The 62,396-nt window shown below is 47.0% G+C and overlaps 3 protein-coding genes and 1 pseudogene across 11 annotated transcripts; 3 read left to right on the plus strand and 1 right to left on the minus strand.

Annotated features, from left to right (window-relative positions):
* Positions 1 to 7,390: 7,390 nt before the first annotated feature.
* Positions 7,391 to 8,715, minus strand: LOC139357053 (small ribosomal subunit protein uS14-like). Its single transcript, XM_071072512.1, has one exon. The coding sequence runs from the start codon at positions 7,678 to 7,680 to the stop codon at positions 7,510 to 7,512; it is 171 nt and encodes a 56-aa protein (XP_070928613.1). The 5' UTR covers positions 7,681 to 8,715; the 3' UTR covers positions 7,391 to 7,509.
* Positions 8,716 to 10,601: 1,886 nt separating this feature from the next.
* LOC105492415 (AMMECR1 like) lies at positions 10,602 to 37,275 on the plus strand. 8 transcript variants are annotated; one of them, XM_071072509.1, is made up of 10 exons: positions 10,602 to 10,992; positions 12,479 to 12,588; positions 13,878 to 14,190; positions 22,386 to 22,830; positions 27,534 to 27,644; positions 27,965 to 28,079; positions 29,386 to 29,476; positions 31,651 to 31,785; positions 31,934 to 32,030; positions 33,715 to 37,275. In XM_071072509.1, exons 4-10 carry the CDS (start codon positions 22,424 to 22,426, stop codon positions 33,824 to 33,826), a joined length of 1,068 nt encoding a protein of 355 aa, XP_070928610.1. In that variant the 5' UTR covers positions 10,602 to 10,992; positions 12,479 to 12,588; positions 13,878 to 14,190; positions 22,386 to 22,423; the 3' UTR covers positions 33,827 to 37,275. The 8 variants fall into 8 exon arrangements, with proteins under 8 accessions (XP_070928610.1, XP_070928612.1, XP_011757776.1 ...); XM_071072510.1 differs by lacking the exon at positions 10,602 to 10,992 and adding an exon at positions 11,404 to 11,978; XM_071072511.1 differs by lacking the exon at positions 31,651 to 31,785.
* Positions 37,276 to 41,039: 3,764 nt separating this feature from the next.
* On the plus strand, positions 41,040 to 51,933 carry LOC105492416 (RNA polymerase II subunit D). Of its 2 annotated transcripts, XR_011609650.1 has the most exons (5): positions 41,040 to 41,152; positions 45,021 to 45,201; positions 47,450 to 47,545; positions 48,528 to 48,679; positions 50,039 to 51,933. XR_011609650.1 is itself a non-coding variant. In XM_011759481.3 (4 exons), the coding sequence occupies exons 1-4, from the start codon at positions 41,080 to 41,082 to the stop codon at positions 50,115 to 50,117; spliced, it is 429 nt and encodes a 142-aa protein (XP_011757783.1). In that variant the 5' UTR covers positions 41,040 to 41,079; the 3' UTR covers positions 50,118 to 51,933. The 2 variants fall into 2 exon arrangements, 1 of the variants encoding a protein (XP_011757783.1); XM_011759481.3 differs by lacking the exon at positions 48,528 to 48,679.
* Positions 51,385 to 57,686, plus strand: LOC105492417 (E3 ubiquitin-protein ligase ZFP91 pseudogene; annotated as a pseudogene).
* The last annotated feature ends 4,710 nt before the right edge of the window (positions 57,687 to 62,396 follow it).

Below are 62,396 nucleotides of genomic sequence, written 5' to 3' on the forward strand. Positions count from 1 at the left end.
GATCTTTTTTTCAGTTCTTTCATCAGCATTTCATAGTGTTCATTATATAAATTTACATATTTTGTTAGAGTTATACCTGAACAATTTTTGAGCAATTGTAAGTGATATACATTTTAATTTCAGCCTCCACATGTTCATAGCTAGTACAGTTAGCCATCTATATCCATGGTTTCCACATCCACGGATTTAACCAGCCTTGGATTGAAGATATTCAGAAAATAAAATTGCATCTATACTGAACATGTACAGACTTATCTTGTCATTATTCCCTAAACAATACGGTATAATAACTATTTATAAGGCACTTACATTGTATTAGATATCCTAAGTAATCTAGAGGCCCCTTAAAGTATACAGGAAGATATGTGTAGGTTATATACAAATACTATGCCACTTTACGTCAAGGATGTGAGCATTCGCAGATTTTGGCGTCACATCCTGGAACCAATCCTCCCATGGATACTGAAGGACTACCGCATACAGTTGATTTTCATGTCTTGTGGCCTTTTCTTTTTTTTTTGAGATGGAGTCTCGCTCTGTTGCCCAGGCTGGAGTGCAACGGCGCCATCTTAGCTCACTGCAACCTCCACCTTGCGGGTTCAAGCGATTCTCATATCTCATTCTCCCGAGTAGCTGGGATTATAGGCACTCACCACCATTTTTTGTAGAGACGGGGTATTTTTTTTTTTTTTTTTTTTTTTTTTTTTTGAGACGGAGTCTCGCTCTGTCGCCCAGGCTGGAGTGCAGTGGCCGGATCTCAGCTCACTGCAAGCTCCGCCTCCCGGGTTCACGCCATTCTCCTGCCTCAGCCTCCCGAGTAGCTGGGACTACAGGCGCCCGCCACCTCGCCCGGCTAGTTTTTTGTATTTTTTTAGTAGAGACGGGGTTTCACCGTGTTAGCCAGGATGGTCTCGATCTCCCGACCTCGTGATCCGCCCGTCTCGGCCTCCCAAAGTGCTGGGATTACAGGCTTGAGCCACCGCGCCCGGCCTGAGACGGGGTATTTTTTGTAGAGACGAGGTTTCACCATGTTGGCCAGGCTGGTCTCAAACTCCTGACCTCAGGTGATCTGCCTGCCTTGGCTTCCCAAAGTGCTGGGATTACAGGCATGAGCCACCATCCCCAGCCTAACAGATGCATTTTTTAAATGCTGAAGATGGTTTAGGAGAAAAAGCGTTTTGCAACTTGTAAAAGAAAGAAAAGATTTTTAAAATTCTATTTTTAAAGTAAAGTATGTATTCAACATGGAGCTGGAAATAGCCAGTGCAATATGACACAAAAAGAAAAAGAAAAAGAAAGAAAAGAAAAGGAATACAGATTGGAAAGCAATAAATAAAACTGTCCCTGTTTGCAGATGATATGACTGTTCCCATGAATATCCCAAGGAGTCTACAAAAAAAACCCTCTAGAACTAATAAGTGTGTTCAGCAAGACTACAAGATAAAGGCCGGGTGTGGTGGCTCACGCCTGTAATCCCAGCATTTTGGGAGGCCAAGGCGGGCAGATCACCTGGGCAGTACTCCAGCCTGGGCAACGAGAGCCAAACTCCATCTCAAAAATAAATAAATAAATAGACCAGGTGCAGTGGCTCATGCCTGTAATCCCAGCACTGTGGGATGCCGAGGTGGGAAGATTACTTGACGTCTGGAGTTTGAGGCCAGCCTGGCCAACGTGGTGAAACCCCATCTCTACTGAAAATACAAAAATTAGCCGAGCGTGGTGGCGCATGCCTGTAATCTCAGCTGCTCGGGAGACTGAGGCAGGAGAATCACTTGAACCTGGGAGGTGGAGGTTGCAGTGAGCCAAGATCAGGCCACTGCACTCCAGCCTGGGTGATGGAGCGAGACTCTGTCTCAAAAAAAAAAAAAAAAAAGTAAAATAAAATAATTAAAAATACATCTGTTAAACATTTACTGAGCATGTACTCTGTGTACACCTCTATGCTGAGAGCTGAGGGGTGGCAGTGAATGATCCTCAGTTCATTTTGAAACAGCTCCTACTCCAGAAAGAGAAACAGACAGGGAAACACACGATAGCCCTCCCAGGAAATACCGACCCCCAAGACAGTGCATATAGGCTCCAGGTAGAGGCACCATGACTGCTCAAAGCAGCCTGTGCTCCCTCCTCTTTCCCGGTGGGTGGGGCAAGGGGTGGTGGGAAGATGGGCAGGGGACCTGCTGAGTGACCCGGCCATTTCTGCCACCTCTACCGGCGGCAGCTCTTGCACACAAGCAAATGGATTACATGGTCTTGGAGGCCCAAAGCCTTATTTGTTTGGGGTTCTTCAAATAGTGTAATTTAAAAAAATGAAGAGAGGAAAACTCAGTTCCGTCTTGGGGGATTTTTAAGTCCTTCTTCTGAGTAGGGCAAGAGACAGAAATATGTAGTGAAGGTCTCGTGTCTAAATCAGGCAGCTGGCAGAAGCTGAGCTATTGTCGTCTCTTCACGGTGCTGAGTCAAAAATACCTCTGTGCTTAGAGGCTAGAAAAACCCGGTTCATTCCCACGCAGACGTGCCTGTGCTTTCCCACCCTGCTCCGGGCAGACACGCCATGGCCCCGGGGTCCTCCCGGCCTTGCTTCCTATGGCTGGTGTCAGTCAGAAGAAAGACGAGTGCGGACTGGGATGTCCGGGCTCTCTGTTTCTCCACAGAAATGTGTACCAGGGTTCTAAGGCTCTATGGCTTAGGAACTCAATTTCTCCAGAAGTTAAGATCGCTGCCCTAAGAAGAAAATATTCCTGACATGTTCAGCCCATGGAATGCACCCATTTATTCACTCTTAGTCGAACAGCCTTGCTGTAGATCCATGGAGCGTCCCACTCTGACGTGTCCCACATGCATGGTGTGGTAGGAAAGCCTTCATATATTCTTTTTTTTTTTTTTTTTTTTTGGAGACAGAGTCTCACTCTGTCACCCAGGCTGGAGTGCAATGGCGTGATCCCCACTCACTGCACCTCAGCCTCCCAGGTTCAAATGATTCTCCTGCCTCAGCCTCCCGAGTAGCTGGGAGATTACAGGCATGTGCCACCACACTCAGCTAATTTTGTATTTTTAGTAGAGCCGGGGTTTCACCATGTTGGCCAGGCTGGTCTCGAAGTCAGATGATCCGCCCGCCTCGGCCTCCCAAAGTGCTGGGATTACAGACGTGGGCCACTGTGCCTGGCCAGCCTTCATGAATTCTGATAGGCTGGGGGAGACATGGGACCAGTGAGCCAGGAGTCCCCAGGCCACCAGGCAAACCTGGTGTCACCCCCAGTCATTGGATGGTTTCTCTTTCTCTGTGTCTGTTCAGTGATTTCCATTCCAATGGTTACTCTGTGTTGCCCCCAGAAGCCTCAAAGCTTAGTGTGGCTGTCCTCTATACACATGGCTGTCCTCTACGCGCATGGCTGACCTCTACGTGCATGGCTGTCCTCTACGCGCATGGCTGTCCTCTGTGTGCATGACCGTCCTGTCCTCTGTACACATCATGTCCATGCCTGCACTTTGTGCTTCTCACAGCCTCTTCCTTCTGGGTCCCAGGTCCTTGCTCTCCTTCTGGGGTTAGATGTCAATTGTTTATTTGGTCTTATCGTTGCCCCATCAACGTCTGCACATCAAGGCCTCCTACCAAAAAAGTGAGGGAGAATAAAATAGTCTTTTGTTCTCATTTGTTTCCTTCTCTGAACGTAAACTCACTATATTAAGAGAGTCCTTGCAATATGTGTAAGGCATTAATTCTTGGAGTGTATCTCACTGACCTCAGAGAGGGCTCGGAAGGGAAAGCATGGCCGAGATGGGCTCTTTCCTCCCCCTGTTGTACGCTAGGAACCAGGAGGCCAGGAGCACAGCAGGTCCTAAGCTGCCAGATAGTCCAGGGATGGTGAGTTTTCAGCATCATTGGGAGTAGGCCCAGAACTTCTAAGGTTTCAACCAAGCCAGAAGAAGCTGCTCCTGGCACATTCCCAGGAGAAGAGCCAGATGCAATCTTCTCACTTCGGTCACACTTTGGGGTGATGGCTGTGCCCTTATTTACCTATTCTTGCTTAGGCCAAGCCCACTCTTCTCAACGCTGGGCCCAGACGTCTGCAACTGCATTTCCCAGACACTCTCGCCACCTGAGTTCCTTTTAGATTCCGCCAGTGGGAGGTGCTGGGGAAAGACCAGACGGTGGAAGGAGAAAAAAAAGGACATCTCTTCCTGATTTCAGCAATGATGGCACCCCTCCAACAAGTGCAGGAGGTTCCAGCTCCCCACTTCTCAGGCTCTTCAACACTGGCCCAAGGGCGCCTCTTAGAGTCCTCAGCACCAGCCCCATGGTGACCCATCTGCCCAAGTTCCCAGGCGCTAGTAATGCTAATTCTTCCTTTTTGTTCTCCCAGCCCTAGGGGGGCTAGCTCCTTCCTGCAGTTGCTCATTTTTGGGTTACCTCAACATCTGCTTCATTCTTTCAGCCTTCTAGCCACGGGACCAAAAATCTCCTTTTGTTTGAAATGCCTGGTGTGGTTTTTCCTTCCTGGACCCTAACTGATACAGTCCTTGGAATTAGAACTAGAGTTTATGTACCACCTTCTGGAACACATGTGGTTTTCCAGTGAATCCAAAGTACTTACCACTTCCTGCTCATTGGGAATCAATGTGATTGGGAATCAATGCGATGTTCTGTGGGATGTCAGAAGGCTTAAAGTTTCCGCAGGTAAGATTACGGCAGAAAGAAGGGTATGCAGCATAGCCCTGAGGCTAGACAAACAAAGGGGCATTGCTATCTCTGAAATAACTCCTTCTAGACTGGACCCTGGTGGATACAAGTATCTTTATTTATTGACTTATTTTTATAGAGACAGTGTTTCACTATGTTGTCCAGGCTAGTCTCAAGCTCCTGACCTCAAGCAATCCTCCTGCCTCAACCTCCCAAAGTGCTGGGATTACAGGTGTGAGCCACCATGCTAGGCCCAACATCTTTTGGGTTTTTTTGTTTTGTTTTGTTTTTGTTTTTTTAGATGGAATTTCACTCTTTCGCCCAGGCTGCAGTACAGTGGCACAATCTTGGCTCACTGCAACCTCGGCCTCCTGGGTTCAAGCGATTCTCTTGCCTCAGCCTCCCAAGTTGCTGGGATTACAGGCATGGGCCACCATGCCTGGCTAATTTTTGTATTTTTAGTACAGATGGCGTTTTGCCATGTTGGCCAGGCTGGTCTCGAATTCCCGACCTCAGGTGATACACCCGCCTCAGCCTCCCAAAGTGCTGAGATTACAGGCATGAGCCACTGCACCCGGCCTCGGCCCAACATCTTTAATCACGAAAATCTGAGAGTGAGCTACATTTAGTGTGCATGAAGGAACCATATTTTTCCTACCTTCCATCTCAAGTCCCTCACTGAGGCTGTAAAACAACAGGAGATCTTGTAAAAAGCTTAAATCTCTAGATTCAGGGAAGAGAACAAGATTGCTTTAAAAATAATGCTGGACAAACAAACTGTGGCATATTGTTCAATGTGTATTGAATGGCATAGTATTCTGTGCATCAGAGAAAAAGAATGAACTATAGTTGCACGTAAGCAAAGGGATGAATTTCCTGGACATAATGTCAAACAAAAGAGACCAGACCCAAAGGAGTATACACTGTAGGAGTTCGATTTGAACGTCCATGAATTCAACTGCAGGCAAAATTATACCACAGTGATAGAAGTCAAAATAATGGGTATCTTTTGAGGGGGGATTAGGAACTGGGAGAAAGCACAAGAGAACCTTCTGAGCTGCTAGAAATATTCCACATTTTAAATTGGATGATGGTTACATGGATGCATACTAATGTAAGAACTGGTCAAGCTGTACACTTGAGATGTGTGAATCCTAAATGTGTATGTCCTCTCTCAATAAAAAAGCAATATAAAATGTTTGGTTACAGAGTAGCCATTTAGAGAGTATTTGCAGAATAAATATGTGACTTGAGCTCTCAAACTCTGTTGCATTTATTTCATTGGTAGTACTAGTTTGTTTGTTTGTTTGTTTTTTGAGACGGAGTCTGGCTCTGTCGCCCAGGCTGGAGTGCAGTGGCGCGATCTCGGCTCACTGCAAGCTCCGCCTCCCAGGTTCACGCCATTCTCCTGCCTCAGCCTCCTGAGTAGCTGGGACTGCAGGCGCCCGCCACCTCGCCCGGCTAGTTTTTTGTATTTTTTAGTAGAGACGGGGTTTCACCGTGTTAGCCAGCATGGTCTCGATCTCCTGACCTTGTGATCCGCCCGCGTCGGCCTCCCAAAGTGCTGGGATTACAGGTGTGAGCCACCACGCCCAGCTGCTAGTAAAGTTTAGAACTTTTTAAATGTTAAATTCTATACCCAAGTGACATACAAAGTTTAAAACACATCTTCTCAGGCTGGGCGCAGTGGCTAATGCCTGCAATCCCAACACTTTGGGAGGCCAAGGTGGGAGGACTGCTTGAGCCTAGGAGTTTGGAGACCAGTCTGGACAACATAAGGAGACCCCATTTTCTACAAAAAATACAAAAAGTAGCTGGGTGTGGTCATGTGTACCTGTGATCTCAGCTATTTGGGAGGCTGAGACAGGAGGATTGCTTGAGCCAAGGAGGTCAAGGGGGGTGCAGTGAGCCATGATCGTGCTGCCACGGCACTCCAGCCACATTCCAGCCTGGGCAACAAAGCAAAGCCCTGTCTCAAAAAAAAAAAAAAAAGAAAAGAAACAGAAAACCTCCTCAGAGTAATATGGCTTAACAAACAAAACAGTGGAGGGCTTATCTGTTTATTTAAACTACTTTACACCTCTGAAATATTCAACCCATGTAGGCATCTGTATATACAAAGATTTCTTTTAATCAGATCAGTGCTGATCATACCTTTGAAGTGCCCAAGTGGACACAGTGATGGAGGACACACAGGAGACACGGGCCATCTCCAGAGTCTCTCTGGGCCTGCCTTTTGTGGAGGGGAGAGCAGAGATGCAGACCAAGGCCAGACTCACTTCAAGTTGAGAAATGGGACAAATGAGACACATAAAATCGACATCACCCACCAAGATCCTGTCTGAAACCTTACTTCATTCCTACTGGTTAGCAAATGCCTTTAGCTCATTGACTGCTCACAAAAGGAGCAAATCCAGAAGAATGTGTATGCCCAGTATACAGGCTAACTTCATGCTGATCTCAACATTCGAATGCCCACGAGGCTGTTACTGAGCATTTTCACCACGCCAATCTGATAAGGTTTATAATGTATAGATTTACTGGTATTTAAATCTCATAACATCCCTATGAGGCAGGAATGCTATAATCCTCCTTTTACAGATGATAAGCCTGAGTCACTGACGTAACTTGTTCACAGGTATTCACTGTCAGGGCTGGGATCTGAATCTATGCAGGCTGATTCCCCAGTGGACTGTCAACCATTACTACATATTCTTCTTTTTTTTTTTTTTTTTTTTTTGGTTTTTTCAAATGTTTATTTTATGTACAAAGAACTATCATGGTTTTTCACTGAGTAGATGACCTTGGATAATGCTTTGAAGGAAGATCATTTAGTCCAACTTAATGAAACCGATATCCTTCGCGTACTGACGGAAACACTGGCGGCACACATTGAGGCCATATTTCCGGATCAGACCGTGCCGGTTTGAACACACGCGACAAGAGCGAGAACCCTGGCAGAATTTTCGCGGGTGGCTCCAGTACAGCTGCTGGTGACCCATCTTGCTCTCCGAAGTGCAACGAGGTAAAAGCTCTTTTTTTTTTTTTTGAGACGGAATTTCGCTCTTGTTGCCCAGGCTGGAGTGCAATGGTGCAATCTCGGCTCACCGCTACCTCTGCCTCCCAGGTTCAAGCAATTCGCCTGCCTCAGCCTCCCGAGTAGCTGGAATTACAGACATGCACCACCATGCCCGGATAATTTTGTATTTTTAGTAGAGACGGGGTTTCTCCACGTTGAGGCTGGTCTTGAACTCCTGACCTCAGGTGATCCGCCTGCCTCGGCCTCCCAAAGTGCTGGGATTACAGGCGTGAGTCACCGCGCCCAGCCACTACTACATAACCATTCAAGATAAGAAATGATAAAAGTTGTACATGAGGGAGGCAGACAATTTGTTCTGGGGTATTCGGATGAGTGGTACAGCTACGTCACAGCCGATTGGAGTGACATTTAAGGATCATGCAGAGGCCTTGAGCCACCCAGCTTCTCTGCAGTTCTCCTTTCCCAAGTATATTATCTGCCCACTGCTTGTTGGTTTCCTTCCTTATTTATTCAGTTGGGCTACAAATAATTGTATGCCTATTACATACCAGGTTTCTGTATTATGTACAGGAAATGAGAAGATAAATAAGAGACAGCCTCTTCCATATTTATGGCATACACTGCCCTCAGTTTAGTTTCTTTCTCCTGTTCAAAATTTCATTCTGTTTATTTTTGCATCAGTTCAGGCTGTTGCTTACGGGAGGTAACCTCAAAGTGACTTTTTGAAAGTCCTGACCCTTTGCCTTTCAACATCATTTAAGAACAGCAACAGCATCTGGATCTCTCAGTAAAATGCCTTTTCAACAGCTCAAAGCCAGGCTTGTTTTTGTTTTAATTTGGGAATGTTTCAAGTGAAACTTAGTTCCATCATTTAATTCCTGGCAGCCCAATAACCAGGGAGCAGTAACTTCCTTATCTGTGGGCTGTTTAATGACTATCTAGTACCACCCTGGGAGCAATAGACTAAGGCCTTCTTCCAGATGCCATGTTTTGTTTTTTTTTTTTTTTTTTTTTCTTTTGAGACGGAGTCTCGCTCTGTCGCCCAGGCTGGAGTGCAGTGGCCAGGTCTCAGCTCACTGCAAGCTCCGCCTCCTGGGTTTACGCCATTCTCCTGCCTCAGCCTCCCGAGTAGCTGGGACTACAGGCACCCGCCACCTCGCCCGGCTGGTTTTTTGTATTTTTTTAAGTAGAGACGGGGTTTCACTGTGTTAGCCAGGATGGTCTCGATCTCCTGACCTCGTGATCCGCCCATCTCGGCCTCCCAAAGTGCTGGGATTACAGGATTGAGCCACCGCGCCCGGCCTAGATGCCATGTTTTAAGGCTTTCAGCTGGAAAGACCATCACTCTGTAACATTTATTCTGATTATTTTAAGTCAGGATTTGGCCGCCTTATTCAGAAACAAACCAAAAAACCTGGCCCCTGACTTTCTGCCTCCTGCACTTCTGGCTCTAGGCCATATGAGCATCTAATTTCTAGTTTTTCAGACAGAGAAGGTTAGAAACTGGTAACCGTGGCCTCAACAGCAGATAAGCACATCAAGTCTGTGACAAGAATTAGGAAGACTGCTAGAGAATTATTTTTAAAGTCATCTCTTGTTCCACAAAGCATAGTTGTCTCTTCCTTTTTGTCCTCCTTGCCCATTCTCTTTGAGAAGTCCAGGTCTGAGAGGCACCAGACACTCAATCGACTAGGGTTTTGCTGCCTATAGGTAATTATGCTAAAAGTCTGCAGTAGTAGATCTTATGCTGGCATAATTATGCATTCGAGAGCAGAAGGTTTTTGCTGGAAAGCTTCACTGTTAGATATGATTTGCATTTTTTACTAGATACTTGTCTTTGGTCTTTGAGGACAGACATATTAAGGATTCCTTTGTGCAACAACACAAAAGCAAAACACAAAACAGCCCATATGTGAGCATGAGGCCGTTTTTTAATACAAGAAAGACATTGCTCTAGAACAGGGTTCGCCTTTGCTTCAGGGCCTAACAGTTTATTTTGGAGCCATAAGGGTAAGGAAGCAGGTCAGAAATGACTTTTAGTGTAACCCTATCTGTAATTAAAAATAAATGCTGTCATAAGATCAAATGTTATCAAAAATCAGTATTTTAAATTAAATTTACCCCGAAGTTTCTTTCAAAAAAAATCTGTAATGTTCTTTTTGAGTGACGCTTTTGCCCTGCTAGAGCTGAAGAATGTGATCAATCGGCTTGTTGAATAATCCTGCACAGTAGGCATTCCGCTGAAGCCAACTCTAGCTGGGGGCTCGGGAGCGAAAGACACAGATGGGTCCCGGCCGCCCCTCGAATCGGATGGGCGCGCCCGTTCCCGGTGCATCAAGAGGCTGGCCCGGCCAGGGGAGGGCGGCTGGCACCGAACCCCACGCACCTCCCCGCGGGCGGGGCCGGGCAGTCGTCGGCTCGATTTAAAGCTGGTCTCGAAGGTTGCGGCCGGTCAGGCGAGGCGAGGCAACGTGAGCGAGGGTGCTTAGGGAGAACAGCCGCGGGCAGCTCAATGCTGGGTGGCCAACGCGCTACGGCGCCCGGCAGCAACCCAGCCGACAACCCGACCCGGATCCCGAGCTGCGTAGCGGACTATACTGCGCGCCCCTCCCGGACTACGACTCCCGGCGGGCTCTGCGACCGCTCCGGGGCGGCCCAGCGTGCACTGCGCCGGCCAGCTTGACAGCCAGGCGCCCCAGTCGGCTAGCTCTGCGCCCGGCCAGGGACGCTGGCCTTCTCGCGGTTTTCCCCCGATGTCTCTCTTTACTCCAACTGCCTGAAACTCGGCCCCACGAATGGCAGGCAGCGTCCAAAATTCAACCCCGTAGAGCCAGCACCAGCCAATAAGGCGCACGGATAGAGGCCACGTGACAGCAGTGGGCCGGCCCTCCGGCTGAGCCCAGATCTCTATGGTTTCCGCGGCTCGCTAGAGGGAGTGTGGTCCACTGGAGGACTCCCTACATTCTTCCTCCATTACCTCACTGCCTCCGGTGGCTGCTGGGATACCGGAGGACTCGGGTCCCGGCTCGACTCAGTCCTCCAGCCGCCCGGGGAATACCTCTAGTTCTTCCCGGCCGCCGCCGCCGCCCCGCCGCTTCCTCCTCCGCCAGCCGGCCTCCTTCGCCCCGCCCCGTCCGCGCCGCGCGTCCGGCCCGCCCGCTGGCCAGCTTCTCTCGGGAGCCCCCACCCAGGCGCATGGCTCCATGAAGCAGAAGGAGGAGGCAGAGCACGAGAGGTCCCGTCCGCCCCAGCCGCGTCTGGGCCAGGAGAAAAGGTGGGAAACTCAGGCTGCGCCGCGCCCTCCTCCTCCCCGCTGCCGGGCCCGGCCTCCCTCGGGCCGCCGCCGCCTTGCCCGCCGGGCCTGTTCTCGCCGGGTCGGGCGGCGGGGCCGGGAGGAGACCCCGCGGTCCTGGGGCGAGGGTCCCGGGGCAGCGTGGGGGAGGGGTCCCGGGCGGCGGGGGGGCCTCAGGCCCTGTCCCAGCGGAGGGCAGGGGGTCGGGAGGCACTGCCGGGGAGGGGCGGGCGGCGCCGTGCCCCGGGCCGCGAGGCTCGGCTCCCGCTCCTGGTCCTTGTCTGCACTCCCTCCAGGAAGCAGACTCGCTCGTTGTAAAGTTTGGTGGTCTCCGGCGCCGCCTGGTGGCCCCCACCCACCGTCCCGCCGCCCCCTCCCCCGCCCGGCGTCTGGATTCCACCCCCGCGGCTCGGCCCAAGCTGCTCTACCCGTCGCTCCATCGTCTCCCCAACTCCCCAGCGCCCCGGACCCTCTTTCCTCATACCCTCGTTTTTCACCTTTCACCCTCTCCCTCGGCCTGCTTTTCCCCTCCCTGCTCTGGCCTGTCGTTTTCTTAACACTCTTCACACGCGCGCTTCCTCCTCCTCCTCTTCTCTTTTTCCCACCCCTACCCTTGGGCCCTCCTTCCTTAACCTGCGCTGGACCCCTGTTCCGTGATCCGTCCACCTGACACGCTGGGTTTCATGCCTCTCTCTTTCCCAGGCTGTGGGTTGCGCCCTTCACTCTTTGCCCTCCTCCATTCCCTGTCCTGATCTGAACTCCTCTCCTTGCCACGGTCCCTCACCCTTATCCCTCTGGGCCTTATCCTCTTTCACTGCCCTCTCCTAGGATAGAGTGGGTGGGGCCTCTCCCACCCACAGGAGATGTAAACAGTCTCGTGTTTGCTTACATCTTTGGGAGTAGCTCCATTCTCCACTAGTGGGGAGAGTTGGTGAAGAGATCAGGAAGAGATTTCTTCGAGACTGACAGTAAGGATGAATGACTCCTAGCAACAGTGACCCTCTCCTCCCGGCATAGCAAGATGGCCTGCCCTCAGGTCCCTGCCTCCGGCGTGCTGTCCAGTAATTCTTCAGTGCTGTCTTTGCAGAGGATTGGGGAATTATTTATCTGTGTTCTGAAACCGGCGGCGAGCCTTTAAATGGTCTCTCCTGGCTTGAGAGCAACTTTTGCTCTGCATCGGTGGTGGGGAAGTTTTAATGCTCGAGTTCAATAAATCAAACCTTTGATTCTCACCATCCTCCCCTCTTGCTGATGACGCTAAGGATGAGATGATTCAGGGCATGGGACTGCACTGCTGCCTCAGATTTAGAGTTTGAAAGGTTTTGAAATAAGGAGAGCCTGTTCTCTAGCTATTTGCTGTGCCCGCCCCGAAATTGCTCTGTGGAGTTGTGGTTTTTCAGAAACCGTATGTATCTTACCTCTGCCCTACCTGGGTGTTTGTTCACTGCACCTGCCATTTCCGTCTTAGGTACAGGAAGAAGGAATGGAATCCGAAGGAAGAAAATTCATTCCAGAGACAAAATAGCTCCCCTCCTCTGTTGTAGCTGTTCCTCTGGCAATACAAACTTTCTGCTTTCAGTGAGTATTATCTTGGACATATTTAGAAAAGAGCGTCATTGTAGTTTTTGGTTTTAGGCATGTGCTAGGATTTTGGGATGTAGGTGTATTTTGTTCATTCGTATTTTTCTACTTCCGTGAGGGGATCCTAATGTTGATGAAGTTTTTCCACTGATTCCCTTTTAAAATAATTTAAATATGCAAGTTTGTGTTCTGTACCCCCATTAGAGTGAGCTAGGTGGTGGCGTGGCATGATCTTTCCTTTATATTTCTAGTGTGTAAGGTCTGGCTCCCCACCCTTCCCAAATTCGTTTCTCAATATGACCAAAAAGGTTGTCTTAACTTTTAGGGTAATTAACTCAGAGGTTAATGCAGTTCCTGATCAAAGTCGGTTATTGGTTCTCTTTTCTATAGTTTCAGTCCTCAAAGACTTTTGGAACATTTTGTCCTAAATTCGCAATAGTGATGATATTTCCCTGAAAATCCCATCACAGATTTGAAAATAATTAAAATTTTTCACTGTAAACTTGAAACAAAGTTCTGGGGAAAAATTATGACGGCTGTGTCCTCTTAAGTTGATTCATGATAGTATGCTAACACCTAGGAGAGCGTTTTCAGAGTGCTTCACTTCTCGGTGAAGCCCCCCAGCCCCTCTGATGGATGTAGGGGACAAATGTTTTTATTTTACAAATGAAAGAACTGAGGCCCAGAAAAATCTGGCACCTTGCTACAGGTCACATAGAAAACAGAGGGGAGGTGAAAAAAGTTTTGACTCCTAGATACATGTTTTTCTTTAAGCTAAGTTGAAATGAAAATGTATAGTTCTGGCCAGGCGCAGTGGCTCACACCTGTAATCCCAGCACTTTGGGAAGCTGAGTTGGGTGGATAACGAGGTCAAGAGATCAAGACCATCCTGGCCAACATGGTGAAACCCTGTCTCTACTGAAAATGCAAAAATTAGCTGGGCATGGTGGCACGTACCTGTAGTCCCAGCTACCCGGGAGGCTGAGGCAGGAGAATCACTTGAACCTGGGAGGTGGAAGTTGCAGTGAGCCGAGGTCATGACACTACTCCAGCCTGGCGACAGAGCGAGACTTCGTCTTTTAAAAAGAAAAAAAAAGGGTTCTTTATGTTTTTAAAAATCTATAAAGCTTAAAAACAATTGTTGCCAGGCATGGTAGCATGCATCTGGAGCCCCAGCAACTTGAGAAGCTGAGGCAGGAGGATCGCTTGAGCCCTGTAAATAGCCACTTCAGCCTGGACAACATAGCAAGACTTCATCTCTTTTTTTTTTTTTTTTTTTTAAAAAGTCCGGGCACAGTCGCTCATGCCTGTAAATCCCAAAACTGGGAAGCCAACGCAGGAGGATTACTTGAAGCCAGAAGTTCAAAACCAGCTTGGTCCACATAACGAGACTCCATCTCTACAAAAGGAAAAATTTTTTAAAATTAGCCGAGTGTGGTGGTGCATGGCAGTGGTCCCAGCTGTTTGGGAGGCTGAGGCAGGAGGATCTCTTGAGCACAGAAGTTCAAGGCTACAGTGAGCCGTGATTGCACCACTGCACTCCAGCCTGGACCACAGAGGGAGACCCTGTCTCCAAAGCAAAAAGGAACAATTATATAGGTAGGTCTGTGATTTGTGGGGGAAAATTTTCACACACCAAATGTTTTGGGTGTGTGTATGCTGGGGGTTTCAAAAATAAATGATTATTTGGTATGGTTACCAGAATGTATGTGGGTTTTTCTGACTGTTTCCTGGAATAGTTCCATAAGTAGGACAGAATTATAGCTCAGGTGCCATTTCAGTACCCATAATATAATTATTAAATTGAATTTCAACTCAACTCTGTTTCACAAAGGAAACAACAGCTTGTTCCCTTCTGTGGAAAGCTTGATTTGAGCAAACATCTGAATGCTAAATGATAACAGAAGAAAATGCAGAGACCCCATTTTTCTTGGCCTTTTTCCCACCTCTCAAATCTTCATGAGGTCATGCCCTCGAATAAGCTGTTTTGAGACATGTCTTCAGAAGGTGAATCTAGATTTTTTCCCCCCACCTTTAGGCTTTTCTAGATACTTTAATCTGATGGTTGTGTAAACCTAACTACTTTGACAACAGTTTTTTAAATTGGTATTCAATATCTATCAAGATGTCTACAATAATAGCATATTTAGCAAATTTAGTCTCTTTTTTAGTGTATATCTGTAAGCTTAAATGAGGGCTCTAGTGGAATAAAACTGTACAACTCTCAAGGCAGCAAAGTATTTTCCTCTGTTTTCTGGCATCTCAGAATGAAAAGAAGCAGTGGATGATTAATTAGAAGCCATTGCTCTCCAAAGAAGGAAACTATCAAGGTCATGAGAGTCATAATCCCACGTTAATAATACGATCTTTTAGATTACAAGGTCATTCTTAATGGAATTGTATTATGAGGGTGTTATTTCTCTAGAAATTGTAAGCACTCAGAACTGTGTTCTTTTTATAACCGACACTACTTTTATCCGTGGGGTAGGGTAGTATTGGTAACAGCAGACACTTACTAGATAGTAGTTATGTGCCACAGAACTGCCAGGTGGTTTTTGTGTCTTTCACAGCTCACAAATAAACCTCTGTGGTAGCAGGAGCCCAAGTCCACAGAGATGTGAAAACTTGCCTGAGTTGTGTAGCTGGTACGTGACAAGTCAGACTTGGGATCTGAGCTGAGATTGTAACCTCAGAATGTAGGCTCTGTCCCCTGAAGAGGGGAGCTGCTCTGGAAAATGTGAGTTATTGTTTTCAGTGGACTCAGTAGCCTTGGAAGGGACCTGCAGTGAGAGAGGAAGGTCCTTTTGCCCAGCCAGACACGTGAGTGAGGGCATCATCACATCTTCATGTCAACAGCAGTCTCAATACCTGGTTTGTAAATACTAGCAGTGTATGAGAAATGGTTTGTATTAATCCCTGAAACCACAAATGGCCACCCAGGCAAATAAACTCTCCAGTGGGTAGTTCTGAAAGTGCTCCGTCATTCAAAAAGGAACAAATAGTTCTTCCCAACCACAGTTCAGATCGTCTGATCTATCAAAAGAAAGCCTTGAACCACCTAGAAGTGGCACCCAAAACCAGTTCCAGAACTGACAGCTACCCTTAAGGACGACAGCTGCCAGCATACATTGGACCAAGAAGTGAATTTAGGTGATAGTTGACCTAATTTTTAAAATGAATTATCCACAGTGGCTATCCATTTTGCTATGGATAATTATTAAACTATCCCTTGGTTTAGGCTGAATAGAATGGAGATTGTTGATAAGAATAGGCCCTTATAATTCAGTCATCCGCAGGTTCTGCGATACTCCACTGTCAGCAGGCAAACTTAAATTACTGGATGTGTAGATAAGATTGTTGGTGACGATCAGCTGTGTGTGTGTGTGTGTGTGTGTGTGTATGTGTGTGTGTGTGTACTGTATGTAGGGCACCATGTTAGGTGCCGTGAAAGATGAAACAGATGCCCCGCAGCCTCTCAGGCTCAGGGTGATGCTGAGTTCAGTGCTGGGTTTTCAGTTGTAAGCTGCTCCAAATAGCAGTTCAGGTATAATGAAGTTCAGGGCCCCCTTGAGTGTGTACATCAGGTGGAGAGGAGAGAACGTCCTGCAAGCACAGGTCAGATGAGGACACCGCAGCATAACTGAGAAAGGCTGGTGACTTTAAGCACTGAGGACACACTTTATTTGACACCTGCAAGGTTAGGTCTTAAGAGGTGGTAAAACAGTGGTTCCTGTGATTTCTGCCAGCTTTTTGTTGAAGCATGAGTATTGTTTCCATCTAGTGGAAACCTAGTTTTAACTAGCTTATTCTTATTGGTGGTCCTAATGGATGAACAGGAAGAAAAGGGGATCACTACTGTGGACTCTCATCATGGCCCTTGAGCTGAGCTTTGTACGGGTAAGCAGCTGAAGTCCTGAAAGGGTCTTGGATATATATTCTTTTATAAAGCAAGAGTTTTTACACCTGATTTCAAACTTTTTTTGTCTTTTTCCTTCCGTTTTTGTGGAGAATGGGGTCTTACTATGTTGCCCAGGCAGGTCTCAAACTCTGGGGCTCAAGCTGTCCACCCGTCTCTGCCTCCCTAAGTGTAGGGATTACAGGCGTGAGCTCCTGCGCCTGGCTTCTCTTATTTCAGATGAACCAGCTTCACGGTAATTTGTACTATGCTCACAGTACCGTCCTTGGTCGTTTTCATAAAGTTTGGCAGAGAAGTTTGGCGGGCACAGATTTAGAAGAGGTAGAGCATGGCATTCAGTGGAGCTTTGTTTTTAGCTGACCAGACAGTCTGATCTATTAGAACGCTATTAGTTTGAAGTACCTTACCCTGTACTCAGAAAGCCGGGCTGCTGGAGGACCAGGTGTCTCTTGATCATTGCAGGGCAGTGCTGAGAGCCAAGTCGGGAACTACTTAGTTGTGATGAGACACCTACATTGTTGGAATAGGACTAGAGAATCTCAAACCTAAAGAGAACATTTTGATGAAATTCATTGATAGTGGTTGAGGTTTAAGAAGCCTTTGTTTATTACCAGCAGCTTGGTTTACTTTACGTTCTTTGCCTATAGTTGTTATATATTAGGCTATTTTTGCATTGCTATAAATACCTGAGACTGGTAACTTATTTTTAAAAAGAGGTTTAGGCCGGGCGCGGTGGCTCACGCCTGTAATCCCAGCACTTTGGGAGGCCGAGACGGGCGGATCACAAGGTCAGGAGATCGCGACCATCCTGGCTAACACGGTGAAACCCCGTCTCTACTAAAACATACAAAAAAAAAAAAAAACTAGCCGGGCGCGGTGGCGGGCGTCTGTAGTCCCAGCTACTCGGGAGGCTGAGGCAGGAGAATGGCGTGAACCCGGGAGGCGGAGCTTGCAGTGAGCCGAGATCACGCCACTGCACTCCAGCCTGGGCGACAGAGCGAGACTCTGTCTCAAAAAAATAAAAAAATAAAAATAAAAAAAATAAAAAGAGGTTTAATTGGCTCAGGGTTCTGCAGGCTGTACAGAGCGCGTGGCAGCATCTGCTTCTGGGGAGGCCTTGGAGCTTTTACTCATGGCAGAAGGCAAAGCGGGAGCGGGCACGTAAATAACAAATGCAGGAGCAAGAGAGAGTTGCCGGGAGGCGCCACACACTTTTAAATGACCAGGTCTTGAGAGAAGGCACTCGCTGTCATCACTCTCAGGAGTACAGCACCAAAGGTTGGTCCTAAACCATTCGTGGAAATCCACCCGCGATCCAGTCAGCTCCCACCAGGCCCCACAGCTGACAATGGCGATTACAATTCAGCATGAGACTTGGGCAGCGACAAATACGCAAACTATATCAAGTTAGTATTTGCTTTTTGTTGGCAGATAAGTAGAAGATTGGCCCCCTCAAAAACCCGCCTTAAATAATTGTGTAGAAGGATGGGAGGCGGAGAGAGTAGGTGATGCACAGAGGTATAGATGAAGTAAGATTGGCCATAGGTTGGACATTTTTGAATGTTGGGCTCATTATACTATTTGTGGAGTATACTGTTTTCTCCACTTTGTTCATGTTTGAAATTTCCCATAGATTTGAATTTATGGAATAAGCTTTATAAGAAATGCCTTCTAATATATTTTTGATGCAGAAAATATCTAACTCTGCTCTTGGTCACTAAGACTCAACTGAGACTGTCAGTTGAATTGGTTACTTAGTGGCCTCCAGAGAAATGCTTGGGTCTAAAGGGCCAAAGATTGTGGTTGGTTCTGTTCGTTGCAAGTCACAGCTGGAAGATGTGGGGGAACTGTAAACGCTAGACAGCAGCTGCCACTGCGGTCAGTGATTGTATGTGGTGTGCAGGCAGACTCTTCTAGACTTGAGTTCATCTGCATTGGTGTGGTTTGAAAATCGCTTCTGTTGCTCTGTTTTAGGATGTTTCACCAGTCAGGTGGCTGACACCACCTGGAAGAGAATGTCTGAGTTGTTGCCTCCGTCTCACGACATGTAGCTTTTCCTTCAGGTGTGGTTTGGTGTAATGAGAATGATGAAAGGTTTTTTTAGCTTTTGCATTTTATCCCTCCCCTTTGATTTTTTGAATTCTGAGGCTCTAGAGGTGCAGAGCCTCAGGGCCCTGTTAAAACACCAGCTCTCTGGGAATACGGTCCTGCTGCTTCATCCAACCTGTATCTCTACCTTGCTGCCCACAGTTGCACACAAAGTAGAGTCAAGTGAGAACTCAGGCCAGTGACACCCATCATGGATTCAAATGACCCTGGGATGAGGGGATAATTTTCCAGGTGATGGCTGAGGTGTTGACTTTGGGCTTGGTTTTTCATGGTTTTTTCCCAGCTCCATTTTTGTTGGCAAGATTCTATAAGCTGTTAGATTAAATTCTAGATTACCCTAGAATTTAAATTTTTATTTATTTATTTTGAGACAGGGTCTCCTGGGCTCAAGTGATCCTTTTGCCTCAGCCTCCTGTGTAGCTGGGACCATAGGTGCGTGCCACCATGCCCAGCTAATTTGTTTTATGTAGAGACAGATGTCTCACTTTGTTGCCCAGGCTGGTCTCCAACCCCTGGGCTCAAGTCATCCTCCCACCTCGATCAACCTCCCAAAGTGTTGAGATTATAGGTGTGAGCCCCCACGGCCAGTCCAGAATTTAATTTTTTTTTTTTTTTAAATCCTGCCCTAAAGAAAGAGACTGAATCCAGTGGATATTATTGACAAGACTCATTCTTTCTTGTAGTTCCAGGCCATAGAGCCTGATACATAGATCGCGATCTAAATCCTAGCTCTGGCCCAGGTGTGGTGGCTCACGCCTGTCATCTCAACATTTTGGGAGGCTGAGGTGGGCAGATCACCTGAATTCAGGAGTTCAAGACCAGCCTGGCCAACATGGTGAAACCCCGTCTCTACTAAAAATACAAAAATTAGTCAGATGTGATGGCACGTGCCGGTAGTCCCAGCCACTCGGGAGGCCAAGTAAGGAGAATTGTTTGAACGTGGGAGGCGGAGGTTGCAGTGAGCCAAGACTGCGCCACTGCACTCCAGCCTGGGGGCCAGAGTGAGACTTCGTCTCAAAACAAAACAAAACAAAAAATCTAGCGCGCCACTTAGTGGCCGTGTGGACGATGTAGAACGTAAAATGGTGGTAGCATCATCTGCCTTGTTGAGTGCTTTAGAGGATTCAGTGGAACCCTATTTGAAGAGTGTATGCTCCGTGCAAGTTCTGCTGTAAGCCCAGAGTGCGCAGCCACGTACTGGTGCCCCAGGAGTTGCCCTCCTAGAGAACAGTGGACCGAGAACCCAGATGATAAGAGCAGCTGGAAGTATGGATGCTTACCACATGCCCGTCACTGGTTTATGCCCTTTACATATATATACATTGATACATATATATATATATTTTGTTTGTTTGTTTGTTTGTTTTTTGAGACAGAGTTTCGCTCTTATTGCCCAGGCTGGAGTGCAATGGCACGATCTCGGCTCACTGCAACCTCTGCCTCCAGAGTTCAAGTGATTCTCCTGCCTCAGCCTCCCGAGTAGCTGGGATTATCGGCACGCACCACCATGCCCGGCTAATTCTGTGTTTTTAGTGCAGATGAGGTTTCTCCATGTTGGTCAGGCTGGTCTCGAGCTCCCGACCTCAAGTAATCTGCCCACTTCGGCCTCCCAAAGTACTGGGATTATAGGCGTGAGCCTCTTTACATATATTAAACTTATTTAATTCACCTAACAACCCTAGGAAGCAAATACTATTATTATTCCTGTTTTGAGGAAACTGAGGCAGAAAGAGGTTAATCGTGGAGGAACCAGGATTTGAGCCCAGGCCACCTGGCTTTGGAGGCAGCATTTTAAAAAACCAAGACACTCTGCTCCCTCTCTCAACAGTCCAAATAAGACAGTGACATCCATGCTCAGAAACAGTGTAGTCATTGGAGGTTTTATTATATCGAGTAAATAAGACTTTCTCAAAAAGAAGCCAGGTGCTCACACCTGACAGCTCCTGGGGAGGCTGCAGTGAGAGGATCCCCACCTTTTTTTTGAGACAGGGCTTTGCTCTGTTGCCCAGGCTGGAGTGCAGTTTGAGACCAACCTGGGCAACGTAGTGAGACCCCCATATCTCAAAAAAAAAAAAAAAAAATAGCTGGGCATAGTGGTACGTACCTGCAGTCCCAGCACTTTGGGAGGCTGTGGCGGGAGGATCACTTGAGTCCAGGAGTTGGAGGCTGCAGTGAGCTATGATTGTGCCACTGCACTCCAGCCTGAGTGACAGAGTGAGACCTGTCTCTCGAAAGAAAGAGAGAGAGAGAGAAAGCTCCTGTTTCAAGCAAGACATTTAAGTGTACAAGCTATTATTCTTGAGCCACAGAGGGCTTTGATCTCAATCAGAAATGCCCTAGATGTGTATTTGGTTACGAATCAGCATATATGAAGAACATAAATGATCCTTATAAAATGTTTATATCATTCAATGTAAAGTGACAAGTTGTTTGGAAATAATGGCATTGCAAATGGTGTGTAAATATTTGATTTGAAATTTAAAAGGTTAAAGAGTTTACAACTGAAATACTATTTGTAGATCAACGCCTAAAAAGATAATTATACACTACATGTCCAAATCACAGGGGAAAATTTAGGTAGGACAATGCAAATCTCTCTTCTCTCTCTCTCTCCCTACCCCCACTTCCCCTTCTTTCTCTCTCTTTCTGGCCAAAACAATAACATACAATGACTTGAGAGAAAGCTTAGTTTTCTGTAGTTAGAAACTTCACTGTTGTCAACATTGAAATAACTAGGCTCTATTTTCCTAATTCTGTTGAGGAGTGACACTTTTCGGACAACAGAGGGGACCTTAGTCGTGTTATGGCTATACATTTTTACCGCGGGCTTTTAAAGAAAAAAAAAAACCAATTAAAAAAAAAATCCCTTCTTTCCGTTCGCATCATCAGCTAGGAGGAGGCTGTGGCTCCCCAGCCCATGTGACACCACATTTTGTTAAGCTGGGTGGCTTTGTCTCTGTCTGCCTGGCTATGACAGGGCAGAAACTGCCACCTCACAAAAGGTCTGTGAAGCTTGGGTCATTCGTGTGGATAAAGGTTTCTGCTAGGTTGCAGGTTTTTTGAATGGGGTCTTGAAAGGATAGGGAGATGTATAGAAACTGGAGTCAGTTCAGAGGGGAACCAAAGAGAATGAGGGGGCTGGAGGAGGAGAGCTGCAAAGACAGAAAGGTGGGAGCCTTGTGTTAGAAGATGTGCCCTCTTCAGAGTGACAGCCAACTGCTTTTCATCCTCGCTGTGGTTTGGGGCTGAAAGTACGAAGATAGATTGTAGTTAGTGATGAGGAAAATGCACAAGGATGTGGTTAACAAGGAACATCATGGAAGTTCCTCTGGAGTTCTTTAAAAATAGGATGGTTCAATTTGGAGTCTCTAAAAAAGGTAGAGACATCATGATGATGAGTCTGACAGGTCATGCGCAGTCCTCCAGGCGGTCTGGAAATGTCCTCGGCCAGCTTCACGCTGGCTGCTGCCCCACCCTGTCTTCTGCCCTGGGGACTCTTGGGGAACAGGGAGCTGCTTGATGCCTGCCTCCAGCCACGGTAGTCATATGGAAATTTTGTGGAAAATAAAAATTAGTTCTCTTTTAGGAAAAGGTTAGGGGTTTCTTCTCCTGGTCTGTGACCCTTTTTGATCACGTGACCTGGAGGTTGCAGTGGGAGAAGGAATTTGACAGCTCTTAGCTGGTCCATGCAGACTCTCTCTCCTTGATGTTTTTTCTCTCCTTTTAACTAACCATTCCAATTAATGCTTAACTTCCTCATTTTGGTTAGGGTTCTGCAGCATTCCAGACCTCGAGCACTGAATCAGGATGGGAAAAAGACGTTGTGTTCCCCCACTCGAGCCCAAGTTGGCAGCAGGCTGTTGTGGGGTCAAGAAGCCCAAATTATCTGGAAGTGGAACGCACAGTCACGGGAATCAGTCCACAACTGTCCCCGGCTCTAGTTCAGGACCTCTTCAAAACCACCAGCATGTGGACAGCAGCAGTGGACGGGAGAATGTGTCAGACTTAACTCTGGGACCTGGAAACTCTCCCATCACACGAATGAATCCCGCATCGGGAGCGCTGAGCCCTCTTCCCCGGCCTAATGGAACTGCCAACACCACTAAGAATCTGGTGGTGACCGCGGAGATGTGCTGCTACTGCTTCGACGTACTCTACTGTCACCTCTATGGCTTCCCACAGCCACGACTTCCTAGATTCACCAATGACCCCTAGTGAGTAACTCAGGTGCTGGGGCCACTGAGGAAGGCATGGCGACATCTTTCTGGGGTGATTCTCTCAAGAGATCTGCTGCTCGGAAATCTTTATTATCATTTGAGGAAAGGGTAATGGGAAGAGAATGATAAGAAATGTCCAGACAGTTTTAAATACAGTTCACATTTGGAGGAGGCTGTAGGCTTGTTAATGTTCTGGAAATCAAGTGAGTTCATTCTTGGCTCTTCTGTTAGTTCACATGGCAGTGGGTAGGTCATTTAACCTCGCAAGTGGGGAAGTCACGCCATACCACTGGGGACCCCGTAGTGTTGAAGTCCGGGTGAGTTGGAAGTCTGAGGCCAGGCTGGAGACTAGGAGCTCTCATTCATTGGATCTGTGAGTTGGTTGACAGGGGCCCCTCACTTTGTTCATGAGAAATCCCTTGGTAAAGCTGTAGGGCCACTGACATCCCATCAAGAAAATCAGAATCTGCTTCAGTATTTTTAGCTGAAAATTCTTTGTTGCTTGTCCCAAGACCTCTGCTGGTCTCAGTGACTTAAATAAGCAATATGTATAAAGTAAACTGAAAAACTCCATGCTAGCATATTCTTCTTCCTCAGAATTGAAAGCCGCTCTGAGCTGGCTTTGAAGAGCATTGCTGTTTTTTTATTTTTGTTTTGGGGGCATGCTTTTGGAGTATTCGTTGATATGAGACTATTCGTTCCTCAATTGTTGGTTGCATACAGAGACTGCAGAACCTTGGCTGGGGCATGGAGAGGGTGTGAAGAAAAGGAGCCTCTTCCCTCGGGAGACCTGTCAGGTTGGCAGATCGCACACGCACGGAGCTAAGATCGCACGCACAGAGCTAAGATCGCACACGCACAGAGCTAAGATCACACACGCACAGAGCTAAGGTCACACACGCACGGAGCTAAGATCACACACGCACAGAGCTAAGATCACACACGCACAGAGCTAAGATCACACACGCACAGAGCTAAGGTCACACGCACGGAGCTAAGATCACACACGCACAGAGCTAAGGTAGCACACGCACAGAGCTAAGGTCACACGCACGGAGCTAAGATCACACACGCACAGAGCTAAGATCACACACGCACAGAGCTAAGATCACACACGCACAGAGCTAAGGTCACACGCACGGAGCTAAGATCACACACGCACAGAGCTAAGATCACACACGCACGGAGCTAAGGTCACACGCACGGAGCTAAGATCACACACGCACAGAGCTAAGATCGCACATGCACAGAGCTAAGGTCACACGCACGGAGCTAAGATCACACACGCACAGAGCTAAGATCACACACGCACAGAGCTAAGGTCACACGCACGGAGCTAAGATCACACACGCACAGAGCTAAGATCACACACGCACAGAGCTAAGATCACACACGCACAGAGCTAAGGTCACACGCACGGAGCTAAGATCACACACGCACGGAGCTAAGATCGCACACGCACAGAGCTAAGGTCACACGCACGGAGCTAAGATCACACACGCACAGAGCTAAGATCACACACGCACAGAGCTAAGATCACACACGCACAGAGCTAAGGTCACACGCACGGAGCTAAGATCACACACGCACAGAGCTAAGATCACACACGCACGGAGCTAAGGTCACACGCACGGAGCTAAGATCACACACGCACAGAGCTAAGATCGCACACGCACGGAGCTAAGGTCACACGCACGGAGCTAAGATCACACACGCACAGAGCTAAGATCACACACGCACAGAGCTAAGATCACACACGCACAGAGCTAAGGTCACACGCACGGAGCTAAGATCACACACGCACGGAGCTAAGATCACACACGCACGGAGCTAAGGTCACACACGCACAGAGCTAAGGTCACACACGCACAGAGCTAAGATCACACACGCACAGAGCTAAGGTCACACGCACGGAGCTAAGATCACACACGCACAGAGCTAAGATCGCACATGCACAGAGCTAAGGTCACACGCACGGAGCTAAGATCACACACGCACAGAGCTAAGATCACACACGCACAGAGCTAAGATCACACACGCACAGAGCTAAGGTCACACGCACGGAGCTAAGATCACACACGCACAGAGCTAAGATCACACACGCACAGAGCTAAGGTCACACGCACGGAGCTAAGATCACACACACACAGAGCTAAGATCGCACACGCACAGAGCTAAGGTCGCACACGCACAGAGCTAAGGTCACACGCACAGAGCTAAGATCACACACGCACAGAGCTAAGGTCACACGCACAGAGCTAAGATCGCACACGCACAGAGCTAAGGTCACACACGCACAGAGCTAAGGTCACACGCACGGAGCTAAGATCACACACGCACAGAGCTAAGATCACACACGCACAGAGCTAAGGTCACACGCACGGAGCTAAGATCACACACGCACAGAGCTAAGATCACACACGCACAGAGCTAAGATCGCACACGCACAGAGCTAAGATCACACACGCACAGAGCTAAGATCGCACATGCACAGAGCTAAGGTCACACACGCACAGAGCTAAGGTCACACACGCACAGAGCTAAGATCACACACGCACAGAGCTAAGATCACACGCACGGAGCTAAGATCACACACGCACAGAGCTAAGATCACACACGCACAGAGCTAAGATCACACGCACGGAGCTAAGATCACACACGCACAGAGCTAAGATCACACACGCACAGAGCTAAGATCACACACGCACAGAGCTAAGATCACACGCACAGAGCTAAGATCACACACGCACAGAGCTAAGATCACACACGCACAGAGCTAAGATCACACACGCACAGAGCTAAGATCGCACACGCACAGAGCTAAGGTCACACACGCACAGAGCTAAGGTCACACACGCACAGAGCTAAGATCACACACGCACAGAGCTAAGGTCACACGCACAGAGCTAAGATCGCACGCACAGAGCTAAGATCGCACGCACAGAGCTAAGATCGCACGCACAGAGCTAAGATCACACACGCACAGAGCTAAGATCACACACGCGCAGAGCTAAGATCGCACACGCACAGAGCTAAGGGGAGTTGTTCTCTGAGACCTGTCAGGTCGGCAGATCACACACGCACAGTGCTAAGGGGAAGTTGTTCTCTGTGAGTGCGTCAGAGGAGAGGAAATGTGGAGGGAGGTGTGCTCGGTTTTTTGGGAACTGTCACCCTGGGGTAACGTGGTTGGAAAACACCTGACTGAGCAGGTGGAGATCCCAAGCCTGAGTGAGATCCAGGGTGCCCCATGTAAGAGAGAGACACAGTTTGGAAGAACAGGTGGTGATGTGGGTGTTTAGGGAAGGTTTAGGCTGTCGTATTCAGGGCTTTGCATTTCCATCCTGCAGGCAATGGAGGCCTTGTCTTGAAGGATTTTTCAGTAGGCTTTGGGGCTGCAGCATTGGCTGGTGCTGTGCAGGTGCTTTATTGGAAGGAAAAGATGGCTAGACGGGAGAGCTGCTGTGGGGCCCTTTGTGACAGTGATCAAAGCAGATAACTTTGAAAACTTAAGTTGCCTCTAGAAATTATTAACTCAAGAATCTAAGAGGTAAGGGCATTAGTGTGGAGAGATTTCAGGAAGAGGGAACAGGCCTTGAAACCTCTTGCTAAAAAATCTGTCACTATCAATCTGATATAGCCTAATGAAGTGTGACTTTGGCCTAGAAACAGAAAATGGCAACTGCTAATAAAAAGGTGTCTTGGCTGGGCACGGTGGCTCATGCCTGTAATCTGTAATCTCAGCACTTTGGGAGGCTGAGGTGGGAGGATCGTTTGAGCCAGGAGTTCAAGCTTAGCATGGGCAACATAGTGAGACCCCCCCCATCTCTATTTTTTTTTAATCTATTTTTTTTTTCCTTTTTGAGACAGAGTCTCTTGTCGAGGCTGGAGTGCAGTGGCATAATCTTGGCTCACTGCAACCTCTGCCTTTCAGAATCAAGCGATTCTCCCACCTCAGCCTCCTAAGTAGCTGAGATTACAGGCGCCTGCCACCAAGCCCGGCCAATTTTTATATTTTCAGTAGAGGCGGGGTTTTACCATGTTGACCAGGCTGGTCTAGAACTCCTGACCTCAAGTGATCCGCCCACCTCGGCCTCCCAAAGTGCTGGGATTACAGGCGTGAGCCACTGCACCCGGCCTTTTAAAACCTTTTTTTAAAAATTAAAAAAGGTTTTTTGAGGGAACTTTTTTTTTTTTTCTGAAAATTTATTTTCAGAGATATTTGTAGTTTCGGAGATATTCGTAGTTGTCAGGGGCAGACACGATCATGAAACATGATCATGGAACAACAACATGGGATTACAGATGAGCAGGGGGCTGTGCAGGTGAGGTGTGTCATCATGAAAGACAGAGCTGGGGAGCATGGCTACCTGCATACATAGACTTAGGGAAGAGGAAACTGGAGAACTGGAAGAAAAAGTGGAGTGTTGGGTAGAGAAAGAGGAAAGGAGCATGTCCGTTTGGCAGCAGGGAACACGGGAACCGCTACGCGGAGCCTCTCCTCATGCTGCCTCGTAGGTGTCCTGTTTCCCGCCAGGGCTGTGCCGTTTTCAGAAAGGCAGAGAGTCCTTTGGGTAGCTGGCGAGTCCGAAAAGAGGGATTCTTGGCAATAACAGAAATGAATAGGGACAAAGCCAAAAGGTTTTGTTCTTATCCATGATTAATTTGGGGCTGGAGAATGTTTTGTGTTTTGCTTTTTTTAGTCCGCTCTTTGTGACGTGGAAGACAGGGCGGGACAAGCGGCTTCGTGGCTGCATTGGGACCTTCTCAGCCATGAATCTTCATTCAGGACTCAGGGAATACACGTTAACCAGGTAATGACACCAGACGTTAAGAACTGTAGATAACTTGGCTAGAATCAGAAATAGCTGCCTGACTTTATTTCTTCTAAGTGATGTATGTTGAGTTTTCTCTTTTTGGTAATCAGGACATGTAAGGGGCTTAATCTGGTGAGTCACTTATCAGTTCAAGTACAGACAGTTAATAGCATCGAGCTGTTTTTAACGTGTTAGTCTTGATGAACAATAGATACTCTCTGAATAGCTCAAGATTCATAAATATGGGGGCTCTGTGGCACCTGATGTTGGCTCCTGACTCCAGAGCAGCCTTACCTGTGTTTTCTGTCCCCCTCCAGTGCACTTAAGGACAGCCGATTTCCCCCCCTGACCCGAGAGGAGCTGCCTAAACTTTTCTGCTCTGTCTCCCTCCTTACTAACTTTGAGGATGCCAGTGATTACCTGGACTGGGAGGTGAGAACAGCCGCATTTGGAACTCTGCATCTCTCGTTGCATTTGGGTTCGGGTTAGTACATGGCAATGTATCTCCTTCATTGAGAGAGAGGGCATAAGAATGTGAAGGCTCAGTTTGGAACCAATTGTGGGCAACATAGGTGACAGAAGAGGTGCTCCTGTACCAAGAGTAGGCAGAAATGTCAGTGTAAAGGCTTGCTTCTCCTGATTCTCCCTAGTCTGCTTGGTTTACATCTTTCTCCATGTCTAATAAATAATGGAGTAAAAGAAAATATTCCAGATCCCTCTTGGCAAGCCTTGGAGTAAAAGTTTTTGTTTGCTTGTTTTTTTTTTTTTTTTTTTTGACATGGAGTTTCATTCTTGTTGCCCAGGCTGGAGTATAGTGGCGTGATCTTGGCTCACTGCAACCTCTGCCTCCTGAGTTCAAGGGATTCTCCTGCCTCAGCCTCCCAAGTAGCTGGGATTACAGGTGCCCACCACCATGCCCAGCTAATTTTTCTTTTCTTTTTTTTTTTTTTTTTGAGACAGAGTCTCACTCTGTCGCCAGGCTGGAGTGCAGTGGCGCAATCTCGGCTCACTGCATCCTCCCTCTCTTGGGTTCAAGCGATTCTCCTCCCTCAACCTCCTGAGTAGCTGGGATTACAGGCGTGTGCCACCACACCCAGCTAATTTTTGTAGTTTTAGTAGAGACAGGGTTTCACCGTGTTAGCCAGGATGGTCTCAATCTCTTGACCTCGTGATCCACCTGCCTTGGCCTCCCAAAGTGATGGGATTACAGGGGTGAGCCACCGTGCCCAGCCGTTTGTGTTTTTTTACTAGAGACGGAGTTTCACCATGTTGGCCAGGCTGGTCTCAAACTCCTGACCTCTGGTAATCCACCGGTCTTGGCCTCCCAAATTGTTGGGATTACAGGCGTGAGCCACTGCGCCTGGCTGAGTAGAAGTTTCTATTAGGAATCAGATATGAAGGATCATGACCCCAGATAAAAACCTAGTGGCATGCTTATGTAATGGGATAGGGTCAAGGTAACATATTCACAATTCCTGGATGAGTTACTTAAATAATTCATTTCTCCTACCTTCATATTCTCAGAGGTGGCTGCACATACTCTCGACCCTTCCCTAAAAGCAGAACTTTGTTTGGCCTCTGTACCTCCTGAGATAGAATTAGTCATGAAATACAAGAAACTCTCCCTTTTCTAGGCCTGTGTTAAGCTGGTCAGGAAATAATGTGGATTTATATGTGGGGACTGAAGTTCCTTTAGAGTACGTAAATGCCATTTACTTGGTTGTACTTTTTTCTATAGGTAGGGGTCCATGGGATTCGAATTGAATTCATTAATGAAAAAGGTGTCAAACGTACAGCCACATATTTACCTGAGGTTGCTAAGGAACAAGGTGAGTTGGATGAATGGGATTTTAAGACAAGTATCATTCACAGTGGTGCCAATTAAAGGGCAAGAAAGTGAAGTGTGTCATCTTTCAGCCCAACTGCAACTAAGAATGAAGGCCTTTCTGCCTCTTAATACCTGTCAAATTCCTGTAGAACCAAGGGTAAATTTCCAAAAAGGTCTAGGAGCTGGGAAAAGAAAAAGGGTAAATAAGTCACTTACTCGCCTGCTATTTCAAACACTTCTTTTCAATAAATAGTTTTATTTCTTGGCCCCTTGAACTACAGTGGCAATTGTAGCAAAATACTGTGAATCAACCTGACCATATTGTAGAATTCAGTAGGTATCGAACTTTGGATGACAAATCATTAAACAATGTTATACATGGCAAAGGGTGTCAACATAGTCCTTACTGTTTTTTAAAGAACTCAGTAGTCAGCCAGGCGTGGTGGGTTACTCCTATAATCCCAGCATTTTAGGAGGCCAAGGTGGGTGGATCATGAGGTCAAGAGATTGAGACCATTCTGGCCAACATGGTGAAACCCCGTCTCTACTAAAAATACAAAAATTAGCTGGGCATGGTGGTGCATGCCTGTAGACCCAGCTACTCAGGAGGCTGAGGCAGGAGAATCGCTTGAACCCAGGAGGCGGAGGTTGCAGTGAGCCGAGATCGTGCCACTACACTCCAGCCTGGTGACAGAGCGAGACTCCGTCTCCAAAAAAAAAAAAAAAAAGAAAAAACTCAGTAACCTTTAAGTTCTTCTGATGGGGACGTTAAAGGTAGGGTGGATCGAGCAGATTTTCTCTTTAAAAGAGTATCTAGAAGGGTGCCTTTACATGTTGTGTGTGCATTCTCTGATACGCAGTGCAGTTTTCCTTCTTTCTTGGAATTAGTCTGTTTTTGAAAATAATATGTGAAACACAGTATTTGTTGGGTATGAACCTAGAATAGAGAAAAAATACCCAATGAAGTATATATCATGAGCAAACATGGAAAGCAATTGCCTGGTTGGTTTTTTTTCGCTTGTGCTTTAACTTTTTCAAAAGCAGTGTATATGTGGCATAAAAGCAAACCTTTTAGCCACCTCTTTTAGGTCATAAACCTAACGCTCTGTACAAGGAGGCATACCATGTTTTGTAATGAGGAGGTGTAAATAATAGGTAAATAATCAAATTACTTTTGCCATTTGAAAGTTGGTTGGAAAAATAAAAACTTTGGAGCACGTAGCATAGTAATTTAGGGGATTTTCTTTGGTTTTTCAATTTGATGAAGTTGGTTTTATGTGTTAAGAAAGAGGCTGGGCACACTTGCTCACATCTATGATCCCAGCACTTTGGGAGGCCAAGGTAGGTGGATTGCTAGAGCCCAGGAGTTCAAGACTAGTCTGGGCACCGTGGTGAAACCTCGTCTCTACAAAAAATACAAATTCAGCCGGGTGTGGTGGCACACACCTGACAGTCCCAGCCACTTGGGTGGCTGAGGTGGGAGGATCACGTGAGCCTGGGAGATGGAGGTTGCAGTGAGCCAATGTCGCGCCACTGCACTTCAGCCTGGGTGACAGGAGTGAGACCCCGTCTCAAAAGAAAAGAATGTGCGAGAATAACACAATAGTATATGCATGAGCAACTTTTCGGCCCTTCCTGAGGGAACAGCTCTTTCCTTCCTTCCTTCCTCGCCCTCTTCCTGTCTTTCTCTTTTTATTTCTTCCTTAAGACAGGGTCTCCTCCTATCTATCACCCAGGCTGGAGTGCCGTGGTGTGATCCTGGCTCACTGCAGTCTTGACCTCCTGGGCTCAGATGATTTTCCCACCTCAGCCTCCTGAGTAGCTGGGACTATGGGCGCATCCTACACGCTCACTTAATTTTTGCATTCTTAGTAGGGATGATGTTTAACCATATTGCCTAGGCTGGCCTCGAACTCCTGGGCTCAAGTGATCCTCCTGCCTTAGTCTCCCAAAGTGCTGGGATTACAGGTATGAGCCACCACACCCAGCTAGCTTCTTCCTCGCTGTCAATTTTTTACCATACAAAACAGGACTCCTAAAATCATCACATTGAAGGAAGATCACACAAAGAAATAGAAGTTGCAGAATGTAAATTCCTCTCTTCCCACAGAGCAGCCTTGGGGACCAGCACTAGGCCAATAGGCTGGTCTAAGTTGGAACCATGTTTGTTCCTAGATAATTATACTGGGGTAACATCTGACAGGAAGGACGCAGGAGCAGGGAGCCTGGGGACAGCCATTATGGCATGTGTCGGGCTATCATCTCATGTCTCAGAGTCTCCACGGGACTGTCAGACAGACTGGGCGTCAGGTACGTGGGGGTCAGTGCCCAGGGCTTCCTCTGCCTTAGCAGACTCGGCTGCTTCTTGAGTCCCATTTCTCTTCTTGCACGGGCCACATAAGAGCATGCCTTACTCTTAGATGTGCATTGACCTCAGTGTGGCCCCTCTCCTCCTCAGACTGGGATCAGATCCAGACAATAGACTCCTTGCTCAGGAAAGGTGGCTTTAAAGCTCCAATTACCAGTGAATTCAGAAAAACGATCAAACTCACCAGGTAAGCCGTTGTCTTGTTTTCCTTATCATTTCTATTTAGTTGGGGTTGAATGGAGGATAACTTTGATGGGATGGGGAAGACGTTTTCTCTGTGAATGTCCCTAAATCAAAGAAGTGTGGGTGAAGTTCAAGTTCTGAGGAAGCAGTGGCAGCAAAAGCAGAGACTCTCCCAGCATCCTGTGCATCTCCACAGCTGAGCTGGGGACACAGTTGGAGCAGGCTGTGGTTGGCTTTGCCAGACCCACGTGGTTGGGAGGCTGAGGGGGAGACTGAGGTTAGGAGACAGTGCTCTCTCTGGAAGTCCAGAGTCAGTTGAGGTGCCGCTTTCTGACCACACATGCAGTCAGGTGGCAGGAGATGCAGGAGAGTCAGAAAATGCTTTTTACAAAAAGTTAAAAGGAAATGCCTCTCATTTGGGGGAAATACTTCTAGGAGGAGGCTGCATAGTGTAGTAGAATGCAGATGGACTTGGAGTTGGAATCCTAGCTTAACATTTACTAGCTGTGTGACCTCAGCCAGTTACTCTGCCTCTCTGAGCCTGTTCCTTGTCTGTAAGATGCGAATGATAATACCTTAGAGTTGTTTGAGGCTGTGCCAAGGTAATGGATGGAAAATTTCTAGCCTGGGGCCAGTCAACATTGTAGGTGTTCAGGAGATGTTAGTTCTCTTCTCATCCCTGTTGAAATCAGAAACACTGAGAGGTTTAGCTTCTATGGGCTTTTGTGGGCCTCTTTTGGGCCCCTCATCTGTAAAATGCTGAATAATCATATACTATCACAGGTCTGTTTGGAAGATGACCCAGTGTTTTTTAAATGCTTTGGATTCCAAAAATTTTTAAGAAACAAAAAACTCTTCAAATACAAAGCATTATTATTATTATTATAATTTATTTGAACAGCCATTTCCCTGTCAGAATTCAGGAATAATCACCTTGCAGTGGAGGAGTGATTACAGTGGGAAAGAGATGGCTCTGGGTAAGGACTGTCACACCCAGCTCCTGTGGTCTGTAGTAGGCTCCATAGGTTTGTAACACCCCATGCTTCGCATCCTGACTCATGGCTCTTTCCAGAGCACAGCCAAAGTGCTGTGAATTCTGTTCGGACGACCCTGTGATATGGCATATTCATCTGGGGAGTGAGCCCTATCCTATTCTATAGAACCCCGAGGATCCTTTAGCCTGCTTCGGCAGACTCTGACCCCGAATTAGGTATCTGTGTCCCTTTTAGTTATAATAACTTGTTTGTTGCTCTTACGCAAATTGAGGTTGCATTTCTGTCAAATGTATCACATTTACTCTGAAAGTAGATACGCAATTTGCACTGGGTTTTGGTGCAGCCATCTTCCAATCTGCCACCCGTGTAATTTGACCTTGAAATTCTTCATCCAGACCCCAGTAGCGGATTGCTTACCAGCAGCCTGATGATAAGCACGTGTAGTGTTTCCAGGTGGGATGTGCTGAAACACATTCTCAGGGGGAATTGTGATCGTGCTTTTTCATCTTGTTCATTTGTAATAACAGCATTGTTTTCTTGTGCTGTCTTTCATTTTCTGTAAGTAAGATTGCTCTTGGTCTTCCATTTTATTCTTTCAAAATGTGGAGTAAGCTTTTGGTTTTTCTCTGCTGAGTGACTTTACAGAATGAAGCGTTTGGGGTTCCTAATACCCTTTCCTGTTTCCTCATACAGGTACCGAAGTGAGAAGGTGACAATCAGTTACGCAGAGTATATTGCTTCCCGACAGCACTGTTTCCAGAACGGCACTCTTCATGCCCCGCCCCTCTACAATCATTACTCCTGACACACGGCTGCATGACCAGTCCCACCCCCCTGTGGCCGCCAATGGCTATGACATCATTGGAGCAGATGCCTCCTCTTCCTGGTCCAGTTACTTCTATTACTGCACCATTTTATGATGCTAGCTTCCGTTGCCAAGTCTGCCTCCCGCTGACTGAGGGAGGGTCGGGTTACCTTGAATGAAACAGAACTTGAGGGGCCCAAGCCTTATCTCAGCCTTTCCTCAATATGGGGTTCTGTTGGATTGGGGCTCCTCCCTGACTGGTGGGAATTGCTGTGTGGGTTCAGAAGACCCTTGTCTGGTATTTGCCACATGGGTGTTGACCACACGCTGGAAGCTGAAATGGATGATCCCTGAAGGTTGAGCCCCACACACACCCCTGCAGCCTCCCCAGATGAAGTAGGTGTATTCCCGTGGCAGTCTGGGCAACGGAGACCAACAAACATTTTTAGGTTGTTTTAAATTCCTTTTTTTAAACTTCCAGTTTATTGCGTACCAAGAGTTGATTACAACCTCCATGCTTCATAAGCGGACGCCACGTTAGGGTTGGACGTGGGCACCACGAGTCCTTCGAGGCTCCTGGACAGAGACCCACATCAAGATCGGAAGCCCTTTGGGTGGCGTTGCAGATCTCATTGCTCAGTAGGCCGTGAAGATTCTCATCCTCATCCCACTCTCAGTTGGATTTTCTGGCACTCTTCCTGCATCGAGTCTCCTGCTGACTGAACAGAGCTCCGCGGTGTAGCCTGCTGAGGAACGGAACGGAACGGAACGGAGGTGTGCACGGGAGGTGCCGACGTCATCACTGCGCGCCGGTGTGAAAGGAGAGGCCTCTTCTGCGCCGCCCGGCTACCTCACTCCTCCGCTGGGTAGCAGTGCCTAGAGCTGGACCTCGGTTCTCAGAAGCACACACGTGCAAACAAGCGATGGAGCTGGGCTTTAGGAGGGGAGGACACATCGTAGGAGAGAACCCAGGGTCTCTGAGCTGGTTTTCTCTTCAGGCAGACGTCTGAGGGGCCTGTAAGCAGGGCAGTTCCTTTTTCCAGTTTGCCTGTAGAAGTGGGAAGACTGTTGATGTTTCTGTCCTTTCCAGGACTTCAGAAAACAGTGGTGTAATTACACAAGGTGGATCTTTATCTTGCCTAACATGCTGGGAATCTTCACCCCACCAGGGCAAATTTCCAAATAGCTCATTTTATTCTAAGTCTTTCAAACTTTCATCTGACATATTTCCCTTTCCCATTGTCGCTGATTTCCAAGTCGCTGTCAGCAATGTTTTCCTCTCTCCTTGCCTATTCTTCACTTATTTGGTGGCAAAGTTCATAGAACTAGGGGACTTGGAAGATGCTTTGAAAATATTGTTACAAAGGCACTGCTAAAATGATTCACAGGAAGAGTGGCCAATTGGAAGAAGGATCCTAAGGATGTGACACTGGTTTTCAACAACATGCTTAGAGAACTCTTGAAGTGGATTGGGTGTCCACCCAGTGAACATAACGTTTTTATTTAATTTATTTTTTGCAGTTTATGTGGTGATGGTGTGGCTTTCCGAAACGGGCAAATACTCAAAAGATCTTCTGCATTTTCTTCTTCCAGGAATGGGGAAGGGGAGCGGGGACACAGTCTGAGAAAGGACACCTGTGCTGTTCTAGGCATCGCTGGCAAGTGTGTGGGAAGGGATGGGCAAGGGTGAGTGGGTGCGCTCCACACCGTCCTGTGCTGCTCGGGAGGACCTGGGATGTGCGAGGGAAACGTGGGTGACGGTGCCTAGGCCGCGGCCCTTCACTGCTGTGCTGGGTTCCTGCAGCCTGCTACGTTTCCCTTGGCAATGTAAATGAAGATGGAGGGGTCATTTCATGATTTCCTGCTGCTGAGAATAAATGTCTTGTTAAAACATGTGGCAACGGTTACTCTTAGGTGCCATGGATTGATGTCAGGGTGGTCAGCTCTGGACTAAGCCACCCACCTCCAATTTGTACAACAGTATTGATACATAGGGCTACACTCATTACTGTTCAAGTGTTCTATGTTAAAAGTTGTGTTTAATTTCTAAAGATTAAAAAAAGCAAAAAAATTGGTGCTAAACCTTCACCCCTGAGCACGCTCAGTGAGACTGGTCATGCAAGCATTTACAGTGCCATGCTCCTCAAGCCGATTTTTTTCTTGTAGAAATGTTGCCCTATTTGTCTTCTCCAATGTATGTTATTTTATTTTATTTTATTTTATTTTATTGAGGGGGGTAGGAAACCTGCCATTTAAGAAAATGAATAGAAAATTTTAAAACCCAAGAAATGGGGAAAAAAAAAAAAATCAGTGCACAAGAATCGGGCTGGTGAGGCCCAGCACCACACTGAAGTGGGCTCAGTGGTTTTGGAGTGAAGAAGCCTTACTCCCTGCACATTCCCTCATGCTCCCACACAAGTCCAGCAATGGAAACGCTTGGGTTCCTCTTGCTTTGTCAAGGGGACTCAGGAGTCGACCAAGGGAAACCATTTGGCCCCGTGAGGAATGGACACTGTCAGTATCCGTCCTGAACGGGGCCTAGTCAGGAAGCGGTCTAGAAGTGTACGGTTGTGGTCGCCTCATGAAAGTGTGTAGCAGGTGGCTCTCAGGAAAAATACCAAGTCTGGATCATCCATGTGGCAGCTTTGCATAGGGAGAAGACAGCTCCGAACTGGAACTGAACTGCCTTCTGCATGCTTGACCAAAGCAGTGATGAGGGTGGCCAGTACCTGCAGTGTGCATGGTAGGTTTAAAGAAAAGGGAATGTGTTCTGCTGTTTCCTTTGTCCTTGGGCTGTTCAAGCTGGACAGTAGGTAACCACTGTTTTCAAGGACCAGCCCAACTTCTCTGGCTTGGTTCGGAGTTCGTTTCATCCCTAGCTGTGAGTGCCTTTTGGTCTGGAAAGTTGGCTTGTCTCATAATACCCACAGCTAGGACATTCTCTCTGTAATTATGAATTGTCCTTGTTTTCCATTAAAAGAGAATGTCTCTGATCACTAGAGTTGGTCGGTGTTGGATTATTTCCACTGTGAGATTCTTAAAACTTTTTCACTTCATAATAAAACAACTCATGTTAGAGACCCTTTCAACATGAAAGGTTTGTAGTTGAGACATTACATATATTTTATTGTTTATAATAAAAATCATCTATACAAAAGTCCTGGGTGTTAATATTTTGCACAAGATCTGTTTTCCATGATGTGTTGACATCTACAATTTCACTAACTGTTGATGTTCTTTTCTATTGAGATTCTGGAGCCTAGGGAGCTGTGTTCTTTTTGTTCATTTCGTTCTTATTTCCCTGAAGCAAGAGACTATATGGCCTTCAGTGCAAAGACTTCAGACCAATTCTTTGTATTACACTTGGTTGCCTCTTGGCTATATAACTTCTGAGTGCAAATCATTGAACTCTTTAACGAAGTATTGTAGAGAATAAATCATAATGGATATATGTTTTGTCCTGCCTCTTTTTTAAACATGTGACTTGATTTATATGGAATGGTGGTACGTTGTCTTATTTTTGAAGACAGGCAACAAGATAGTATTCAGTCAGCTAGGATGTCTTCTGTGCTGCTCGTGACCCCACCCTTGTGTATGTTTTTGTGGTTGGTGGCAATGCCACTGGTGCGTTAGAGCCAAGTTCCGTGAGCAAGCAATCATTAGCTCTTAAGATTTGGGTTTCTCCAGACAGGTTCGTTGTGAGATTTTTCACATGAGACTGACCTTACCAAAAAAGCCAAAATCTCTTGAAGAGGAAGAACCACTAAAATTTAATATAATTTGGTGATGTTAATTCCAGCAAAGACCCTGGGACATCCTGGTGCAGTCTGACCTACCCAGTTTTTGTTTTTGGATGACCCAGAAAGATGAGATGTGTTTGGAGAAAAGGACATCTTCAGTTTAGACTTTTTTTTTTTTTTTTTAAACTTGGCAAAAATAATTTAGTATTCCATTTGGGCAGCACCCTGGGGCCTGCTTGTCCCTCCCTGGCTCCAGCTCCCTAACCAACCCACCCAAAGATCAGCGGTTGACACTATTTGCAGGGAGGTAGAATTTTTTTTTTTTTTTTAAGGTTCTCAATTCTGAGGCCCTTAGCAAAGCTCAAAAACACATGGCTACAGATAAAAACATGCTGTCGGGGTTAGGTAATTTTGAAAATTGACTACCAGCAGCTGGCTAGATGTTTACAGGCTTTGTTAATAACTGGTGTGTCTGAAGAGGAATTCGTGTCTTCAATATAAATTAATGTTCTAGAGATTACATTCCATATTACCTGTAACTAAACAGCATGGAATTCCCTATGACTGATTTTGGGGGAGAGGGTGATTGGTGATAAAGCAAAATTTGTGATTTTAGCCATCACTGTTGACTTCTGGAGTGTGAAATAAACCATCTGATCGGGTCAGTGGTGCTAATTGTGGGAGTGGAGGTGGGGGAGGTGCTCTACAGCTGCTTCTAGATCAATCTAGGTCTGTAACCTTGGCTTGAATAATCTGACTGAACTACTAAGTGGGCTGGTTGAAGGGCTTGACTCAACCAGCACCGTACAAGAATCAGAGTAGCAGCCTGAGGAATGTAATGCAAGTCCTGTCCCTTCTGTGTCTGTTTTCCTCATTAAAATCAAGCTCAGACGAGAATTCGAGGGTCTCTCTTCCTGCCGCTTATGCATTATTTCTACTCACACAGGTTCTGTATGCCCTGAAAAATTGGGGTGGGGGGGGGGGGAACTCCAATTTCAAAGCTATTGGAAAACAGAAAAGAGAGGTCTCCAGTTCACCATCAGTCCCTCAAGTTCCTGCTGCCAATCAGACCCCCTTCCCCCACTATGGCTATTCTGTGATCACATCCTGGCTCCCAACCAAAGAAATAACCCAGGGCGGATGACAGCTGGAATCTCTGGCTGGCAGTCCCACAGGCCTAAGCTCAAATCTTGGTCCTGCCATTTATAAGGCATTTCCCACTTTGTGACAGGACTGTGAATCTCTAAGGTAACCTGACCTTAGAGAAGTCATAGGTAAAAAGAGTAAACATAGTAAATGTTTTGCCCAGCCCCCAACACATGGTGCAGTGGCTGGGCGGCTGTGGTTATCTGGCCTGTCACTCAGTGCTGGGTGTACAGGGGAACACCCGCAAGCATCAAACCCGCCGGAACCTTCAGCCTTTCCGAGCACGTGAAAGGGGGCGTGGCCAGCCCTTGCGGTCCGGGCACGTTCCTTGGAGAAGCAGGACTGAAGCAAAGAGAGCATTCTCCGGAGGAGGGAACTTCTCAGGTGGAGGGAGACCACAGTGCGGGCACAGCAAGACGCCGTGGAGGAGCCCTCGCAGGAGGTCAGGCTGCACAGGCCAGACAGGATTCCCAGGACAGCCTTCTAAAGGATTTCTTTTTTTTTAGTTTTAAAATTTTACTTTTTAATTTTTTTTTTTTTTTTTTTTTTGAGACGGAGTCTCGCTGTGTCGCCCAGGCTGGAGTGCAGTGGCCGGATCTCAGCTCACTGCAAGCTCCGCCTCCCGGGTTTTTACGCCATTCTCCTGCCTTAGCCTCCCGAGTAGCCGGGACTACAGGCGCCCGCCACCTCGCCCGGCTAGTTTTTTGTATTTTTTAGTAGAGACGGGGTTTCACCGTGTTAGCCAGGATGGTCTCGAACTCCTGACCTCGTGATCCGCCCGTCTCGGCCTCCCAAAGTGCTGGGATTACAGGCTTGAGCCACTGCGCCCGGCTACTTTTTAATTTTTTAAAGCTTTTTTTTTTTTTTTTTTTTTTGAGACAGAGTCTCACTCTGTCGCCCAGGCTGGAATGCAGTGGCGCAATCTCGGTTCACTAAAACCTCCGCCTCAGCCTCCCGAGTAGCTGGGATTACAGGCGCCCGCCACCACGCCCCAGATTTTTTTTTTTTTTTTTTTTTTGTAGAGAGAGATTTCACCATGTTGGCCAGGCTGGTTTCAAACTCCTGACCTAAGGTGATCCGCCCGCCTCAGCTTCCCAAAGTACTGGGATTACAGGCGTGAGCCACCGCGCCTGGACTTTGCCTGTTTTTTTTGGCCGGTCTCTCTCTCTTGCCCAGGCTGGAGTGCAGTGAGGCGATCATAGTTCACTGCATCCCTCAAGCGATACACCCGCCTAGGTCTCTGCAGTAGCTGGGACTACAGGCGCGCACCACAACGCCAGGCTACTTTTTGTATTTTTTAGAGAGGAGGTCTCACTATGTTGTCCAGGCTGGTCTTGAACTCTGGAGCTCAAGCGATCCTCCAGCCTCGGCCTCCCAAAGTGCTGGGATTTCAGGCGTGAACCACTGTGCCCGGCCCAATTCATTTGTTGTTAAATCAACAGAGTTTACAATATGACCTTCTAAACATTGTTGACTAATGAGCTAAGATATCGTTGACTAATAAGCTACGATTATTTCCTTTATTGTACAACCTTTCGTTTTCTCCAGTGTAGAAAACAGCATCATTTTTCATTTGCATTTCTTTTTTCTTTTTTAATATATTTTTTGAGATGGATTCTCACTCTGTCGTCCAGGCTGGAGTGCAGTGGCGCGATCTCAGCTCCCTGCAACCTCCGCCTCCCGGGTTCAAGCGAATCTTCTGCCTCATCCTTCCGAGTAGCTGGGATCACAAGCGCCCACCACCATGCCCGGCTAATTTTTGTATTTTTAGTAGAGATAGGGTTTCACCATTTTGGTCAGACTGGTTTCGAACTCCTGACCTCAGGTGATCCCGTCGCCTCGGCCTCCCAAAGTGCTGGGATTACAGGCGTGAGTCACTGTGCCCGGCCGTCATTTGCTTAATTTTCTATGCATCACCCAAATGTTCCAACAGACGTGTGGTAAAAGCCTCTGAATATCATTGTCCGCGTGCTCAGAAGTATTAGATAATCCATCACAAATGAATAAAATTTTAGAAGTGTAAGTCAGTGAAAGAAATTCGACCCGGCACGTTCGGAGTCGGCTGCCCTCCTCTCCATCAGCAGGCGTTCCTGCAGCTCATCTGACCCTCTCCGCCCAGAAAGGCCTAGGGACCTACCCCAGGACGTCTGCGCGGCGAGGCGCGAGGGAGGAGAGGGAGTGCAGGGCGGCCCTGGGCGGCGGGGAGCCTCCGGGACAACACCAGCAGGTCCCCTCGCTGCGCCCCGCCAGCCTCACACTCCCGGCCCCGCCCACCCCTCGGGGCCCCTCCCAAGACCACGCCCCTTCCGTGGCCGTTGCTCCGCGCTTCCGCTTCCGGCGGCGCTGGTGGTGGCGCGCGACTCAGCGATGGCAGCAGGTGGCGGCGATCCGCGGGCTGGCGACGTAGAGGAGGACGCCTCACAGCTCATCTTTCCTAAAGGTTGGGCTCGGGGCCGCCAGACTGCCCCGCGGCACTTCGCGTGGTCGCCGCAGGCCTGGCGTTATCCGCGCTTCGCCCAAGGCCTGGCCTCGGCGGCGGCTTGGGCAGACCCCCGCGCGGCGTAGGGCTGGGGAGGGAACGTGGACCTGGGAGTGGCCGCCTGGGCAACTGGGTTATTTTATGTGATAACAAACTGCGAAGTTCCGGGCGCTGGTGTCAAAGGTAAACAAAGCCGGAAACCCAGGTGGTGAGGACAGATTTTTAAACAGGGATAGAACGTTGCACTAGGGAGAAGAGTCCAGCGTGAACCGAACTCAACTTCGATTAGTACCGAACCTCTGGGCGTTTTAAAGGAGAGTTAGGGAATAAGGATGTGGTGAGCGGGGGCTCAGGGGAGTCGGGGAAGTGAGAAATGTAAAAAAGAGGGAAGAGGAGGGTCCGTGTGAACCCACCTTGGTTTGTTGACTGCAGCATCTATCGAAGTTAGGCCCCTACCCTCCCCCAGAGGCGGAGAGACAGAGGCCTATTTTCAGCCGTTGGCTGGAACAAACAAATTATTTTGGCAGCCTCGAGTTTTCTCAGGCACGCAGTGGTTGGGGAGGGTATTCCTAGGGATGAGGACCTCAAGACCTCAAGTGATCCATCCACCTTGGCCTCACAGAGCTGGCATTACAGGCGTGAGCCACCTCGCCCTGCATTTTTTTTTTTTTTTTTTTTTGAGGCAAGATCTCATTCTGCTACCCAGGTTGGAGTGCAGTGGTGTGATCACAGCTCACTGCAGCCTCAACCTTCCCAGGCTCAGGTAATCCTCCCACCTCACTTCAGCCCCTGGAGTACCTGGAACTACAAGTGCACACCACCACACCTGGCTAATTTTTGTATTTTTTTTGTGGAGACAAGATTTCACCATGTGGCCCAGGCTGGTCTTGAATTCCTGGGCTCAAGTGGTCTACCTGCCTTCGCTGCCTAAAGTGTTAGAAAGTACAGGTGTGAGCCACTGCACCGGGCCTATTAATGGTCGTGATGACGGAACCTTACTAAAATTTCCAGATGACATACTGGCCAAGGAATTGTTTTCCTTTTTTAGCAACAGGGATTAATTATGGCCATTGTTCTTAAAATATTTGCAGAAGAGAGAATAACATGCAGATCCCCTGATCTATTTCCTTTTGTTTCCAAATAAATTGTGTGTGTGTGTGTGTGTGTGTGTGTGTGTGTGTGTGCTTTCACTTGAAAATGTTTATTGGAATTAGCCATGGGGAGAAGTCTTGGATTCCTCCTCTCCGTAGTTATACAAAAGTGTCTGAACTGCCTCCCCCATCCCCATTTTGTTGATGCCGAATCCTGGGAATGCCTCCCAAAAGCTCTGTGGTAGGTCTCAGACACCCCTTTCCTAGGCCCTCTGAGTTACAGTTTGGCTGCCTTGACCTTCCTTGGTTGAAGGGAGTGAGGGTAATGTATTAGTAGTACTTGAATATTGTTCTTAATGAGAAATAGGGACAGTTGACTAGTTTCCTGGTGGCCTAAAAGTTCCATTCCTTTCCATTTAACAAGTAATTTTGGTTTAGTGCAGAAAGGGAGGCATCTGTTTTGTTTTGTTTTGTTTTTTTGAGACAGAGTGTTTCACTCTTGTTGCCTAGGCTGGAGTGCAGTGGCACAATCTCGGCTCACCGCAACCTCCACCTCCTGGGTTCAAGCGATTCTCCTGCCTCAGCCTGAGTAGCTGGGATTACAGGCATGTGCCACCATGCCCGACTAATTTTTGTATTAGTAGAGATGGGGTTTCACCATGTTAGGCTGGTCTCGAACTCCTGACTTTAGGTGATTCACCTGACTTGGCCTCCCAAAGTGCTGGGATTACAGGCATGAGCCACGGCGCCCAGCCTGGGATGCATCTCTTAACATTGATTTTTCCAGGACCTGTAAAAGCATCAAAGTTCCAACACACCGATTTGTAACTGATTAGCTACTTCTTCCCTTTTTTGTTTTGGCCTGATGTCATTTGTTACTGTCGCTTCAGAGTTTGGAGGTCCTGCAGTCCTGATATATAATGCCTTTTCCTCTACTCATTGCTGTGAGGCAGTAGTTTCTTCTGTACCTACAGTGCCTCAGTGTTAAAGATTAAAAGAAGTAAAGTTCCTGGTATACAAATAGGCACTCACTGTAGTACATCCCCTGTTATAGGCTGGAAGACAGAAAAAGGTGTTCTGAGGTTTTTGTTTAAACTCTCCTGCCCTCAGGTAGAAAATAGCTTTTGGTTACCTATTTTTTTATTTAGATTTTAATTTTATTTCAATAGTGCTCCAGCTGTATTGGTAGCCTATTATATTCAGTAGCAATGAGTACCTTTCAAATAAAAATAGACTTTCCTCCTGACCTACCACTTAAACTGTCTGTGTTGTGAAAGGAGAATGAGGCTCTTGTCAGTTACCCAGCTTGAGAATTGGGAAGGCGTTACTCTGAGGGAGGTGTTAGTGATTTCCCCGATAATAAACAGACCTATAGCACGTGTAAATGTGAAATTGCAAGTCATTCTGGCTTTTCCTCACTGTTGCTTCCTTTTCGGTGAGGGATTATAAACATGAATTCATGTTTATGAATGGTTCCTGCTCTAGGGGAATTCACTGTTAAGAGAAGGGCAGATAAAAACGATCTCTAATACTTTGAGATAAACATCAGGAACATAAGATCCTGCAGGAACATAAGGGAGAGAGTGATTTTCCCAAGGGGTAACAGCATTTTTTAACAGAACTATTCTAGAAGTGTAGAAGGTAGCCATATATTATGAAAAGGGGCCATGGGTTTCTTTTTCTCTCAAACCTAATTCTTAAAAATTGCTTATAACATTTGTGTGGGTACAAAAATAGATTTGGGGGTACATTATTAATGTTTATTTCTAGACATTTGGCTCTTTTTAACACGTAACAATTCTTAAAATTGAGAGTATAATACTAGCATTATCGAAGTAGGAAGATGATGAGCTGATGCAGGCTAGAGGGCAGTAATTGTCAGTGTACTCTTGAAATCAGTAACTAGTCTATATGTGTCACTACTTAGTAGCATGTCTAGGTCAGGTTTTTGGTGTCAGAATCTAGTTCAGACAAGCTAAATGTTAGTGTCTCGTGAACTCCACTTTGCCTTGTGATATGTAACTGTGGGTGAATGTAAAGATGTGAGCAGCTGCAGCCATAAAAAAGAACGAGATCCCAGCCTTGGCAGCATGGCGAAACCCCCGTCTCTACCAAAATCATACAGGGTGTGGTGGTGCGTGCCTGCAGTCCAGCTACCTGGCAGGCTGAGGTGGGGGTGGGGGGTCACCTGAGCTCAGGGAGGTCAAGGCTAGTGTGAACTGTATTCATGCCACTACACTCCAGCCTGGGTGATAGATTGAGACCCTGTTTCAAAAAAAAAAATAAAAGAAGGAAATCATGTCTTTTGTAGCAACATGGATGGAGCTGGAGGCATTCACTTAAGCAATTAACACAGGAACAAAAAACCAAGTACCTCACATTCTTATAAGTGGGAGTTAAACCTTGAATACATATGGACAGAAGGGAACAACAGACACTGAGGCCTAGTTGAGGGGGTGGATGGTGCGGATTGAAAAACTACCTGTCAGTACTATGCTTATCACTTGGATGACAAAATGGTCTGTTCACCAAACCCTCACAACACCCATTTCCCCTGTATTACAGACCTGCACATGTACCCTGAACCTAAAATAACAGTTCGAAAAAAAGTAGATGTGGGGTAGGAAACCCCTGGATCTCTGCAGGGAGATCATTGTGCATTCAGATGCACAATGAACATTTAGAAGCAAACTTTTGAAGGAGTATTTTCAGCTGCCATTTATGCTTCTCACAAATAGAGTTTGAAACAGCTGAGACGCTTCTAAATTCAGAAGTTCATATGCTTCTGGAACATCGAAAGCAACAGAATGAGAGTGCAGAGGATGAACAGGAACTCTCAGAAGTCTTCATGAAAACATTAAACTACACAGCCCGTTTCAGTCGTTTCAAAAACAGAGAGACCATTGCCAGTGTTCGTAGGTGAGTGCTAAAAGAAAGTTTTTATTAATCCAAACCGTTGGACAACTGCATGTGGACTGCTGTCCCCTCCCCCTTTCCCAGGTGTCACCTGTGAATTTAAGTAAAATAATGTTGGGCTGGGCATGGCGGCTCACACCTATGCTCCTAGCACTTTGGGACATTGAGGCAGCAGATCACTTGAGGCCAGATGTTCAAGACCAGCCTGGTCAACATAGCAAAAACCTGTCTCTACTAAAAATGCAAAAATTAGCTGGGTGTGATGGTATACACCATGAATCCCAGCTACTCAGGAGGCTGAGGTGGGAGAATCGCTTGAACCTGCAGGCCAAGGTTGCAGTGAGCCGAGATTGCGCCACTGAACTCCAGCCTGGGTAACTTAGAAGACCAAAATTTCAGCCAAGTGTGGTGGCTTACACCTATAATCCACACTTTGCGGGGCTGAGGTGGACCAGTCTCTTGAGGCCAGAAGTTCAAGACCAGCATGGGCAATATGGTGAAACTCCTGTCCCTACAAAAAAAATACAAAAATTAGCCAGGTGTAGTGGCAGGTACCTGTGGTCCTAGTTACTTGGGAGGCTGAAGTGGGAGGATCATGTGAGCCCGGGAGGTTAGGCTTTAGTGAACTGTGATTGTACCACTTTACTCCAGTCTGGGAACAGATTCAAATATGACTCTCGTATTTTATATAAGTCCAGTATGTGTGATCCAAATGGTACTGTTAGTGGGGAAGTAAGGTTTTTTCGTTTTTTTTTTTTTGTAGCGATGGGGAGACTTACTGTGTTGCCTAGGCTGGTCTCAAACTCCTGGCCTCAATTGATCTCCCACCTCAGCCCCCCAAAATGCTGGGATTGGCCGGGTGCGGTGACTCACGCCTGTAATTCCAGCACTTTGGGAGACCGAGATGGGCAGATCACTTGAGGTCAGGAATTCGAGACCAGCCTGACCAAAATGGTGAAATCTCGTCTGTACTAAAAATACAAAAATTAGCTGTCCGTGGTAGCGCACACCTGTAGTCCCAGCTACTTGGGAGCCTGAGAAAGGATAATTGCTTGAACCTGGGAGGTGGAGGTAGCAGTGAGCCAAGATCGTGCCACTGCACTCCAGCCTGGGTGGCAGAGTGAGACTCCATCTTAAAAAAAAAAAAGACTCGATCTCAAAAAAAAAAAAAAACGCTTGAATTAGAAGTAAGCCACCATGTCCAGCCTATATATATATATGTGTATATATATAATTTTTTTTGATAACAGTATTTGTACATATGTGTGAGGTACACGTGATACTTTGTTACTTAGAATGTGTAATGAATATGTTAGGGTGTTTAGGGTGTTGATCATTTCTATGTATTAGGAACAGTTCAAGTCTTCTCCCCTAGCTATTTTTATTTTCTGTATTTATTCATTTATTTTAGAGACAGGGTCTCACTATGTTGCCCAGGCTGAGACGTCTTGAACTTCTGGACTCGAGTGATCCTCCTGCCTTGGCCTCCTCCCAAAGTGCTAGGGTTACAGGCATGAGCTGCTAAGCCCGACCTCCTCTACCTTTTTTTTGTTTTGTTTCATTTTGTTTTGAGACAGTCTCACTTCATCACTCAGATTGGAGTGGTGCAATCTTGGCTCACTTCTACCTCTGCCTCCCAGGTTAAAGCAGTTCTCATGCCTCAGCCTCCCATGTAGCTGAGACTACAGACATATACCACCACACCCGGCTGATTTTTTTTTTTTTTTGAGATGGAGTCTAGTTCTGTCACCCAGGCTAGGGTGCAGTGGCGTGATCTTGGCTCACTGCGACCTCTGCCTCCCGGGTTCAAGTGATCTTGCCTCAGCCTCCTGAGTAAGCTGGGTTTACCGGCGCCCACCACTGCACCCAGCTAATTTTTGTATTTTTAGTAGAGATGAGATTTCACTGTGTTGGCCAGGCCAGGCTGGTGATCTGCCCGCCTCGGCCTCCCAAAGTGCTGGGATTACAGGCATGAGCCACTGAGCCTGGCCAATTTTTGTATTTTTAGTAGAGACGGGGTTTTGCCGTGGTGCTCAGGCTGGTCTAGAAGTCCTCACGTCAAGTGATAGCCCACCTTGGCCTCTCAGAGTGCTAGAATTACAGATGCGAGCCATGACACCTGGCCGTCTAGCTATATTTAAATACTGGCTACATTTGATCCCTTTTTTCCTGTTGATTATTCTTTTGATTTTTGTTGTTTCTTTGTTTTTGATTTTTTTGTTTTGATTTTTTTTTTTTTCCTTTTGATTAGCTTGCTACTCCAGAAAAAGCTTCACAAGTTTGAGTTGGCCTGTTTGGCCAACCTTTGCCCAGAGACTGCTGAGGAGTCCAAGGCTCTAATCCCAAGGTTAGTACCAGTTGTGATAAGTTCTCTGTATACTGGATAAATTCCTACAAATAGAATTGGTGTGTCTAAAATGTGTATGCATTATATATTTGGATACATGATTGCCAATATTAAATGAAAGTGCCTTTTTTGTTCAATATTTCTTTTTTTTTTTTTTTTTTTTTTTTGAGACAGAGTCTGGCTCTGCCGCCCAGGCTGGAGTGCAGTGGCCGGATCTCAGCTCACTGCAAGCTCCGCCTCCCGGGTTCACGCCATTCTCCTGCCTCAGCCTCCCAAGTAGTTGGGACTTACAGGCGCCCGCCACCGCGCCCGGCTAGTTTTTTGTATTTTTTAGCAGAGACGGGGTTTCACCGTGTTAGCCAGGATGGTCTCGATCTCCTGACCTCGTGATCCGCCCGTCTCGGCCTCCCAAAGTGCTGGGATTACAGGCTTGAGCCACCGCGCCCGGCCTGTTCAATATTTCAAAGCACGTTTCCTGCTTATTAACAGTGTGTGAGAATGATGGTTTTATACCACACCAAGTGAGAGCAAAAATCTGAAACAGCTGGAACTTCCGTACGCTGATGGTAGGGGTGTGAGTGTTAATTACAACAGTCATTTTGGAGAGCAATTTGGCTGTGTCTGGTAAAGATGAATATACTCCATGTTCCAAATATCCATTCCTGATACATATCTCAAAGGTAACTCACACAAGTTTACAAGGAGACGTATATTCTAGTGTTCATTGCTGCACTGTTTTGTTTCTGCTTTTGTTTTTAGTAGACATGGGGTTTCACCATGTTGGCCAGGCTGGTCTCAAACTTCCGGCCTCAAGTGATCTGCCCACTTTGGCCTCCCAAGGTGCTGGGATTACAGGCATGAGCCTCAGTGCCCGGCCTCATGCTGCACTGCTAATGATAGCAGAAATTTGATCATCTCTTAGTCAATAAGAAAGTGGATAAATGAATCGTTGTATAGTCACACAATGTTTATTGTACGGCAGTGAAAACAGTCAGTGAACTAGAACCACGTGGAATATCAACATGTCAGAATGAATTCTGAGGAAAAATGGCAGAAGGATAAACACAGTGTGGTGCCATTTCTTATAAAGTCTGAAACTGTGCTGCATATTACTTACGTATCCATAAATGTGTAGTAAGTATAAAATATGTATGGCAAAACAAATTTTTTAAAAAAGGTATGGCAATGATAAATACTAAATTGAGGATGGTGGTTATTTCTGGGGAAGGAGGGAAGGTATTGGTCTAGGAAAGTAACACAGCCATCCACTTTCTTGCTTATTAAAGAACTCTGGGCCGGGTGCAGTGGCTCATGCCTGTAATCCCAGCACTTTGAGAGGCCAAGGCAGGTGGATCCCAAGGTTAGGAGGTCGAGACCATCCTGGCCAACATGATGTGACTCCATCTCTACTAAAATACAAAATTAGCTGGGCATGGCGGTATGTGCCTGTCGTCCCTGCTACTTGGGAGGCTGAGGTAGGGGAATCACTTGAACCCAGGAGGTGGAGGTTGCAGTGAGCCAAGATTGCGCCACTGCACTCTAGCTTGGCAACAGAGCGACACTCCATCTCAAAAAAAAAGAACTCTGGCCAGGTGTGGTGACTCACTCCTGTCATCCCAGCACTTTGGGAGGTTGATACCATTAGAAAACATGAAGACAGTAAGTGAAAAATGCAGGGCTGGGTGTGGTGGCTCATGCCTGTAATCCTAGCCGTTTGGGAGGCTGAGGCAGGAGGATCACCTGAAGTCAGGAGTTGAAGACCAGCCTGGCCAATGGTGAAACCCCGTCTCTACTAAAAATATAAAAATTAGCTGGGTGAGGACTGGGCGTGGTGGCTTACACCTGTAATCCCACCACTTTGGGAGGCCTAGGCAGGTGGATCATGAGGTCAGGAGATCGAGACCATCTGGCTAACACAGTGAAACCCCATCTCTACTAAAAATACAAAAAATTAGCTGGGCATGGTGTCGGGCGCCTGTAGTCCCAACTACTTGGGAGGCTGAGGCAGGAGAATGGTGGGAACCCAGAAGGCGGAGCTTGCAGTGAGCCAAGATTGCGCCACTGCACTCCAGCCTGGGTGACAGAGCAAGACTCCGTCTCAAAAAAAATTAGCTGGGTGTGGTGTCAGGCGCCTGTAATCCCAGGTACTTGGTAGGCTGAGGCAGGAGAATCACTTGAACCCGGGAGGCGGAGGTTTCAGTGAGCCAAGATCATGCCACTTCACTCTAGCCTAGGGGACAAGAGCGAAACTCCGTCTCAAAGGAAAAAAAACCTGTAAGTCAAGTGGGGCTAACTGTACAGGTATATTTTTTATACTTTTTATCTTTTATGCGTTTGAAATATTTTGTAATGTTTTATCAGGAAAAGTGGAAAAGAAATACAGATGAAAGGTGAAGGTGTTAGAGATGTGGGCAGTAGATTAGCACGCTTCAAAGAAGAGCGTGGGGAAATTGCCAGTTGCCAAATCACTCATTTCTTTTCGTTTTCTTGTAGCTTGGAGGGACGGTTTGAAGATGAGGAGCTGCAGCAGATTCTTGATGATATCCAGACAAAGCGCAGCTTTCAGTATTAATCTCCAAACATCGCTGCTGCTCGGAGAAACCGCGTCCGCAGGCGTAACACCACCTTCCCAGGCTCTGGCTGACTTGCATGGAAATGCTGTTGCAGAGGACAGTTGAGAATTCCTTTGGAGAAAACAGCCCGGCTCGGCGTGGGGTTAGGTTGCTGTTTCAAATAACTCATAGGCCCAGGACATGGAATCTTGGAGCAGCCTTGTGCAGTGGCTGCCAGTGGCTTCCTGAACGTGCCTCTGGGAAGTGTGAGATGGGGCCACACTACTGACTACCTCATTCATGGTTTTTGGCCTCCACATCATCTTTTTTCTTAATATTTCATGTTTTAATTTCAGTGCGTTTATACTTTTTGAAACTAGACCAGAATATAGTAGACTTTATAGAGAAAGACCAGTTTCACCTAGATGCTAAAGGAAGAATTAAACAACTGTTACTGGTTGAAATCCTTTTCTTTTTCTTTTCTTTTCTTTTAAATGGAGATAGGGTCTTAACTCTTACCCAGGCTGGAGGAGTGTAGTCATACAGTCATGGCTCACTGAAGCCTGGACCCCCCTGCCTCAGCTTCCCAAATAACTGGGGCCAAAGGTGTGCACCACCACTCTCAGCTAGTTTCTAAAATTCTTTATAGAGATGGGGTTTTACTGTGCTGCCTAGACTGGTCTTAAACTCCTGGGCTCAAGTGATCTCCCTGCCGTGGCCTCCCAAACTGATGAGATTAGAGGCATGAGCCACCACATCTGGCCTGAAATTCTGAAGGGATGAGAGTGTCGACAGAGCACGTTGGCATCATTGTGGCTAACCTGGGAGGCGGAAGAAGCATGCCATGGGCAGTGTTGACGAGTATTGTGGAGCTCAGAGTCCCTTGAGGTAGATGGCTACTTTGCCTTTCTTCTTGAACTGTCTTGCAGAATGTGGATTTGGGGTGAGTGGTCTTGAAGGACTCATTTAGTCACCCTCAAATTAAGATTTTTACTTCATCTTTCTTGGGCCTACACCTCCAAGGTAAGAAACAATGGTCATGCCAAAGAGGTTTGCAACTAGGTGTGCACTGTTCACTGCAGCCTATTTGTTGCATGAACTGTGGTCGTTGTGTGCCCAATGACAAGGCTATTAAGAAGTTCATCATTTGAAACATAGAGGCCGCAGCAGTCAGCGATGGTTCTGAAGTGAGCATCCTGGAAGCCTGCGTACTTCCCAGGCTGGATGTGAAGCTACATTACTGTGTGAGTTGTGCCACTCGCAGCACGGTAGTCAGGAATCGAGCTTATGAAGCCCACAAGGACCGAACACCTCCATGCCAGTGTAGACCTGCAGGTGCTGCCCCGTGCCCCCACCAAAGCCCATATAAGGAGCGGAGTTGTTAAGCACTGAAGAAAAACTATTCTCTGGAGAAAAATAAAATTGCAATTAAAATTTTTTTTTTTTAATATCATAGGCCAGGCGTGAAGTTCTGAACACTTTGAAGTCTGCAATTATGAGTGATCCAGTCTAAGCCTCTGGCTTGCTACTTAGCAATAGGTGCTTTATGATGGGCTGGTTCAGAAGGAGGGAGTCAGCCACTCTTGAGCCACTGCAGTGAAGTCACTTGATCTCAGTCTGGGGGGAAACACTTTAATAGGTAAACATTCTAGCTTTGATTTTTCTGAGGGGAATACACGTGTTTTCAATTTTGGGGTTTTTCTTTGGGGCACTTGCTTGACTCTGTATGAACTTGTGATCCAAAGAAAAAGGAGAAAGAACAATGTTGGCTTTTAAAGTCAGGATGGTTTTATGTTTGCTATGAAATAAGGCAAAAATAAAAAATTCTTATTTTTATTTTTATTTGTTTATTTTTTTGAGATAGAGTCTGGCTCTGTCGCCCAGGATGGAGTGCAGTGGTACAATCTTGGCTCACTGCAACCTCTGCCTCCCAGGTTGAAGTGATTCTCCTGCCTCAGCCTCCCGAGTAGCTGGGACTACAGGCACCTGCCACCATGCCCGGCCAATTTTTTGTGTTTTTAGTAGAGACAGGGTTTCACCATGTTCGCCAGGCTAGTCTTGAACTCCTGACAAGTGATCCTCCCGCCTCAGCCTCCCAAAGTGCTGGGATTACAGGCGTGAACCACCGCACCTGGCCAATCTTTTTATCCTTGAACAACTTCCCTTCTTTGAACCTCATTGGTGTTCTCAATTATGAAATATGGATAATAATAGTATTTGCCCCATGGATATTTTGAGAAGGTTGAAAAACAAGAGCCTAGAAATGTCTGACATATAGTATGTTCCAGTAAATGTTCACTATTAGCTTCTCAGGCAGGTGAGCTAGTATAGATAGATGATTAAGTCAGCTTGCTTCATAGAAATTAGTGCAAGAATTTGGTAGCCTACCAACTGACAGTATCAAACTTAGAAAATAAATGAAATTGGGCCGGGTGTGGTGGCTCACCCCTGTAATCCCAGCACTTTCAGAGGCTGAGGCAGGCGGATCACCTGAGGTTGAGAGTTTGAGACCAGCCTGACCAACATAGAGAAGCCCTGTCTCTACTAAAGATACAAAATTAGCGGGGCGTGGTGGCGCATGCCTGTAATCTCAGCTACTCTGGAGGCTGAGGCAGGAGAATTGCTTGAACCTGGGAGGCAGCGGTTGTGGTGAGCCAAGATTGCGCCATTGTACTCCAGCCTGGGCAACAAGAGCAAAACTTTGTCTCCAAAAAAAAAAGTCTGGGTGCGGCGGCTCACACCTGTAATCCCAGCACTTTGGGAGGCCGAAGTGGGTGGATCATGAAGTCAGGAGATCGAGACCATCCTGGCCAACATGGTGAAACCCTGTCTCTACTACAAATACAAAAATTAGCCAGGCGTGGTGGCGGGCACCTGTAATCCCAGCTGCTTGGGAAGCTGAGGCAGGAGAATCGCTTGAACCTGGGAGGTGGAGGTTGCAGTGAGCCGAGATCACGCCACTGCACTGCAGCCTAGGCAACAAGAGAGATTCCGTCTTGAAAAAAATAAATAAATATAATAAAAAGCAGCTCATACTAGGGAATTACTTGGTACAGCAACCTCATGCTGTTATAGATTAAAAGCCTGGTCAGCTATTCTGCTAGACAGTCAAATATTGTCTGCAGGGCTGGACAGCATATTGCTATTGAAAATAGCTACTAGGAGACCTTGCGCAATCTGTGAAACATTGTTAGGCTCGTACTATGTAAAAATCAGGAAAATTTGGGAACATACTGATATAACAAAAGATGGGTTGTCAAACCCTCACTTCACCAGAAAGCTAAATTAACCAGATAAGTCTTTCTGAAAGTTTTAGTGTCTTAGTTTGTTACTGTGCTATAACAGAATACCTTAGACTGGGTAACCTATAAATAATAGGAATTTATTTCTCACAGTTCTGGAGGCTGGCAAGTGCAAGATCCAGGTGCTGCTACGTTCAGTGTCTGGCACGGGCGGCTTTCTGGTCCAAGATGGTGCCTTTTTTCGGCATCTTCCGTAGGAAATGAACACTGTCCTTATGATAGAAGGGTTGGAAGGACCAGCCTTTTTGTTTGTTTGTTTGTTTGTTGATACAGCAGGGTCTTGCTCTGTTGCCCAGGCTGGAGTGCAGTGGCATGGAGTGCAATGGCATGATTAATGTTCACTGTAGCCTCAACCTCCCGGGCTCCAGCGACCCTCCCACCTCAGCCTCTTGGATAGCTGGTACCACAGGCACGAGCTACCATGCCTGGCTAATTTTTTTATTTTCTGTAGAGATGGGGTTTCGCCATGTTGCCCAGGCTGGTCTTGAATTCTTGACCTCAAGCAGTCCACCTGTTTCCACCTCCCAAATGCTGAGATTACAGGCATGAGTCACTGTGTCTGACCTGCAGCCTCTTTTATGAGTGCATTAATCCCCTTCATGAGGGATGTTCTCTCATTACTTAATCACCTGCTAAAGACCCCACCTCTTAATACTACATCAGTGATGAGTTCAATGTATGAGTTGGGTGGGAGGAGGCACATTCAGACCATGGCATCTAGTCATTCTGGTTTTATTAAAATTTATTAGACTTGAGGCATGAAAAGGAGCATGCTAGATCGGACTTCAGCATCGATGAGCTGCCTTAGTAATACTGTAACAAAAAGCACTAAATATGCCAGTGGTGTGAGAGAATATTTTTACGGAAAATTTTATACTTACAGAAAATTTGGAAAGACTAGTACGTTGATACCTGTGTGTTCACCACCTTGATGTAACGGATAACATGCTATTTGCTTTATATGTATTTCATTGCTAGGAATCATTTGAAAGCAGTCAATATGATACTTCATTCTGAAATTCTGAAATAAGTATGCATTTTGAAAATATAGTTTCCTCTATAACGGGCACTATAGCACTTAGGAACATGGACAAGTATTTCATGCTATTGAATATCCGGTTCATATTGAAGTTTTCCTTGGGGAGAGTTCTGGATCAAAGGTCAGTCCCAGTAGTGGTGTAGTTTAGTTGTCCTTGGGTCTAACCTAACAATGGCGGTGAAAAATATTAAGGAAATATCTGTGGTTACAGCTCTCGGGTTTCTGGAACAATCTTTGACTCGATAAAAGCCCCTGTTTGCAGCTCCTGAATGGAAGATGGGACTAGAGAGACGGCAGGTCCTGGGTAGATTCTGATCAGTATTTGTACTTACACCTGGCTCTCCTGTCTTCGCCAGTGGAAGAGCAGTTTGGAACTAAGCAAGGAGAATGCACATTCGATGACAGCAGAGTGGGGGCAGATCTGCTCGAGTCCATCAGACGTGGAGCAGGTTCAAAGCAGCCGTGTGAGCCTCCCTTCCATTGTGTGGCGCTGCATACTTACCAGCAAATGTTTAGTGAGCCCCCATTTTGAGTCGCGTGAATGTGGAGCTACACGGAGAAACAAGAATGCCTGAAATTAAATAATTTGAGGAGAGAGCTTCATGGGATAGGGGTGAGGGAAACAGCCTAGGAGACGACGGGGAATTGTGAAACATTGACAAGCCAAAGCTGTCAGACAACTTCCTTTGAGATGGGCACATTCCATACCTGAACTGTCCAGTGTACTAGCCACTGACTGCATGGAGCTTCTGCATATGGTAGGCTAATGACTTAGGAGCTGGATTTTAAGTTTAAATTTTATTTTTCAGATAGTCTTCCTCTGTCAACCAGGATGGAGTGCAGTGGCACAATCCCGGCTCACTGCAACCTCCACCTCCAAGGTTCAAACGATCCTCCTGCCTTAGCCTCCTGAGTAGCTGGGATTATAGGCACCCGCTACCACACTCAGCTAATTTTTGTATTTTTTTTTAGTAGAGACAGGGTTTCACCATGTTAGCCAGGCTGGTCTTGAACTCCTCACCTCAGGTGATCTGCCTGCCTTGGCCTCCCAAAGTACTGGGATTATAGGTGTGAGGCACCACGCCCAGCCATAAGTTTAAAATTCTCATAGTCACATGTGGTGGGTGGCTAATGTATTGGACAGTGCAGCTCTTAGCTACCAGCAATGCCCTGCAGGGCACTGAGATCGAAATTAATTTCAGCAAGATGAACAATGCCCACAAGAGCAGCAGCGGCAACAGGAACGTTATCAGATTTAATAACAATTGAGATCCCCCAAATTCTGAGATCTAAAGATGCATGTTACTTTCACTGAATCCTGTGTTTCTGTGTACCCTAAATTCTGGTTTTAGAAGTCTGCCTCTTTGGCCAAGGCGGCTCCGGACGAGGCCCCCAACAACAGCGCCCTGAGGTGGCAGCGGTGGTGCCTGCGGGGACCACTAGCAGCCGCGGGCTGAGGGGAGGTCGGGACCCAGGCAGGGCCACTGTATCCCACCAGAGGAAGGCCAAGTATCCCTGTGGGGGAGGAGCAGTCCCCATGCCAGGCCTCCCAATGTCCCCAGGTCTCAAAATCCCCATCTCCCGTTCAGGGCAAGAAGAGTCCGCAACTCCTATGCCAACAACTGATAAAGATCCCAAAGAAGAAAAAGAGGCAGATGATTGTGCCCTGTTTCAGGAAGTTTACATTGCTGCATCCAGACCTAGCCGGGGGTGGCGCAGTAGGAGCAGGACATGTGTTTCTCCTCATGTGATACAGAGAACACCTGAAGCTCTCAGTGCAAGACCGGTTCATTGCAGCTCATCTGCAAATCAGAACCAAATACAGACCAACTCGATTATGATGTTCGAAAAGCATCAGTCTCCAGGTGGCATTAGCAAGGAGGAAGAATCAGTGAGGAGGAGATGCCATTCGAAGATGACCCAAGAGATGAGACCTACAAGCCCCTCTTAGAAAGGGAGACCCCAAAGCCACGCGAAAATCAGGGAAGGTGAAAGGAGAGAAGGAGAAGAAGGAAATTAAAGTGGAAGTAGAGGTAGAGGTAAAAGAAGAGGAGAATGAAATTAGGGAGGATGAGGAACCTCCGAGGAAGAGAGAAAGAAGATGGAAAGATGGCAAAAGTCCACATTTACCCAGAAGGAGAAAAAAAGCCTCCAACCCAATATGTCCATTGTGAGATGGAAGGATGTGGAACTGTCCTTGCCCATCCTGGCTATTGGCAGCACCATGTTAAATAGCATTTGTTGAAAAAAAATATGTGTGTCTCCATCCCTCCTGTGGACGACTCTGTAGGCTCCAGAAGCAACTTCTATGACATGACAAACATCATACAGATCAAAAGGATTTTATATCTGTGAATACTGTGCTCAGGCCTCCAAGAGTTCCCACAATCTGGTAGTGCACCAGATGATTCACATTGGCGAGAAACCATTATCACAGTGTGAGATCTGTAAATTTACTTCTTGACAAAAGGCATCTCTTAATTGGCACATAAAGAAGCATGAGGCCGGGTGCCGTGGCTCATGCCTATAATCTCAGCACTTTGGGATATCAAGGCGGGTGGATCACCTGAGGTCAGTTGGAGACCACCCTGGCCAACACGGTGCAACCCCGTCTGTACTAAAAATACAAAAATTAGCCGGGCGTGGTGGTCCATGCCTGTAGTCCCAGCTACTCTGGGGGCTGAGATGGGAGAACTGCTTGAACCCACGAGGCAGAGGTTGCAGTGAACCGGGATCGTGCCACTGCACTTCAGCCTGGGTGACAGAGTGACACTGTGTCTCAAAAAGATACATAATTACAGCCAGGTACAGTGGCTCATGCCTGTAATCCCAGCACTTTGGGAGGCTGAGGTGGGCAGATCATGAGGTCAGGAGATGGAGACCATTCTGGCTAATGTGGTGAAACCCTGTCTCTACTAAAAATACAAAAAATTAGCTGGGCATGGTGGTAGGTGCCTGTAGTCCCAGCTACTGGGGAGGCTGAGGCAGGAGAATGGCATGAACCTAGGAGGCAGAGCTTGCAGTGAGCCGAGATTGTGTCACTGCACAGCACTCTGTCCCAAAGTGCTGATAGGAGCCACTGCGCCCAGCTGATAACCTGTTTTCTAATTAATTTTGCCTTTTCAGTGGGCATAGAACCTGTGTGTTGAATTTCAGTCTGGGCGCCATGGCTCATGCCTATAATTCCAGCACTTTCAGAGGCTAAGGCAGGAGTATTGCCTGAGCCTAGGAGTTATGAGACCAGCCTGGGAAGCATAGCAAGACCCCGTCTGATTAAAAAACAAAAAGAACGAAAGGAAGACAGAAGGAGGAAACCCAACACGTTCACCTTTTAGGTTTCCAATATTTATATTTTGTAATGCCCTACACAGGGATGCTTCCAGATTCACAGACTGATGTCTTTGTAAATTCAGACCAACTTGTGTTTCCCAAGTCATATAAACACCCTGACGGCCGGGTGCGGTGGCTCACGCCTGTAATCCCAGCACTTTGGGAGGCCGAGGCGGGCGGATCACGAGGTCAGGAGATCGAGACCATCCTGGCTAACACGGTGAAACCCCGTCTCTACTAAAAATGCAAAAAATTAGCCGGGCAAGGCGGCGGGCGCCTGTAGTCCCAGCTACTTGGGAGGCTGAGGCAGGAGAATGGCGTGAACCCGGGAGGCGGAGCTTGCAGTGAACCGAGATCGCGCCATTGCACTCCAGCCTGGGCGACTAAGCGAGACTCTGTCTCAAAAAAAAAAAAAAACAAAAACACCCTGAGACCACGCATGTCCCAAATGCGTTCTCTTTATTAATACAGAGTTTAACACATCTTCATATTCAAAGGGAACTGGAAGTTATCAGGTATTTGAAAACCAATGCTTTTTAAACTCAGCAGTGACAGAAGAAATAAACGATGGAAAGACTTGATCATGTAAAAATTTAAAACTTCAAAGTCACTTTTTTTTTGGAGATGGCCTTGCTCTGTTGTCCAGGCTGGTCTATGAACTTGTGGGAAACCACCCATTTCGATCTCCCAAAGTCCTGGGATTACAGGCATGAGCCATTGCATGCGACCAAAATCACTAACATTTTAGGAAGTCAATAGACTGTCTAAAGATTTGATAAGATGTATAGCAGAGAACACAGACAAGGGTGAAGATATTTATTTGTGGCTGGGCGCAGTGGCTCACACCTGTAATCCCAGCACTTTGGGAGGCCAAGGTGGGCGGATCACCCTGAGGTCAGGAGTTCGAGACCAGCCTGGCCAATATGGCAAAACCTGGTCTGTACTGAAAAATACACAACTTAGCCAAGGCGTGATGGTGGGCACCTGTAATCCCAGCTACTTGGAAGGCTGAGGCATAGAATTGCTTTAACCCGGGAGGTGGAGGTTACAGTGAGCCATTGTATTCCAGCCTGGGCGACAGAGAGAGACTCCATCTCCCCGCTCAAAAAAAAAAAAAAAAAAAAAAAAAAAGATGTGGGCCAGGTGCAATGGCTCACGTCTGTAATCCCAGCACTTTGGGAGGCCAAGACGGGAAGATCATGATGTCAGGAGTTCGAGACCAGCCTGGCCAACATAGTGAACCCTGTCTGTACTAAAAATACAAAAAATTAGCTGGGCATGGTGGCCATGCCTATAATCCCAGCTACTCGGGAGGCTGAGGCAGGAAGGCAGAGGTTGCAGTGAGCTGAGATCACGCCATTGCACTCTAGCCCAGGCGACAGTGCAAAACTCCTTAAAAAAATAAAAGATGTATATATCAAGACCTCGGCTGGGCACCGTCGTTTATGCCTGTAATCCCAGCACTTCAGGAGGCCAAGGCAGGAGGATTGCTTGTGGCCAGGAGTTCAAGACCAGCCTGAGCAACATAGTAAGACCCCATCTCTACACACACACAGAGAGAAAACTTAGCCAGGCAGAGTGGTGCATGCTTTTGGTCCCAACTACTTGGGAGGCTGCGGTGGGAGGATTTCTTGAGCCCCGAAAGTCAGCACTACAGTGAGCTATGATTGCACCACTGCATTCCAGTCTGGGTGACAGAGCAAGACCCTGTCTCCAAAAAAAAGAAAATCAAGAGCTCAATTTTTTTTTTTTTTTTTTTTTTTGAGATGGAGTCTTGCTCTGTCATCAGGTTGGAGTGCAGTGGCACGATCTCGGCTCACCGCAACCTCCGACTCCCGGGTTCAAGCGATTCTCCTGCCTCGGCCTCCCAAGTGGCTGAGACTACAGGCGCCCACCACCACGCCCAGCTAATTTTTGTATTTTTAGTAGAGATGGAATTTCACCATGCTGCGCTGGCTGGTCTTGAACTCTGGGGCTCAAATGGTCTGTTTTACTCAGCCTCCCAAAGTGCTGGGATTACAAGTGTGAGCCATCATGGCTGGCATTTATTTATTTATTTATTTTGAGATGGAATCTTGCTTTGTCACCTGGGGTGGAGTGCAGTGGAATGATCTCGGCTCATTACAACCTCTGCCTCCCGTGTTCAAGTGATTCTCCTGCCTCAGCATCCTGATTAGCTGGGATTACAGGTGTGAGCCACCATGCCTGGCTAATTTTTTTGCATTTTTGGTAGATACGGGGTTTCACCATGTTGGCCTGGCTAGTCTTGAACTCCCGGCCTGAAGTGATTCGCCCACCTCAGTGTCCCAAAATGCTGGGATTACAGGTGTGAGCCTCTGTGCCAGGCAAGAACTATTTATATTCTTTTTTTTTTTTTAAGCTATATCTGCTGGAATGGGATTTATTTTATTTTATTTTATTTTATTTTTTTGAGACAGGGTCTTAAAAGTTATGTTATAGACAAAAATAGAGCTCAGTAATATATAAAAAGTGACATGCATGTTTATATATCAGAATCTGGGGGGTATACAATTTTTTTGATTCCAGCATCTCCAGCTCAGGCTGGAGTGTAGTATGTGATTGTCGCTCACTGCAGCCTCGAACTCTTGGGCTCAGGTGATCCTCCCACCTCAGCTTCCCAAGTAGCTGTGACTACAGGCACGCGCCAATGTGCCTGCTATTTTTCATTTTCGTTCTTTTTGTAAAGACAGGATTTCCCTATGTTACCCACTATGGTCTCAAACTCCTTGGCGCAAGTGATCTTCCCGCCTCAGCCTCCCAAAGCACTGGGATAACAGGCATGAGCCACTGCACTGGGCTCATGAGCAACTTCTTTGTGTCAGGTGCTGTTGTATACACATGGGGATATAATAAGACAGGATGCCAGCTCTCAGAGTCTACAGCCTCAGTGTTGCAAGATATATATGTGTATATATATAGAAAATGTGCTGTTTCCATGGTTTCCTGTGTTAACTGTTTTCCTTTTCCAATTTCCAGTACAGTGTTATTTATTCCTTTGCCATTTTCTTTTTTTCTTTTTTTTCCGAGACAAGAGTCTCTCTCTCACCCAGCCTGGAGTGCAGTGGCAGGATCTATGCTCATTGCAACCTCTGCCTCCCGAGTTCAAGTGATTCTTCTGCCTCAGCCTCCCGGGTAGCTGGGATTACAGGTGCCCGCCACCACGCCCAGCTAATTTTTGTACTTTTAGTAGAGATGAGGTTTCACTATGTTGGCCAGGCTGGTCTCGAACTCCTGACCTCAGGTGATCTGCCCGCCTTGGCCTCCCAAAGTGCTGGGATTACAGACTACAGGCATGAACCACTGCACCCAGCCACCATTTTCTTTCTTGTACCATTTTGGAAATTTTATGACATATATATATATATATATACATTTTTTTTTTTAACCAAGTATTGTTAAATTTTTAACACTCTTTTTTTTTTTTTTTTTTTTTTTTTTGTAGACAGGGTCTTACTCTGTTGCCCAGGCTGGAGTGCAGTGGCAAGATCTCAGCTCATTGCAACCTCCGCCCCTGGGGCTCAGGCAATCCTCCTGCCTCAGCCTCCTGAGTAGCTGGGACTACAGGTGCAAACAACCATACCTGCCTAATTTTTTTGTATTTTTTGTAGAGATGCGGTTTTGCGATGTTGCCCAGGCTGGTCTCAAATTCCTGACCTCAAGTGATCCACCCACCTCAGCCTCCCAAAGCATTGGGATTACAGGTGTGAGCCTCGACTCCCAGCTACCATTGTCTTTTGACCTCTATTGTTGCTGATAAGAAATCTGAGTCTAGGGCCTGGTGCGGTGGCTCACACCTGTAATCCCAGCACTTTGGGAGGCCGAGGTGGGCAGATCACGAGGTCAGGAGTTGGAGATCAGCCTGACCAACATGGTGAAACCCCATCTCTACTGAAAATACAAAAATTAGCTGGGCATGGTGGTGGACGCCTGTAATTCCAGCTACTCAGGAGGCTGAGGCAGGAGAATCTCTTGAACCCAGGAGGTGGAGGTTGCAGTGAGCTGAGATCGTGCCATTGCACTCCAGCCTGGGTGACAGAGTGAGATTCCTTCTCAAAAAAAAAAAAAAAAAGAAAAAAAGAAAAAGAAATCTGACAGTCTCAATATTATTCCTTCACAGATAATCTGTTGTTTCTAGTTGCTTTTATGGTTTTGTCCTTGTTTTTTGTGTTTTACAACCTCACTACAAGATGTCTGGGTATGGCTTTATTTTTGTTTCTCCTGTTGGAGTGTTACTCCTATTGGTGTGTTTCTCCTGTTGGAGTGTTACTCCTATTGGTGTGTTTCTCCTGTTGGAGTGTTACTCCTATTGGTGTGTTTATCCTGTTGGAGTGTTACCATGCTGCTTCCATCTGTGGATTCATGGCTTACACTTTGGGACAGTTCTTAGTCACTGTCATATTAACTGCAGCAATTTTTTCACTCTCCCTCTTCTCTCCTTTTTCTTTGAGACGAAGTCTTGCTCTGTCACCCAGGCTGGAGTACAGTGGCTTGATCTCGGCTCACTGCAACCCCTGCCTCCTGGGTTCAAGTGATTCTCCTGCCTCAGCCTCCTGAGTAGCGGGGATTACAGGCGCTTACCACCATAGCTGGCTAATTTTTGCATTTTT

The sequence above is a fragment of the Macaca nemestrina genome, chromosome 11, assembly GCF_043159975.1.
Source record: "Macaca nemestrina isolate mMacNem1 chromosome 11, mMacNem.hap1, whole genome shotgun sequence".
Taxonomy (NCBI): Eukaryota; Metazoa; Chordata; class Mammalia; order Primates; family Cercopithecidae; genus Macaca; species Macaca nemestrina.

Coding starts and splice junctions, on each gene's coding strand:
- LOC105492415 (XM_071072509.1), top strand. CDS start 22,424: ATGGGAAAAAGACGTTGTGTTCCCCCACTCGAGCCCAAGTTGGCAGCA. Junction 27,645..27,964: donor AGGGAATACACGTTAACCAG/GTAATGACACCA, acceptor GTCCCCCTCCAG/TGCACTTAAGGACAGCCGAT. Junction 28,080..29,385: donor GTGATTACCTGGACTGGGAG/GTGAGAACAGCC, acceptor TTTTTTCTATAG/GTAGGGGTCCATGGGATTCG.
- LOC105492416 (XM_011759481.3), top strand. CDS start 41,080: ATGGCAGCAGGTGGCGGCGATCCGCGGGCTGGCGACGTAGAGGAGGAC. Junction 45,202..47,449: donor ACCATTGCCAGTGTTCGTAG/GTGAGTGCTAAA, acceptor CCTTTTGATTAG/CTTGCTACTCCAGAAAAAGC. Junction 47,546..50,038: donor TCCAAGGCTCTAATCCCAAG/GTTAGTACCAGT, acceptor GTTTTCTTGTAG/CTTGGAGGGACGGTTTGAAG.
- LOC139357053 (XM_071072512.1), bottom strand. CDS start 7,680: ATGGGTCACCAGCAGCTGTACTGGAGCCACCCGCGAAAATTCTGCCAG.